The sequence below is a fragment of the Drosophila gunungcola genome (assembly GCF_025200985.1).
Source record: "Drosophila gunungcola strain Sukarami chromosome 2R unlocalized genomic scaffold, Dgunungcola_SK_2 000017F, whole genome shotgun sequence".
Lineage (NCBI taxonomy): Eukaryota > Metazoa > Arthropoda > Insecta > Diptera > Drosophilidae > Drosophila > Drosophila gunungcola.
Genome location: NW_026453173.1, coordinates 864,057 through 930,887, shown reverse-complemented (window position 1 = coordinate 930,887; position 66,831 = coordinate 864,057). Strand labels below are relative to the sequence as shown.

Genomic DNA, 66,831 nt, shown 5'->3' with positions numbered 1-66,831 from the left:
AGAATGATACACTGACCGATAACTAAGGGCAACGAATAAATAAGCCTGATGCCGAAAGCGCCCAAAATTATGAAAAGCGCGGGAAAATTGGAAAAAGCGCCGGAAAATTCTGAAAAGCGCGGGAAAATGTTCAGACAAACTGCCGCGAAAGTTTTTGCCGCTAATTTTTTAGAACTACACTTTCCACAATTTGCACTTTTTTCCAGCTATTTTTATTTATACCCTAAATTGGTGCTCATAATTGGGTCGACGACGAGTATTTTATTGCTTGTTTTTTGGCCAAAGCAATTCACATATAATTCGAAATATATTATGTTTATTGTAGAATTTTGGTTGTTAGTACATGCAAATTTTTATTTCTTGGTTAGAATGCTCACTATCTACCGATTTTTACACGAATGCAAAAAGTTGAAAGATGGGCCAAACACACAATTGACAAAACGCCACAGATTAACTTTCAACTTTTGGCACTCTATACCTGGATCGCCGACTTGATAATTGCAACTTCCTTTTTTACATCCATCTGGCGGCAGCAGCAAATTAAGCAATTAAAGTAGCAGCGGCGGAAGAAACGTCTTGGGGAAACACAAGGAACGGCAGAAAATTTCCAGCGACGAATTTTTGGTGATTTTTTTGTTTTTGGCCGAACCGACACGAATAAATTGCTTTTGTGTTTTTGCTGGTAATTTTTATTGTTTTTCACCGAAAAAAAATTAAAACAACTCGCGAGCTCTACTGCTATCACGTCGGGGTCACCATTAAAATGTAATACTATTTTGTATTAAGAACACGAAACTTGTGACTGCAGTAGGTTCGAAATGATTTATTTTGCGATTATTTGTTTAAAAACTTCTGCGAAAGTACGACGACTGATCACTTAAATTTAATATTTCAATTATTTCTCTTAGAACCTAACTTATGCTAAGGTGGCGAGAGACGGGGCTAATTCGCAAGAGCGAAAATACGAAAGCTTTATTGGCTCCCGCTCTCGCCCTACAACTAGTGACTTCAATACAAGCGTCAAGTGCGCAATCACATCTAGTACTTACAATCCTTACTCACCACCTCACGTTACTTGGTTTTCGGATTGGCATATATTTAAATTGTCTTGCTGTTTTCATTGCGCTCTGTTTACTAGTCCGTAATTTAATTTGCTTTTATATTCGTACTCAACGCTATTTATGTATTTTTTTATTATGTTCATATGCTTAAGCAAAATATCTAGTTTTTAAGAATTTTAATTGCCTCCAGTATGCCGCCCAGTGAGAACTTAGTATATGTTAAAGGGGTCATTCAAAATTTAGCGACGCGGTATGGTGTGATATGTTAAATCCTCCGATCCATGTTCCTCCAAATAATATATGTCCGATTGGTTTCTCTTGTTTGTTTCATGTATAATTCTTATTCAATTTATTATTTAGAGCAGAGCAGCTGTTGTTGCCGCTCTGATCTCAAAGGAGTTTCTTGTTTTTAACAAATTGACTTATAAGCTTAAGAGGTCTTAGTCTCGTAGCTGCGCTGCGGGTAGCCGGTTATGTATTCTTAAGTATATAGCTATGCTCACTTAGGCTGGAGCGCGGAGGTATATGCTCATACATGAGGTCCGCTCGTGTTGCATTTATGCCGACACATGCACTTTCTGTGTGCGGTCCAAGGCATAGCGATCGGTATGTGTTTCGGCCACTTAGGTTTATGACCGAGACCTTGAATTACGTAAACACTGCGACAAAGTGTTACAGTCTTTGCCCTTTTAGTACTCTTGGTACAGTGGGTGCTCGATATATGTGCATACGACATCTCCCTCCTTTTAAAAAATAACGTAATATAATGAAGTTATTTTCCAATTTAATTATGGATTTTATAAAATTTAAGAAATGATATTATTTAAAGCAATTTTTTTTTGTTTTTTTTTGTTTTTTTTTTTTGTTTTTTATTTGTATTATTTCATATTGTTATGTTGTCTCTATTACCTATTTGTTTTACTTTATAAGGACCTATATATTTACAATCTAGCTTATGCCCTGTTTCATTTTTTAATAAAACCTGATCTCCTATTTTTAAATCAAAATCCAAAGTATTTTTGTCGTAACTAATTTTTTGCTTTTCCTTATGTGATTCTAACATTAATCTAGCTCTCTTAAACGCTTGTTCTAATCTGAATTTTGATTCCCTCTTCTACATTATAAGGGGTTTTATGTTATCTATACTATTAGAATGTTTTGGTAAATTTGAAGATTTATCAAAAACTAGCTCATATGGACAATAGTCATGTGCCATAGAAGGGGTCGTATTAAAACAATACGAAGTATCGTAGCCATACATCCCAATCTGTTTTGTCAACTGAGATGTATGAACGAATTTACTCATTGAGTGTTCTGTGGCTTCGCTCCACGGTACCTACAGTCTGGTGGTGATGTGCAGTTGAAGTTATGTTTTTAGTATTTATATTTTTACATATATCTTCAATAATTGAATTTTTATATTCCCTTCCCATGCCCGTAATAAACGTCTTTATTGGACCGTACTTTAGAATAAAATCTTCAAATATAGCTTTCGCTACTGTGTTTGCACTCTTATTTGGTATTGGTATAGCTACCATATATTTTGTTAAATCGCAGATGAGAGTTACTGCGTATTCGTTTCCATTATTAGATTTGGTAGTGGACCAATTGTATCCACAATTACCCTATCGAAAGCTCTTTGTAGAGTTACGGTTATAGTTAATGGGATCTTGGTGTGTTTAGTCGTTCTAGATTTTTGGCATTTAAGACAATTCTTTATGTACTCTTTTATGTCTTTAAACATATTTTTCCAGTAATAGTGCCTCTGGACCCTGGCCAAAGTTTTTGTACTGCCTGTATGACCTCCTTGTATTGGATAATCATGGAATTTACATAATATAGCTTCTTTTTCTTTGTTATTTTTTATTACGGTTACCAGGTTGAGTAGCGCTTCTCTCAATGATTTCAATATTTTATTGCCCAAATTTTTAAAATTATCAATTTAAACATGTTCAAAGATATTTTCCCACGGTGCCTCTTTGAGTTGGTTATTTTTGTTATTACCGGTCTGTTTTTTAAGCCTTTGAAAGTCAATGGTTCCATTAGTATAAAAATCGCGAACATCATATCTTGCTGTAATTTTCTTTCAGTGTTTAAATAAACACATATTATTATTTACATGCAAGGTCTCTACTTTACGTACTTCATCATTATTAATGACTTTGAAGCTTTATATATAGATTGCTTATGCAATACTATTTGTTCTTTTCCTGCGCAGGATTTTTGTCTTTGGTTTCTGGTAGTGACTTTCAGAACCATATTGTTTGATTGTATGTTTTTTAAGTCAGTGATAGTGATTCTTGATAGCGCATCGGCTACATAGTTGTATTTACCCTTTAGATACTCTACCGTAAAATTATATTCCTCTAACTCAAGTCTCATTCTTGTTAATATGGAACTGGAGTTTAGCATTGAAAATAAGTGGGTAAGTGCTCTGTGGTCTGTTTTGACGGTGAAGTGTCTACCATAAATATATGGTCTGAAATGTGTTGGGAATTGTAACAGAGTTGGGCTTATTAATGCTGATTTAAGATGTTCGAAGGCGTTTTGGCATTCGGTTGTCCATTCGAATTTCACATCTTTCTTATATAATCTTGTTATGTGACGGTAATATTCAGCAAAATTTTTATAATTGCAAAATGCAATCCGTATCATGAGGGACTGGATAATTTTGAATGACGTCGTATTTTTTGTCGTCAGGCAAGATTACTTTATCTGTTCACTTATATCCTAGAAAAGTGACTTGGTTCATAAAATACTAACATTTTTCAGGATCTAACTTTAGGTTGTGTTGCCTACATTTCTCGAAAACATCAGCTAAATTCTTGAGCATATGTTTTTCCGGAACAACCTATGACTATTAAGTCATCCATATAAAGAAATGCTTGCGAAGGTTTTAATCCAGAAATAGCTATAGTCATTCTTCTCTGAAAAGAATTTGGTGCTTTTTTTAAACTGAATGGTAATCGCGTGAAGCGATATGAACTATTGTTTGTTAAAAAGGATGTTATATCCCGTGACCTTTTTTCGAGTGCAATTTGGTGAACAGGACATTAAGTCAAGGCATGAGAAATATTTTGGTCTACCTAGTTGATCTAAAATATCGTCAATTCTAGGGAGTGAAAGTTTATCAGATAAGAGTTTTTTATTAATCTAACGATAGTCAATTAACAATCGCCATTTTTTCTTTTACGAATTTGGAAGTGACTTTTTGAATACGAATAGAAATGGGCTGTTATAAGGTGGTACAGAGTTTTCCACTATTTTGTATTTAATGAGTTTTTGAACATGTTTTTGAATCTCGTCTTGTTGTTCATCATCATTTAATCTCAGTTTTTGTTTATAAAATTATTGGTTGTGATCGATTCGGTTTCTAGTTCTTATACATCGCTTTACTGGGTGCATAATGTTGTTAGTTGTTTATTAAATTGTGGCGGGAAGTTTTTTGAAAGCTGAGTTAATACAATCTTTTCTCGGTTTTTTAAGTCTGTTTGTACTACATCGTAGTTTGAAAGAGGTTCATGTTGAATATTGTTAATGTAAACTACATGATCTGTATTTGTTGTGTTTAATAGTCTTATGTATGCATTTTGGACTGTTGCTATGGTATTTGCAATATAAATACCATGCTGAATTTCTTGATTCGGAATTAATACACTGTCTTCTTCTGAATTTATTTAAATTTTTCGGACGACTTGGGATCTTGCTGGCAGAATTAGGGAGTTGTTGCCAGAACTGTATGTTATTGGAACATTAATCGGATATTTAAGGTTATTTGGTCTAATTATAAGACAGTCTTCAGACTGCTTGAAGTCTAGTTGACAGTTGTATCTTTTAATAAAATCGATTCCTAGTATTCCATCATAATTGTAAATTTACGATATGGAAATCGTGTGGGATTATATATTTAGAAATTTGTATTTCAATGAGAGTTAAGCCTTTTGATTCGGTAACTTCCTGACTTGTTCCCTGTATGTTTATTATATGATTATTTTGAATGTGTTGAAACATATCGGAATTTTCCTTCAATATGGATATTTCCGCGCCTGTTTCTAATAGAAAAACTTTGACTGAAATTTATGGTGTGAATTTTGATGTTATATACTGCCGTGTATCTAAAGGTGTTTGGGAGTTTCCCGAATTTGTTGTTCCCGAATTCGCTACCCTCACGTTGTTGTTTTGATTATTGGTGTTATTGCTATTGTTGTTTCCCCCGCGGTTGTTTCCACCGCGGTTTATTTTACCTCTGTTGTTGTTTCTATTGCTATTTTGGTTATTATTATTTCGGTTGTAACCGTTGTTTTGGTTATAGCCGTTGTTTTGGTAATGTCCGTTGTTGTTATAGTTACCTCTGTTGTTACCCCTACCGAGAAGTTATTGCCGCGATAGTTGTTTCTTTTTTGGGTGTACAATATAGAATTAGCATTGCCCGGCTTCGTTCATAGTTGCAAAATTGCCTGCTTCCAATATTGTTTTAAGGCCGCCATGCTCACAATTTTTAACCATTGTGGTGATGGCTTCTTTTGTGCTGAATTTGTCAGCGTGTTCGCCCGATAGGCCTTCATCAATGTACGAAGCGTCAAGGAGCTTTCGTAGGTTGCCTGTTGCTGTTGTAAATTTTTCTGCTGTTTTGCCTTTCTGGCTTGTTTTTGCCATTTTGGCTTTAACTACGTAGTTTTATGCAGTTTTATAATTATGGCATCAATCGTTGTTTCGTTTTGAACTCTGTATAATGTCGATCCTACTATTTTGGATTTAAAAACTTCTACAGCCAAAACTTCGAATGTTGCTTTTGTCAGGTTAACCAACTTCAAAGCTATTATGAATCTTTGAAGGTGTAGCCTTTGCCTGTTAAACTCCCGGATGGCATTCGATATCTCTTTTATGTATGCCCTTTGGGCAATGGTCTTATCGTTATTATCAGAGTCTGTCAAGTCCTGATTTGAAAATTCAGATTGAATAAGGACTGCAGGAATAGTGAGGTTATTTATGTATTTTTCCTCTATTTCAGGACATGTAGAGATAGTCTCAGCCTGCTCAAGTGCTGGTGAATCTGATAATTCTGACTCTTCTCCAGTTTCGATTGTCAATGGGGGGTTTTTATATATTAGGTTGTCTCGTAATTTGTTTAAGGATGGGCTTTGTTTAACCGGTCTCTCTGGTCATGTATTAGTTTACGAGCTGTATTGAAGCGGTTTACTAATAATTCTGCATGCTTATTTAGAGTGTTTTGCTGTGCTGGCCGAGGTCTGGAGAATGACTTATAGGATTTGTCAAAATCAACTTTTAAGTTATTCAATTCCTTATATAATTTATTCCATTCCATTATTTAATGGAATATTATCTAGATCCTTGAAACCATCATTAAACGATGTATTCCAAGTATCTCAATATTTTCAATAACAGATCTAACCCTTAGACTTGGAATTGTACTCAATACTATTGCTTTCTGGGTACTTGAGCAATGTATTAGAGGAGAAATACCTAGGTTGGTCCTGTTCATATATTCGTGTTCTAAATCAGAAACTAAGAGAGGCTCTGCTCCGTTTCCAATTATGGCTAATACCCTATTCTCAAAATTAGGCTCCTTATCAACAGTAAGTCTAACGCACTCAGCAGTATTCATATTTAGTTTTTAGATATTTTTATTCTTATTCTTTATTTTCGAAATACATAAGATAAGGTCATTTTAATTATATTTAGGTTCTATCTTCAATATATCACTATATGGATATACATATTTTTATTTAGAGGGGTTTTATTTTTTTGTAGCTTTTTTTTTAACATATTTTGATAATTATTGTTAGCGCTTTATATTTTATCTAGATCGTTATCCTGGCTTTTGTTAATAGCTCTTTTTGATATGTATTTGTTGTGGAACATATATGCCTTATACAAAATAAATGCGCTCAGAATAAAAAACAGTTGTTTATACTAAAGATGTTTGTTAATTCGTTTTTCGATTCGATTTTGTTTATAACAATCGCAGTGGAGTCCACTTCTCTAACATCAACTAAAACCATTTTGGGTGTTTTATCAATAGTCGGTATATAACTATTTAATTGTGTAGTTCAATTTATTATTGATTTGCCATTTAGTTTGGCTCATAAAGTGGGGAATTGCCTTATAGGGCCATAAGTGATTTAGAAGTATTCATAAAATATTCGTGTTTATAAAAAGGAATTTTTACATGATAACCTGCCCAGTTTTTGGATGGTTTTCAGGCCACGCGCTAATTGGGCAACTTTAATGTCGCTCAATTTTACATTTATTTTTATATACTACAAAAAAAATATGCATCGCAGTGCAAAAAAAAAAAAAAATTGTGCAACTTGGGCTCTTCTTCTTTAGCTTTGGGATCTCTTCTTTCTCTGGCGGAGGAAATTTTTCATGAGTTTGAGCAAGGCTTTGGATTGCAGGGTATGTGGATGTGTGGGTGGCTGTGGTTTGACTTTTTCTTTTAGTTAGTAGATTTTTATATGCTCGACTTCGACGTGTATTTTTACCGAGTTGTTCCAGTTCAGTTTACTTCCGCTATTTAGTAGCTTCAGTAATTCAGCCCTTCTGGCTTTAAGTCTCTTAACCACACCACTGCGTTTAGCACACATCACACTCTATTTACTGCGGTTGTTGTTTTTCATCGGCTTCTGTAGTCCGACCTCCGTTCACTTTCACTTTAATTCATTGTGCGTTTTTGCTGGTGTCTTATGATTGCGGTTATGCTTATGGTCCTTCGATGACATCTTCCTTATTTTCCTTTGATGTCATCTTAGAATCCTGTCACGGTTGCAATGTAATATGTTAAGCCCTCCGATCCTCCAAATAATATATGTCCGATTGGTTTCTTTTGGTTTGTTTCATTTATAATTTTTATTCAATTTATTATTTAGAGCAGAGCAGCTGTTGTTGCCGCTCTGAGCTCAAAGGAGTTTCTTGTTTTTAACAAATTGACTTATAAGCTTAAGAGGTCTTAGTCTCGTAGCTGCGCTGCGGGTAGCCGGTTATGTATTCTTAAGTATATAGCTATGCTCACTTAGGCTGGAGCGCGGAGGTATATGCTCATACATGAGGTCCGCTCGTGTTACATTTATGCCGACACATGCACTTTCTGTGTGCTGTCCAAGGCATAGCGGTCGGTATGTGTTTCGGCCACTTAGGTTTATGACCGAGACCTTGAATTACGTAAACACTGCGAAAAAGTGTTGGTACAGTAAGTGATTGATACATATATGTGCGTGCTACAATGGAATGACCATAGGTAGGGCGGGCAACATGGATCCTCAGCAAATCTCAGAACGTGCGTGGAAAGAGCCTTTGTTTTTTAGAGTGCACAACCAGATTCCCTCACGCAATTTTATTTCTTGTCGCAGCTCGCAAAGTCAGTGATGGTAAAAGGCAATTTTAGGAAAGCGGGAAGATCACCACCCCAATAGCCGACGAGCCCCAGCCGGGATCAAATCGGGTGCGCCATTTTTCTAAAAATCACATCCAGTGTGAATCGTTATGATTATTTAACATCGTTATAATTATTGTGGCGCCCAACGTGCAGACCAAATCTTAATTTTAAATTAAACATTTAAAAAGTTAGCACAAGGCACTTTTTATCAAGGGAATGCAACGGGCGGGTTTAAATGTTGATTGGTCCAGCCACGGTTGCTGTATTGCTTGACCAGTGGGCTGTAGGGTATATTTACTGTCCAGCCACGGTTGCTGGAAAAGTTAGCCAAAACATTTTTATACCCTTGCAGAGGGCATTATAATTTCAGTCAGAAGTTTGCAACGCAGTGAAGAAGACATCTCCGACCCTATAAATTTGGAGTTTGTTAATCAGTGTGCCATTAAAAGAGAAGATCAGCTGTTGGCTTGGCTGCTGATATTGATCAAACAATAAGAAATTTATCTTAGGAATATATTATTTTATTGTATTGCATCTATTTCTGTACTAGGTTTTCATGCTTAATGTTATTTATAATAGGTTAGTGTTTATTGAGGCGCACCACTTTTTGAGTAGTCAAGAAAAGTTTTTATCGGAAAAATTGAATTGTGATTGGAAAATTTTGTAAACAATTTTAAGACTGGAAATATTAAAAAATTGGCCGATACTGATAAGGGACAGGGTAGTGTGGGGACCAAGTGCGTTCTGTGTGGAAAAGATCTTGGTTCCACAGCCCTATATAAAAACAAATGCGGTCACAATTTCCACAAAATCTGCATAAGGAATCACTCAAAGTCCGATAAGGAATGTCCTATTTGCGGAACCGTTTGTTTTCAACTTTCACCAGCAACACCAGCAGGCAAAAAGTTAACGTACTCTGATTCGCCAGCATCTCAGGCAGTAATAGAATAGAGCCCGTTCAAAATAATTTATCTGCAAGCGAAGTTGGAAATATTGTAGCCCAGGCCATGCAGGGGATGCGAATTGAGCTGCTGACGGATCTGTCTCAGAAAATGGCTCAGCTAATTCAAACAAATTTGTTAGCACACCTACCGGGAATCGTATCAGCTCCAGAAGTTCTAAATAGCGATCCTCTTTGGCAAAATCAAAGAAGGTCAGATAGCCGTAATTTAGCAAGGATTCAGGGTGATTTTAGATCAACAGCTGGGAGCATGGACTCTGATCTGACTTAGAGGCCAGATAAGGTGGGCAGTATATTGAATAGTTGGAAGCTTCGGTTTAGTTGTAGTAGGGATGGCATCAGTGTCGATAATTTCATATATCGCGTGCAGGTGCTCACAACTCAAACGCTAAACAACCAGTTTGAGCTTATAGCAAACAATGCAAGTATCTTGTTTGAAGGAAAAGCCCGGGAAGTCTACTAGCGGTGTCACAAGTCGTCTTCCGATCGCTGGAGTTTGGAATTTTTCTGCCAAGCGCTGCGTAAGCAAAGAGTTTTTACTCTTTTTGGAATGCGATAGTAGCCCTTATAAATAGCTTAGAGACGCCAATTTAGGAAAAGTCCACAGTGAAAATGATCAGCAGGAATTTAAGACCCGAGATACGGCATGAGTTACTTTATGTGCAATTCAATTCTGTGATAAGTTAGAGCGTCAGAAGTCACATTCCTGTAATGCGAAGTTGGGTCCGAACTATTTAAAAGCAGGGTTGGGAATTCTTGCTATAAATTGGAAGATTTGCAGGGGCGCTATGTGGGAAGGTATCACGCCAAAGATTTAAAGCAATAACAGAATATCCTCAAGCTTGGTTTTCATCAGTACTGGGAGTCTGACCCCCAAGTCTGATCTTGTGCGGGGGGCAATTGTAACGCTTGAGACCGGAGATACAAATGTGGCGGCGCAAGTTAGAATACCATCTAGCAGAAAAGCTGTAAACTAAGAACTCTCTGATCGATATGTTCTAAGAAACACATCTCTATCGCTCTCTTCTTCCGGCTCTCGGCTAGGCTGCAAGCACGCTTTGTAACTTCTTATTGTAAAACCCAAACATATATTAATAAAATAATAGTAACACCAATACGTGTTACCATAATGGTGACCACGATAGTAGTTTTCAGCTAAGTATATGACAAAAATCTTTTAAATTGAGCCAAACTGTCGCAAAATTAAAAATTTGCGCACGTACTGAGTTTTATGCACTTACAAACATTTTGCAACGGCGAAACATACATATAGTCACAAAAAGAGACTCTACCAACACAACGAAATTTTATGCCCGGCGAACCTCGATTTAACTTGCGATCCTTAGTACCAAGAAAGCTAATCTTCGAGAGCGACGAGAACATGCCCGACGAGCAACAACAACTGCAAACCAGGTTTCGGGAGCTTCAAGCTCAGGTGGAGGCATTGCAAGCCAATTCTACTGCTGGACAAGCGGCGAACACTGGACCAATGGCACGGGAAAAACTCCGCCTGCCAAAGTTTGACACGCTGAAGGCTCGCTTGCTTGACAAACTTGCAGAGTCAGCAGAATCAGAACTACGCCGTTTACTGCAAGGTGGAGGAACTTCTGGCCTGAAGCCCTCCCAAATTCTAACTCACATGCGTCGGGTGGCACCGGAGTCCCACAGAGAACCAATAATCCGGGCATTATTTTTTTCTGAAATGTTACAGAATATTCGTCCGATTCTAGTTATCTGGGAGGAGACCGACCTTGAATAACTGGCCAAATGCTTGAAACCATCGGTTTTTCCAACACATAGCCGGAAACGCTTCGTTGAATGCAGTTGCTCGTCCGGAATCGATCAAGGACATCGCAGACTCTCTGCGTGCGCTGACAAAAAAGGTTGATACGATTCAAGGTGACCTTAAACGAATTCAATCTAGTAATCGTTCCGCCAGTCAAACTCGTGGATCATTTCACCGATCCACTTCACAACAACGCTGTCAATCGGGAACAGATATGAACAGACAGATATGACAGACATCACGATATACAACACTACATTGAGACTACAGGAAGCCGAAGCCGTCTATCTGGTGAGAAATTTTTAACCGCAAAAAAAGAAAATAACTTCTTGCTTAAAGAGGGTATTTGTCGTCCTTCTAAATGCCTGTGGTCAAGTCCGCTACATATGGAGAGCAAAAAAATGGAGTTGGCGATCTTGTGAAGACTATCGCAAACTCAACGCGAAAACGGTACCTGACCGTTATCCAATTGCTCATGGGAACTGTGATCTTTTCTGGAGTCAGATGATTATGCCTGCTTATCTTGGCACGTTGACAAGAAACACAAGTTCTGCACCACTCAATGACGTTCTTCCTTATTGCCGGCCATACAAATTTTTGCTTAACTTGTTGCAGAGTGGATCTGGCGCCCGGAAGTGAGAGGCTGTGAAAGAAAGATAATATTTTATTGCGAATTACTAGGAGGTTTGATTCCGTACTCGTTAATGTTTCTCAAAGAAACTCGACATTATCAGAATATCGTCAATGTAACAATAAACGAAATTGATGCCACGGAAAATGTTATCTATAAACCTTTGGAAAGTCTGTGTAGCGTTTTTAAGGCCGAACGGCATATAGAGGAATTCAATAAGGCCAAACGGTGTACAAACAGCGGTTTTAGGGATGTCACACTCAGCCATTGGTATCTGATAATACGCTTTTACAAGGTCGAGAGTAGAAAGATCGCCAACTCAACGCGATAACGGTACCTGACCGTTAATCAATTGCTCATATTCACGATTTCTCGGAGCAACTACACGGGAAAAAGATCTTCTCTACTCTCGACCTTGTAAAAGCGTATTATCAGATACCAATGGCTGAGTGGGACATCCCTAAAACCGCTGTTTGTACACCGTTTGGCCTTATTGAATTCCTCTATATGCCGTTCGGCCTTAAAAACGCTACACAGACTTTCCAAAGGTTTATAGATAACATTTTCCGTGGCATCAATTTCGTTTATTGTTACATTGACGATATTCTGATAATGTCGAGTTTCTTTGAGAAACATTAACGAGTACGGAATCAAACCTCCTAGTAATTCGCAATAAAATATTATCTTTCTTTCACAGCCTCTCACTTCCGGGCGCCAGATCCACTCTGCAACAAGTTAAGCAAAAATTTGTATGGCCGGCAATAAGGAAGAACGTCATTGAGTGGTGCAGAACTTGTGTTTCTTGTCAACGTGCCAAGATAAGCAGGCATAATCATCTGACTCCAGAAAAGATCACAGTTCCCATGAGCAATTGGATAACGGTCAGGTACCGTTTTCGCGTTGAGTTTGCGATAGTCTTCACAAGATCGCCAACTCCATTTTTTTGCTCTCCATATGTAGCGGACTTGACCACAGGCATTTAGAAGGACGACAAATACCCTCTTTAAGCAAGAAGTTATTTTCTTTTTTTGCGGTTAAAAATTTCTCACCAGATAGACGGCTTCGGCTTCCTGTAGTCTCAATGTAGTGTTGTATATCGTGATGTCTGCCATATCTGTCTGTTCATATCTGTTCCCGATTGACAGCGTTGTTGTGAAGTGGATCGGTGAAATGATCCACGAGTTTGACTGGCGGAACGATTACTAGATTGAATTCGTTTAAGGTCACCTTGAATCGTATCAACCTTTTTTGTCAGCGCACACAGAGAGTCTGCGATGTCCTTGATCGATTCCGGACGAGCAACTGCATTCAACGAAGCGTTTCCGGCTATGTGTTGGAAAAACCGATGGTTTCAAGCATTTGGCCAGTTATTCAAGGTCGGTCTCCTCCCAGAAAAAAATAATGCCCGGATTATTGGTTCTCTGTGGGACTCCGGTGCCACCCGACGCATGTGAGTTAGAATTTGGGAGGGCTTCAGGCCAGAAGTTCCTCCACCTTGCAGTAAACGGCGTAGTTCTGATTCTGCTGACTCTGCAAGTTTGTCAAGCAAGCGAGCCTTCAGCGTGTCAAACTTTGGCAGGCGGAGTTTTTCCCGTGCCATTGGTCCAGTGTTCGCCGCTTGTCCAGCAGTAGAATTGGCTTGCAATGCCTCCACCTGAGCTTGAAGCTCCCGAAACCTGGTTTGCAGTTGTTGTTGCTCGTCGGGCATGTTCTCGTCGCTCTCGAAGATTAGCTTTCTTGGTACTAAGGATCGCAAGTTAAATCGAGGTTCGCCGGGCATAAAATTTCGTTGTGTTGGTAGAGTCTCTTTTTGTGACTATATGTATGTTTCGCCGTTGCAAAATGTTTGTAAGTGCATAAAACTCAGTACGTGCGCAAATTTTTAATTTTGCGACAGTTTGGCTCAATTTAAAAGATTTTTGTCATATACTTAGCTGAAAACTACTATCGTGGTCACCATTATGGTAACACGTATTGGTGTTACTATTATTTTATTAATATATGTTTGGGTTTTACAATAAGAAGTTACAAAGCGTGCTTGCAGCCTAGCCGAGAGCCGGAAGAAGAGAGCGATAGAGATGTGTTTCTTAGAACATATCGATCAGAGAGTTCTTAGTTTACAGCTTTTCTGCTAGATGGTATTCTAACTTGCGCCGCCACATTTGTATCTCCGGTCTCAAGCGTTACAATTGCCCCCCGCACAAGATCAGACTTGGGGGTCAGACTCCCAATACTGATGAAAACCAAGCTTGAGGATATTCTGTTATTGCTTTAAATCTTTGGCGTGATACCTTCCCACATAGCGCCCCTGCAAATCTTCCAATTTATAGCAAGAATTCCCAACCCTGCTTTTAAATAGTTCGGACCCAACTTCGCATTACAGGAATGTGACTTCTGACGCTCTAACTTATCACAGAATTGAATTGCACATTAAGTAACTCATGCCGTATCTCGGGTCTTAAATTCCTGCGGATCATTTTCACTGTGGACTTTTCCTAAATTGGCGTCTCTAAGCTATTTATAAGGGCTACTATCGCATTCCAAAAAGAGTAAAAACTCTCCTTTCCCTTTTGTTTCCGGTCGCGTATAGCTTCCCGTGTGTCCACGTCTGTTCGTGTATCTTTAAATTGCTTACGCAGCGCTTGGCAGAAAAATTCCAAACTCCAGCGATCGGAAGACGACTTGTGACACCGCTAGTAGACTTCCCGGGCTTTTCCTTCAAACAAGATACTTGCATTGTTTGCTATAAGCTCAAACTGGTTGTTTAGCGTTTGAGCTGTGAGCACCTGCACGCGATATATGAAATTATCGACACTGATGCCATCCCTACTACAATTAAACCGAAGCTTCCAACTATTCAATATACTGCCCACCTTATCTGGCCTCTAAGTCAGATCAGAGTCCATGCTCCCAGCTGTTGATCTAAAATCACCCTGAATCCTTGCTAAATTACGGCTATCTGACCTTCTTTGATTTTGCCAAAGAGGATCGCTATTTAGAACTTCTGGAGCTGATACGATTCCCGGTAGGTGTGCTAACAAATTTGTTTGAATTAGCTGAGCCATTTTCTGAGACAGATCCGTCAGCAGCTCAATTCGCATCCCCTGCATGGCCTGGGCTACAATATTTCCAACTTCGCTTGCAGGTAAATTATTTTGAACGGGCTCTATTCTATTACTGCCTGAGATGCTGGCGAATCAGAGTACGTTAACTTTTTGCCTGCTGCTGTTGCTGGTGAAAGTTGAAAACAAACGGTTCCGCAAATAGGACATTCCTTATCGGACTTTGAGTGATTCCCTATGCAGATTTTGTGGAAATTGTGACCGCATTTGTTTTTATATAGGGCTGTGGAACCAAGATCTTTTCCACACAGAACGCACTTGGTCTCCACACTACCCTGTCCCTTATCAGTATCGGCCAATTTTTTAATATTTCCAGTCTTAAAATTGTTTACAAAATTTTCCAATCACAATTCAATTTTTCCGATAAAAACTTTTCTTGACTACTCAAAAAGTGGTGCGCCTCAATAAACACTAACCTATTATAAATAACATTAAGCATGAAAACCTAGTACAGAAATAGATGCAATACAATAAAATAATATATTCCTAAGATAAATTTCTTATTGTTTGATCAATATCAGCAGCCAAGCCAACAGCTGATCTGCTCTTTTAATGGCACACTGATTAACAAACTCCAAATTTATAGGGTCGGAGATGTCTTCTTCACTGCGTTGCAAACTTCTGACTGAAATTATAATGCCCTCTGCAAGGGTATAAAAATGTTTTGGCTAACTTTTCCAGCAACCGTGGCTGGACAGTAAATATACCCTACAGCCCACTGGTCAAGCAATACAGCAACCGTGGCTGGACCAATCAACATTTAAACCCGCCCGTTGCATTCCCTTGATAAAAAGTGCCTTGTGCTAACTTTTTAAATGTTTAATTTAAAATTAAGATTTGGTCTGCACGTTGGGCGCCACAATAATTATAACGATGTTAAATAATCATAACTGTACGATTCACACTGGATGTGATTTTTAGAAAAATGGCGCACCCGATTTGATCCCGGCTGGGGCTCGTCGGCTATTGGGGTGGTGATCTTCCCGCTTTCCTAAAATTGCCTTTTACCATCACTGACTTTGCGAGCTGCGACAAGAAATAAAATTGCGTGAGGGAATCTGGTTGTGCACTCTAAAAAACAAAGGCTCTTTCCACGCACGTTCTGAGATTTGCTGAGGATCCATGTTGCCCGCCCTACCTATGGTCATTCCATTGTAGCACGCACATATATGTATCAATCACTTACTGTACCAACACTTTTTCGCAGTGTTTACGTAATTCAAGGTCTCGGTCATAAACCTAAGTGGCCGAAACACATACCGACCGCTATGCCTTGGACAGCACACAGAAAGTGCATGTGTCGGCATAAATGTAACACGAGCGGACCTCATGTATGAGCATATACCTCCGCGCTCCAGCCTAAGTGAGCATAGCTATATACTTAAGAATACATAACCGGCTACCCGCAGCGCAGCTACGAGACTAAGACCTCTTAAGCTTATAAGTCAATTTGTTAAAAACAAGAAACTCCTTTGAGCTCAGAGCGGCAACAACAGCTGCTCTGCTCTAAATAATAAATTGAATAAAAATTATAAATGAAACAAACCAAAAGAAACCAATCGGACATATATTATTTGGAGGATCGGAGGGCTTAACATATTACATTGCAACCGTGACAGGATTCTAAGATGACATCAAAGGAAAATAAGGAAGATGTCATCGAAGGACCATAAGCATAACCGCAATCATAAGACACCAGCAAAAACGCACAATGAATTAAAGTGAAAGTGAACGGAGGTCGGACTACAGAAGCCGATGAAAAACAACAACCGCAGTAAATAGAGTGTGATGTGTGCTAAACGCAGTGGTGTGGTTAAGAGACTTAAAGCCAGAAGGGCTTTATTACTGAAGCTACTAAATAGCGGAAGTAAACTGAACTGGAACAACTCGGTAAAAATACACGTCGAAGTCGAGCATATAAAAAATCTACTAACTAAAAGAAAAAGTCAAACCACAGCCACCCACACATCCACCTACCCTGCAATCCAAAGCCTTGCTCAAACTCATGAAAAAGCTAAAGAAGAAGAGCCCAAGTTGCACAATTTTTTTTTTTATTGCACTGCGATGCATATTTTTTTTTGTAGTATATAAAAATAAATGTAAAATTGAGCGACATTAAAGTTGCCCAATTAGCGCGTGGCCTAAAAACCATCCAAAAACTAGGCAGGTTATCATGTAAAAATTCCTTTTTATAAACACGAATATTTTATGAATACTTCTAAATCACTTATGGCCCTATAAGGCAATTCCCCACTTTATGAGCCAAACTAAATGGCAAATCAATAATAAATTGAACTACACAATTAAATAGTTATATACCGACTATTGATAAAACACCCAAAATGGTTTTAGTTGATGTAAGAGAAGTGGACTCCACTGCGATTGTTATAAACAAAATCGAATCGAAAAACGAATTAACAAACATCTTTAGTATAAACAATTGTTTTTTATTCTGAGCGCATTTATTTTGTATAAGGCATATATGTTCCACAACAAATACATATCAAAAGAGCTATTAACAAAAGCCAGGATAACGATCTAGATAAAATATAAAGCGCTAACAATAATTATCAAAATATGTTAAAAAAAAAGCTACAAAAAAATAAAACCCCTCTAAATAAAAATATGTATATCCATATAGTGATATATTGAAGATAGAACCTAAATATAATTAAAATGACCTTATCTTATGTATTTCGAAAATAAAGAATAAGAATAAAAAAATCTAAAAACTAAATATGAATACTGCTGAGTGCGTTAGACTTACTGTTGATAAGGAGCCTAATTTTGAGAATAGGGTATTAGCCATAATTGGAAACGGAGCAGAGCCTCTATTAGTTTCTGATTTAGAACACGAATATATGAACAGGACCAACCTAGGTATTTCTCCTCTAATACATTGCTCAAGTACCCAGAAAGCAATAGTATTGAGTACAATTCCAAGTCTAAGGGTTAGATCTGTTATTGAAAATATTGAGATACTTGGAATACATCTTTTAATGATGGTTTCAAGGATCTAGATAATATTCCATTAAATAATGGAATGGAATAAATTATATAAGGAGGTTTGATTCCGTACTCGTTAATGTTTCTCAAAGAAACTCGACATTATCAGAATATCGTCAATGTAACAATAAACGAAATTGATGCCACGGAAAATGTTATCTATAAACCTTTGGAAAGTCTGTGTTGCGTTTTTAAGGCCGAACGGCATATAGAGGAATTCAATAAGGCCAAACGGTGTACAAACAGCGGTTTTAGGGATGTCACACTCAGCCATTGGTATCTGATAATACGCTTTTACAAGGTCGAGAGTAGAAAAGATCTTTTTCCCGTGTAGTTGCTCCGAGAAATCGTGAATATGAGCAATTGATTAACGGTCAGGTACCGTTATCGCGTTGAGTTTGCGATAGTCCCCACAAGATCGCCAACTTTCATCTTTTTTACTCACCATATGTAGCGGGCTTGACCACTGGCTTTTAGAAGGACGACAAATACCCTCTTTAAGCAAGAAGTTGATTTCTGACTTTGCGGTTAAAAGTTTCTCACCAGATAGACGGCGCGGGCGATCGGAGATTGGGCTTCCTGTAGTCTTAATGTAGTGTTGTATATCCTGATGGTTGCTTCCCTTCGGTGCTGGAACAGTAACGTCCACAAATTCCTGTAACAGAGTTTGGAATCTGTGTGCACCTTGAATGGTAGACACAGGGTGATGTACAGCGTTGGAAAGACAAGCTGGTGTCGATAGATTGGTGTTCGCATCGATGAGTTTTTGGCCCTTTACCTCGACGATGAGATGAAAGTGGGACAGAAAGTCTGCACCAATTATGGCTACTTCGGTGTCAGCAACGATAAAAGGCCAGATAAGGTTACGCCGTAGCCCAATGTTCAGGTCAACTATCATGCTTCCATAGGTGTGGATGACTGTTCCGTTTGCTGCATATAAAACAAGGTCGGTTGGTTTTGTGTGATGCCTTGCCCGAGGGCGGGAAACAACTGAAAGCACGTAGCCCGAGTCGATAAGGAATCTGTGGTGGGAGTTGCGATCGGTAATGTAAAGGCGGACTTCAGATAAGATTGCTGACTGGACGAGCTTTTCGCTGGCGTTGGTTGTACTGCCACCCTCCAGCGATGAAGGTGACAGCGGCATTAGTTTAAAAGGTGCGCAAGAGAGCAAGGAGATTTGCACTTGCGAGCATCATTTCCAAAACGAAGATGATAATAGCAAAGTTCAGCTTGTGGATCGCCAGGTTGCTGTAATTGACCATCAGAAACTGTTGCCGATTGAGAGCGTTGTTGTGAAGCGGATCTGTGAAATGATCCACGAGTTTGACTGGCGGAACGATTACTCGATTGAATTCGTTTAAGGTCAGCTTGCATCGTATCAACCTTTTTTGTCAGCGCACGCAGAGAGTCTGCGAAGTCCTTAATAGATTCCGGACGAGCAACTGCATTCACCGAAGCGGTTCCGGCTACGTCATCTGCAGAGATGGCGAACGTGTTGGAAGATCCGATGGTTTCAAGCATTTTGTCTGCCACTTTGGCCAGTTTCTCAAGGTCGGTCTCTTCCCAGACGGTTAGAATCGGACGAATATTCTGAGGCATTTCAGAAAGAAACAATGTACGGATTATTGGTGAGCTAGAATTTGGGAGGGCTTCAGGCCAGAAGTTCCTCCACCTTGCAGTAAACGCCGTAGTTTTGATTCTGCTGACTCTGCAAATTTGTCGAACAAGCGAGCTTTCAGCGTGTCAAACTTCTTTGCGACTGGAGGATGCGTGACTAAATCCTCAACGGTTTAAAACGACCTCCGGATCCAAGTTAACGGTGATGTGATCAAATTTGTCGTCGTCATTGTTAACGCCGTGCAATCGAAATGAACGTTCCACCTGGGCGAACCATAGTTGAGGATTGCTGCTTGTAAACTTTGGCAAGTGGTCTGTTGCCCGTGCCATTGGTCCAGTGTTCGCCGCTTGTCCTGCAGTAGAATTCATTTGTAAAGCCTCCACCTGAGCTTGGAGCTCTCGAATCCTGGTTTGCAGTTGTTGTTGCTCGTCGGGCATGTTCTCGTCGCTCTCGAAGATTAGCTTTCTGGGTACTAAGGATCGCAAGTTATATCGAGGTTCGCCGGGCATAAACTTTCGTTGTGTTGGTAGCGTCACTTTTTGTGACTATATGTATGTGTCTCCGTTGCAAAATGTTTGCATATGTAAGTGCATAAAACTCAGTGTGGGCAAATTTTTAATTTTGCGTCAGTTTGGCTTAATTAAAAAGATTTTTGCCATATACTTAGCTGAAATCTACTATCGGGGTCACCACTATGATAACACGGATTGGTGTTACTATTATTTTATTGATGTATGTTTGGGTTTATAAATAGGAGTTACAAAGCGTGCGTGCAGCTTAGCCGAGAGCCGGAAGAAGAGAGAGATCGAGATGTGTTTCTTAGAACATATCGATCAAAAAGATAACAATAAATATCGTATCTAAGTTCTTAGTTAACAGCTTTTCCGCTAGATGGTATTTTAACTTGGGCCGCCACACAAGATACTTGGCTGGCGCCATCTACGGGCGAGCAGACTTAGGTGGGCGTATCGGATAGCAGTCGCCATAGCTACAGGGTGTCTGGGTTACTGGGTTACTGGGCGCTAAGTACAACAGAGGCAAATGTCACTGGTCGGCTATGACCCGAAGAGGCCCTAGGCGGCGGAGAAGGTTTCCGCCTGGTGTAGAGCGATTGCCACTTTCTTTCTTTCCATCTTGGCAGTCCAGCGATCTAGTTCGTTTTTTTTTTAACCCTAGAGCGTGAAATCGAAAAGTCAGCGCGAGTGTGAAATTCGAAACTCATCACAAACAATTTTAAATTTGTGACTGCCAAGAGAGAGAGAGGGAGATAAAAACTAAACATTGAAGGCGAAGAAATTTTGGTGAAAAACTCAGCGCCGAGTAACGCAGGGTAAGGTTTTTGGAGTGAAGTTCTGGTCAAGGGAGTAAGAGGTTAAAAGTGTTTTTTTGGTGAATTTAGGCTTGGCGCTTAGTCCCATTTTTTGTCAACACGCTGGTGGTCTGCTAGCTGCATCCGGAGTCTGCCATAGAGGCTTACTAGATTTAGACGAATGACCCTAAACCAGGCGGAGAAGAAGGAACCCAGCGAGACGGCGTTCAGCATCTTTAACAAACCGCAAATATTCCTTAGCTTACATCTACCTTTAAATGCATGAGTTGCAAAGCGGGAGAATATTCCCCATAAAAAAAGGAAGATATATAAAACCCGGTAGTGAAACACCTTTAGGAAGAAAGAAGGTTTAGAGCGCCAAAATAGTATCAAGCTCTCGGAAATATCTCAGTCGCGAATGGGCGAGAAGACGGAATAGGAGAACTTAGTTTGGGCGGCGAGTCCGCGTGAAGCTCGCAGAATAGGGCAGGACTGGCGCAGATCTTGCTACCGGTCGGGAAATTCGCGTCGAGTCAATCTTAAAAGCAGCAGATTCGGAAGTATTATCCGTTTTGGTGTTAAGTGTTTTTTTTTCCGGTGAGATTATGGTAGGGTTCTAACAAAAGAAGTGAGGTTATGGTGTTGCAAGAAGACCCGAAAGATAATTAAGCCCTCCAATTTGTTTTTGAGTTTTTTTTGCTTGAAAATCTTTAATATCATTTGTGGTTGCCCATAAAAATTCCCCACTTAAAATCTCTGAAGATGAAATAAGAATAAATTCAATGCCAAGAAAAAAATTGTCGTAGAAGTCTGGCCACAGTGGGATGAGACCCGAGAAAAATTTTTTCACCACAGCAGCCACATCGGGAAAGTGCTTTCTTTGAGAGAGGTGGATTTGGGTGAGTTTTACATAAATCTTTATTTCCAAATGATCGTTCTTTGAAAATCAATTTTGATCCCCTGTTTCCGCGAGCTTGTCCCACAGTTCATTGCTAGGCACGAAAAAGCTAAGAAAAAAAGAAGGAAGAGAACTGCAAATTTCGATGGAAAGATAAATGAAATGCATACGAATATAAAAATTTATAAGAGATTTAAAAAAGAATCGAATGTTTTGTAAAGACCACAAAAGATTATGTTGGTTTATCTAGTACGCGCTTGCATTCCTTACTTACCACCTCACGTTACTTAGTTTTCGGATTGGCATGTGTTTAAATTGTTTTGCTGTTTACTTTGCGCTTTGTTTACATAGTCCGAAAATTAATTTGCTTTTAATTTTGTACTCAACGCTGTTTTATGCATTTTATATTATGTCTGTTTACTTTGCGCTTTGTTTACATAGTCCGAAAATTAATTTGCTTTTAATTTTGTACTCAACGCTGTTTTATGCATTTTATATTATGTCGATATGTTTAAGCAAAATATCAAGTTTTTAAGAATAAACTTTATAATGTTTTAAATCGTCCCCTTTTAATTGCCTCCACCAGTTATTATATGTTATGTTTTTTAGAGTGTACAACCAGATTCCCTCACACATTTTTTTTTCTTGTCGCAGCACGCAAAGTCAGTGAATATTTTGATGGTACAATACAAGCGCCAAGATCACCACCCCAAGAGCCGACGAGCCCCAGGCGGGATCAATTCAAGCGCGCCCCTTTTCTAAAAATCACATCCAGCCTGAATCGTTACATAGTTTCGATGTGTTTAAACTTATACGCATATAATTCGAAATGTAGATGTTTAAAAGAATATTTAATTTTTGCAATTTCTGCAAGGGTATATAAACTTCGGCTGGCCAAAGTTTGCTTTCTTTCTTGTTTTATATGATATAGTCGTCGATCCGACTTATATACTATGTGCAACAGGAAGACAACATGGACTCTCGTAGTGATGCTGATCAAGAATAAAAATACTTTATGGTACTATACTGCTGGATCAATCTGCTATCGATGTCTTCATTTAAAATGTTTTTATTCGTCGCGCTCCAACAAAGCTTTTTATCTTCACAGGCATATTTTTGTTGCAACCTGCTTTAGTCGTTTGGAAGTTGTGGGCGTGTGAAATCTAGGTTTTTTAGCCGTTTTCCCGCTAAACTAGCGAGTTTTCCAATAATAGGAGAACAAACGTTATTCAAATCAAGCTGTTTAACACAGTAAAAATAGTTTTGAGACCTTACATCAAAAAATTGACCATGCAAACAAACAAGAGGACAAGCGTCGTAATTTCAAAAATGCTTTAAAAATTATTGGATTGAGATGACCGAGGTTTACGCGTAATTAAAGCCAGAAACAATAATGCCACAAAAGTCAATTTGATCGCACTTTCACCCCCATTTCTCGGTAACCAAAAAACTTTCTAAAACTTTTAGTATGCACAAACTCGTATGAAACCGCTACCTTTAATTGCTATATCATTTATTAATATTGGACTATTCTTTCCTGATTTCGAGTATTGCGCACGCAATAGATTGTGGTATTTTTACCAAAGTCGAGTTCCCGACTATTAAATACCCGTTACTCAGCTAGCTAAATTCAAACAAAATATTTCCTCACAAAACAATCGGTGTTTGAGTGGCGCCATCAGACGACCTGTATTGCCAACAGTAGAAGATAGAATGTGCAGCAACCCCACCCCTCGCTAACAGATCCTTCATGGAGCATAGAGTAAGAAATATATAGAGACACCATTTGCTCTGCCCGCACCTCTGCTCAAGCTCTGTTGAGAGCCATGTTAACAATAAGATCGAGCAGTTCAGCTGCAGAAACCCACCGCGGGGCCAAATTACAAGTTCGAATCGAACCGTGAGAAACTGAAATTTTCCTTTCCATTTATCCATGTGGCATCATTGGAAAAGTCACTCGACAGAACGGCAGAGCAAATTGTATCTCAATATAGTTCTTATTCTAAGGTAGACTGCTTTACCAACTTCTGACCAATTTAATAATACCCTTTATAAGGGTATTAAATTCAGCCCAATGTTCCGAACTCCATCGTTCCACTTTCGCCGCGAACTCGCCGTCGTTATTTTGACCAACTCGTCGGTTAATTTTAAAAATGTCTCTGGTTGACTAGATGTCGTTTTTTAACGACCAGACTACGGCCACACAGACGTATTTCCAGAAAGTGAAGCAAATCTGGCTCTGAATCCACCTGGAGACTTGAGTTGGCATTTCTTCGGTAGGAACTTCCAAATCACTGAGTGATTTGCGACCAAAATAGACCGATGTGTGTGTGCGTGTGTATGCTGCGCCCCCTTTCTAGAGTTTTGGTTGCCTGTGAACTCTGAGCGTCAGCGACGCCGTGGTATTCTCCTTTTCGATCGGATTATAAATAGTTGTGGGTTGTCCAAGACGTGCCAATTTGTTGTCAGCAGAAATGTAGGTTGGTCCACGCTGAGAAGAGAATGGGGCCTGGCAACTAGGCTTAACAACGGCGAAAAGCCATCAAAGCGGAACTGGCGAGGTGCCGTTAAAGTTGCTCCCATCTGCTGAGCTGGGCACTCACACACTCACAAAGCCTGGCTCTAAGAACAAGGGGACGTACATAGCACGTCATCTAGACGCTGGTTTTCAATGTCGCTCCAAAAATTAATCTATCTGATTTGCAAATGAATCCGAACCATTGCTTCAATTTGTCTCTTGCGTCTGCAGCCGGTTGTTCGGGTTTCTGGTTCCCTTAAAAGGCAGAGCGGTCTCGCGAAGTCTGCATTTCTCATTAAAAGCAATCCGAATTTCACCTAATAGTTCTTGGTCTTGGCTACCGGTAGTCAACAATCAGTTATTTTAGTTCACACGTTTTAGATTTGTGAATTTCTATAATTATTTAGCGAAATTTAAAACAATTTTTATTCCTCAGACAAAATTTTCATGGATCGCAGTCTAGACTCCATTGGCAGCTGTTCACTTGATGTAGACGCCGACTCCTCCGACATATCAGGTATGTAAAATGCCCCAAAGCTCAATCAACCTGTATTCCACATGTGGCTATTCTCTGTTTCGCCCTTGGCAGACACTAGTGACAGCCTAAACTTTCCTACGCCGCTCTCCGTTAAGGACATAACCCGTGAGTTCACCGCCAACCTTCGGGAGCGCTGTGTACTCCGCTCGCCGCAGAGCACGACCTCCGCTTACGTGAAACCTGCGTCGACCGGGCTGGTGCGGATGGTGCTGTCGCCCGTCGTCCTGGAGTCCGCCCGGGAGCCGAGCGTCGATGTCCCTGCAGTGACTTCCGTTGAAAATTCGCCAGATGCCACTGCTGCGGAAAAAAAGCCCAGTTATTTGAACCTGGCCTGCTGCGTCAACGGCTACTCCAACCTGACCACATATGACTCCAAGATCCGCCAGGATATTAACAAGTCACGCGAAGTATCGCCAATTCGTCCCTCTACCAGTAGTCTGCAGTATTGCAGGCGGAGCCACTCTTTGGCGGCTCCAGTTCTGCACAGCATGCCCTCTCCGGTGGGCAAGTACAACCCTATCGAGCCCAACATTAAAAGCAATGACCGCAACGTGGACAACGGAGCGGATCGTGGCGTGTCCAATGGAAATGGTAGCTTTATAAAGCAGCGAGTGGAGAGACTTTACGGGCCGGGTGCACTGGCCCAGGGCTTCTACAGCCCCAAGAAGAACAGTGTGTCCCCATCACCGGCATCGGAACGGACGTCAAAGCAACAGCTCGAAGCTGAGTCACCGCAGAGCTCGGAACTGGTTCGAAAATTCAAACAGCTCTCGCCTAGTAAAGACTACGGCGAGTTCCGCAAAAAACTGTACAATAACTGCTTACAGAGTGCAACGGCGCGATTGGCCGACCCTTTACCAATTTCAATACAAAGTGCAGATGTGGACCTGCCCGTTTTTAGACATCTTAGCTACGAGTTTCGAGCCCAGTTGCCTTCGGTATCACCCAAAAGAGGTGCCCCTCGATTCTCCAACGCCCCGGAGGTGCAGGTAACAAATGGCGAATCACAGTCAATGCCAGATTCTGGTCGGCTTGATGAAGTTGACCATAAGCCTTTAAAACTGAACGAGTTAACCTCAGAGGAATACACCAGCACTACCAAAATTCTTCTCACGTCTACTGTTAAGGACGGAAACTACTTTCTTCAGATATTGAAAGACGAGCAAAGTCGGCTGCTGGCGCTGGCTGCTCTTGCTGAAAAATATGCAGATGCCTTGTCTGTAAGTAAACTAATTTTTGTTCCAATTCTCCTAATTTCAGTCAAAAATTTGCAACGCAGTAGGTGAGACATTTCCGACACTATATAAAGTATTCTCAGTCTGCATCAACAGACGAGTCCATCTAGACGTGTCTGTCCGTTGGTATTATGAAAAATAGTCCCTTAGATTTATGCTGCTATCTGGATGAAACTTTTGCAAAAGTCTTTGCTCTTTTTTTACATGTAGTTACAATGCGCACCAGGTGCGTGTGCATAGAAAACTATACTACTACTACATATATCCGCAGAACTGAAAATCTGCTGTGATGGACCGATCGTGACAAATTGAAAGGTATCGCTAAAAGAATAGGAATTGCATATGAACCCATTAAAAAAATTACTTGGTTTTGGAGAAAGGGCAGTGAAAGTGACTAAACATTTTTTAAGTGGAGTTCTTGAGCCCGGGTTGGTAAAATGTTTTTTAGTACAGTTTAAATTTTGTTAAAATATGCGTTTTCGTCACAAAATCTGTATCAAATATTTTGTATGTGGAAGGTGCGATCGTCACGACTTTTTACCTCGTTAAGTGGTACTTTTGATCGCTCAGTTACTACTATTTTAAACAGCTCAGTTACTACTATTTTAAACAGTCAGTTACTACTATTTTAAACAGCTCAGTTATTACTGTATTAAACATTAAATTTTAGACAAATGTGGAAATCGCAGAGGATACCTTTGGGCTACTGCGGTCGGCATCAGGTAAGGCCCGGCTCTTGGTATCACAGAAAATGAAACAGTTCGAGGGTAAGCTAAAGCAATTTTAAGTATTATGAGCCGAATGTTAATGATTTTCATATTATAGGCCTTTGCCACAACAATGTGAATCGCTCACCTGAGGACGAGTTTCCAACAACAGTTGACGATTTACAAGGATTCTGGGACATGGTTTATTTGCAGGTTAAACACGTGGATTCTATTTTCAATGATATTGAAAGGCTCAAAGCAAACGACTGGAAGGTAATTAATTAATTACATAATTTATTAATAATGCTTAATCATGTATTTTACACAGCGCTTAGCTGAGCCAACCATGATCGACCCAGTATCAAATAAGACTACCAAATCCGCAAAGTTTGGAGTTTTGAAACCAAAAACGGCTGGAAATACCAACACAACTAATGTAAACGGCTCAAAGGCTCCTCCTCCGAATTCGGCAGCGGCATTAAAGCGCGAGACTCAGAGAAAGCAGTTACTGGAGATGAAACGTCAGCGCCGTGAGGCTATGGCCGTGGCTGCCCAATCATATCAAAAAGATTTCGATGGCACCATTTATCTGACGGAAATGATCAGCGACAGCTCTGTCAATCCTGTTGTTAACAACAAAAGCTAATTAGTGTTCACTGAGAAAGCAACACATGCTCTCTAGGTATAAATGTATTTTGAATTAACTCCTACAGCATACTCGTACACTCATACACAACAAAACCATAAATAGCTTTGAAATTCCTAGTTGAATTAATACTTAACTAGTCCCAACTAAATTTTACGTGGTGGAGCTCTTTGATCAAACTTTATATTTATATAGAGTTGAAATCTGGCACACATCCAGAAGTTAACCAGTGCATAAGGTATCATTTTAAATTATCAAATAAAGTTGTGTTCCCTCAACAAAAGCGGCTCGCCGAAAGTTGTTTATAAAGATTGCCTTGTTTACGTGAGATTTCGCTAGTTAATCAATTTGATGTGCACTTTAAGTAATTGAAAATTGTTTGTAACAACTTGATTACATTTATAAAAGACATTTATGCTTGTGTAATAATTTTTAAGTAAAACAAACACTAACAAACCATTTGTATTACATACATTTATTTTTTTATAATAACTTTTGTAAAAGTACCACATCTCAATTATAATCGGAATATATACAAAACTTGGAGCAGCTGCATTACCAGACATAAAATATTTTTAAATTGTATAGTTGCCAGCAAAAACAAAATCTCACCCGATTATTTAATATTTTGTAATAAATTATTCTTCACTTATAACGGAACTTTAATTTTGTTGGATTGCTGCCAAATGTGAAGGTTTAGTCAGAAGAGTAAATTTTATGTAAAAAGGTTCAAAGTGTTAAGGAATAGCGTGTTACCTTACAGATTTGTCTCGTATTGTATACAAAAAACGGGTGGCCCAGGAAAAAGTTGCGCTTTAAAATTGCTTTAAAGAAAACGGATTGATATTTATCAAATTTTTTTTGTACAAACTTGCGGGTTATTTGTAGAAGGATTATTTCAGTTCTGGCAATTGGCCAAAGAGCGCTTGGTGGAAGATGAGCATTTTTATCAAAAATCGGTCGTTACCTCTATATGCAGTTGGGTCTTGAAAAACCCGCACGTCGTTGGAGAAGCCAATGCGGTGCGATATTCATTTATCGAAAACGAATGAGAAGCCGCGACAATGATGAAGCTATCGCGGCATGTTGGGAGACTTTTTCATCCCCCGAATGGAGGATGAAGGCATCGATAGCAGATGGATCCAGCAGCATTGTATAGTAAAGTTAATGTATTTTTGATCGCATCACTAGGAGAGTTGATTAAGCCATGTCCGTCTGTCCGTCCGTTGCTACGCATGAAACTTCACAAAAGTTGTCTTCCTGTTGCACGTAGTATATAAGTCGGATTGACGACTATATCATATAAAACAAGAAAAAAAGCAAACTTCGGCCAGCCGAAGTTTATATATGTACCCTTGCAGCAATTGCAAAAATTAAATATTCTTTAAAACATCTACATTTCTAATTATAAGCGTATAAGTTTAAAAACATTGAAACTATGGTGATTTCCACCTCAATTATTTGATCTATTTAACCATTACTATGTCCAAAAGAATTTAGAAAAAATTTGAAAATTTTAAAAGTCAACATTACTATATATCGAAAAACTAAAAAAAAAACAATACAAGAAAGGAAGCAAATTTCGACAAGCCGAAGTTTATATACCCTTGCAGGTATTGCAAAAATTAAATATTCTTGAAAACATTAAAATTAGGAGTTACTTGCGTATATGTTTAAAAACATTGAAGCTCTGATGATTTGCAGTACAATTATTCGATAATTCTTATTGCAGCTATATGATACCGTTTTCCGATTTTAATAAAATTAAAAGCGTAACTCTGAACTGTCAAATTATTAATAAGTCAAAAAGAATTAAAAAAAAAAATAGAAAAGTTACATTTTTTCAGTTTTAAAGCTATCTGCATGAAGCTTTTTTGATATTTTTATTGTTTCCATGGAAGCTTTAAGATATAGTCGTCCGATTTTGATGAAATTTAAACCGTAATTCTGAAATATTTAACCATTACTATATGACGAAGAACTAATAAAAAAAAATTAAAAACAGCAAAGTTATAATTTTTTTTTCATTTATTTTTCCCATTGTTCCTATGAAAGTTATATGCTTTAGTCGTCCGATCCAGCTACCTGCAATAGGCAAACAACTCTAGGAAAAGTTTCATGCAGATAGCTTAGAAACTGAGAAACTAGTTTGCGTAAAAACGGACGGACGGACAGACAAATGGACAAGGCTAGATCTACTCTCCTGGTGATGCTGATCAAGAATATATATGTCGGATCTTTAGTTTTGTTTTCGTGGTATTACGCTATTAAAATAAGAATTGATATGAATTGGTGATTTACTTGGAATTACACTTTTAATTAGAATTAAAGCATATGTTATGAATGCCATTCGTTGCTTTTTATTCCTCCCTCCACATTCCTTTCTTTATATGAGTTTCTGTGCGTAAGTGTTGCGTTAACCTAACGGAGGTCTTTTATGTGCAGTCTCGGTGTGACATGGTAAGAGTAAAAGAGACGGCCATATGGTATATAGCAAAGTATGAAATCAAGAGGATGTTGACCAATTTGGGCTGTATAAAAGGGAGTTCTGATTGATAGATCAGACAGTGTCGATCGAGGTGCGGTCACGAAATGTCACAGCCGAGAAAGCGCACGGCTCGCAACGCCGCAGAATTCATTGAGGAACTCGATGTTCCGACATCAGAAGTGGGATCCTCTACAGCACGTTTTTAACGATCTCCCAAAAGCCGGCGAATGTTTATCCCGTTATGGAAGCCGTCAAATAATTACTCTGATGGCCAAGTGGAAAGCAATGACGACAGAACAAATAGCTTTGACGGTTGTTCTAGCGCATACCGCCCAAATAGACTCTAGATTGCAACGTACAGTCTTTACGACCGACATAAAATCACGAGCAGAGTTGCAGAACGATTGGAAGGCTTTCGCATTCGTCAATAAAGGAAATCATATCGCTTCGGAGAATCCTGTGGCCAAAAAGCCGCTACTGGCAACACCACTTAAATTTCATTTCTGCGGGAAAGTTGGTCATAAAATCCTCGACAGCCACGCGAGAAAATGCAGCTCAAAGAAAAATAACGGATCCCAAACAATTTCCAGCCGACCGATCGACTCTAACAGGGGAACCATTACGTGCTACCGGTGTGGGAATCCAGGACATATTGCATCGGCTTGTTCAGGACGTCTATTATCACAAATCCAGGGCAAATCAGAAGAATAGCGTATTAACTTGTGTATCGTATCTGGACCAATAAGCACTTTGAAATCATCCGGTGAGTCGTATCCATTTTGCTTTGATTCTGGAGCAGAGTGCTCCCTCGTAAAAGAATCGGTATCCCAACAGCTGTCCGGCACACGAACCAATAATGTTGTTAGCTTAAGAGGTATAGGAAATAATACGGTAACTAGTACGTTAAAAATATTATCCAATGTCATGATAAGCGAGTACATGCTTGAAGTTATTCTGTATGTTGTTCAAGAAAGTTATTAATTATAGTATTATAATTGGCCGTGAAATTCTAAGACAGGGTTTAGGCAGTTTATCGGTATGGCGTCATACTTTCGACAGTTCGTCCCAAAACTTTCTGAAATAATAAGCCGTTGTACGCCCTTACCTGTAAAAATAAAGTATTCGAATAGAAAGGCGACCATGAGAAAGTGCGAAAAAAAATTATAGGAATTTTAACTGGTAAGCCAGTGCTTTTAACGTTAACGTACAACGTTGGTGGGCCTATAAGCAGATGTTTGATTTCGATATAAAATATGTACCTGGTGCAAAAATGGCCTACGTAGATCCCTTCCCTCCAGGTAACTACTAAATTGTATTCCAGTCCTGAAAACAAATGTGTTTCGTTGGCCGAAATATCGGACAAAGGTTGCTTGCTGAGCAAAACAAACGAGATGAAGAAACTTTATCCATTATTTCAAGAATTCAAAATGAAGAACTGGGAGAAGATTTGGCCAAAACATATGAATTGCGTTCTCAAATACTTTTCCGCATAATCCAAAGAAATGGTAGGACGCGCAGCCTTCCAGTAGTGCCCAGATCATTTAGGTGGTCGGTAGTAAACCACGTCCATGAGGCAATAGTTAATCTAGGGTGGGAAAAGATATTGGACAAGATGTATGAGTTCTACTGGTTCGACAATATGTCTAAATATGTTCGAAAATTTGTAAGTAATTGTATCACCTGTAAATTAACAAAACCACCCTCAGGTAAATTACCAATTGAACTGCACCCTAAACCAAAAGAAGATATTCCATGGCACACTATTCACATACATATAACAGGAGTATATTATAGTCCTTTACTAAATTTGTTTATTTGCACCATACCATAAATATAACCAGTGATAGTTGTGTCGAAGCAGTGAAATCGTCAATATCTATGTTTGGCTTTCCAGCGAGAATCATAGCAGATCAGTGAAGGAGTTTTTTTTGTAACATGCAAAAAATACAATTTCATTAAATTGCAACGGGAGCCAGCCGTGCAAACGGCCAAGTAGAACGAGTAATGAGCGCCCTGAAAGGGTGCAGAGGGTTGCAGAGTGTATTATAATTTCAGTCGGAAGTTTGCAACGCAGTGAAGGAGACATCTCCGACCCTATAAAGTATATATATTCTTGATCAGCATCACTAGGTGGGTCGATCTAGCCATGTCCGTCTGTCCGTCCGTATGAAACATTCGCATTTGTCTTTCTATTGCAGGTAGTATATAAGTCGGAACTAGCCGGATCGGACTACTATAGCACATAGCTCCCATCGGAAAAATCGGAAAAAAAATAACTTTGGTGTTTTTTAATTTTTTTTTAGTTCTTCGACACATAGTAATGGTTAAATATTTCAGAATTACGTTTTCAATTTCATCAAAATCGGACGACTATAACATAAAGCTCCCATTGGAACAATAAAAATATTAAACAATTTTTTTTTTAATTTAACTTTTTTATTTTGTAATTTTTTTTAGTAATTCTTTTTGATTAGTTAAAAATTTGACATTTCAGAATTATGCCTTTAATTTTATTAAAACCGGAAAACTACATCATATAAATGCCATAGGAACTATTAAATAATTGAGCTTCAAATCATCATAGCTTCAATGTAAACATACACGCAAGTCAATCATCATTTTATTGTTTTCAAGAATATTTTATTTTTGCAATAGCTGCCAGGGTATATGAACTTCGGCTTGCCTAATCTTGCTTTCTTTCTTGTTTATTCAAATTTTTGATTGTAGCGTTTATTTTAGGAACTTGTCCTCATTAAAAACGATTAATACAGTATAACAATGACAGACTATATATATAGACAGAATGCTTAATATGGGTACAAAAAGTACTATAGCCACCAGGTAGAACATGTTGTATAACACAGAGTTCACTCCATTAAAGTCCCCAAAAATATATTCATAAAACTTTTTTTTTTTTTTTCACACAAAGCCTACTTTAGGGACAACAATTTTAGATTTCCAACACATGTTTTTGTACCCTTGCAGACGGTAGTAGTTGTAACGCAGTCAAGGAGGCATTTCCGACCCTATAAAGTATATATTTCTGGTCTGCATCGTCAAACGAATCGATATAGCCATGTCCGCCTGTCTGTTTCTACGCAAACTAGTCCCTTAGTTTTAGTTTATTTTTATATATTTAGTTTTTCGAGTAATGGAAATGGTTTAATATTCCCGGTTTCAATTTTATTAAAATATATCAATTATATCATAATATCATCAAAAATGTTATAAAAAATTTTAACTTTGCTGTTTTTGATTTAATTAAAATGTACTTTGCGACGTGCATAGAAGCAACTACTATATACATATGTATCTCAATCAGTGGTCGGCCTATTTTGGAGCATGGTGTAACTTTATAAGGACCTCGGCAAAGCTGATGTGACCACCTTATATAGTTGCATTGTGCTCCAGAGTATAGGCTAAGGCCAAGTCGGCAGAGCAGCAGCAGGTCGGCGGCAGAGGCCGACAAGAACACTATAAATCTACAATAAGCACACACACACTGACAAGTTCCGCATTGCAAATAACCCACACAAAGAAGTGCGGGCATTTTATAGTATGTGTAACGACCACTGAGTAGGCTATTTGCATTTAATACTGGACCGAAGGTTCCATTTACCGACTTTGTGATCGGGCGACACGAAAAAAAAGGCAATCACAACGCTAATCCGAGCGGCTGAGCCGCAAATTGTTCTAGTTTGTGGTAGATAACACCACCCGTGCTTTTATTTTATCAGCTTTTAACGCCCCATATATAATGGTTATAAACCGCTATCGCTTTTCAGTTTCGTTGATGGCAAAAAAAAAGATTACATCGATGCCCTGAAAACGGTTGTGGCTATTCAGTCCGTTTCAGCTTGGCCCGATAAGCGTGGCGAGATCGATCACATGGTGGACTGGACCGCTGGTCGTCTAAGGAGCCTAGGTGCCGAGATAGAGCTTACGGATGTGGGAAAGCAAACATTGCCAAGCGGTCAGATAATCCCCCTGCCGAAGGTCCTACTTGGAACTCTGGGCAAGGACGCCTCCAAGAAAACTGTGCTGGTCTATGGACATCTCGATGTGCAGCCTGCCCTGAAGGAAGATGGCTGGAACACCAATCCCTTTGAACTTACCGAGGTAGATGGCAAGTTGTTTGGACGCGGTGCGTCGGACGACAAGGGACCCGTACTGTGCTGGATCCATGCTATCGAGGCTTACCAGAAGCTCAATATTCCACTGCCAGTTAACGTGAAGTTCGTTTTTGAGGGGATGGAGGAAAGCGGCAGCGAAGGCCTCGACGACCTATTGATGGAGCGCAAAAACGATTTCCTAGTCGATGTTGATTATGTTTGTATTTCCGATAATTATTGGCTGGGAAAAAAGCGTCCCTGCCTGACCTATGGGCTTCGTGGACTAGCATACTTCCAAGTTGAGGTGGAATGCTCGAACAAAGACTTGCATAGCGGAGTGTTCGGGGGAACCGTACACGAAGCAATGCCGGATCTTTGCCACCTCCTCAGCGTTCTTGTTGACAAGGATACGAAGATTTTGATTCCTGGAGTGGATCGCGACGTAAGTAGCTTGTTAAATAACCCAAAAGCTTGCTGCTTACGCTGCAATTCCTTTCGCATTTGTACAGGTTGCTCCCCAGCTAAAGAACGAGGAATCAATATACGAGAACATTGACTTTGAAGTATCTGAGTACAAGTTAGTTAATCTAATATTTTTATCTTATATTGACACCGTAAATCACTGAACTACTATATTATCTTAAGGAAAGACATTGGTGTTGACGAGCTGCCGCACAATGGCGACAAAATCAGGCTGCTGCAAGCCAGGTGGCGTTATCCCAGTCTTTCTGTCCATGGAATTGAAGGTGCCTTTTATGAACCAGGCGCAAAGACCGTTATTCCAAAGAAGGTGATTGGCAAGTTCTCCATTCGCCTTGTGCCCGACCAGGATCCAAAGCATATTGAGGAGTGTGTTGTTAAATACCTTAATGATAAGTGGGCCGAACGTGGCTCGCCTAACAAAATGAAGGTTGGTTTTTTGTACTGTTAAACTTGGCTTTGCTGTAGATTAATTTATTTGTGACAAAAGGTTGTTATGCTCTCTGCGGGCAAGCCCTGGACTGAGGACCCAAACCATCCGCACTATGAGGCTGCGAAACGGGCCATTAAGCATGTGTTCAATGTAGAGCCGGATATGACTCGTGAGGGGGGCTCTATTCCTGTTACTTTGACATTGCAAGAAGCCACTGGCAAAAGCGTCATCCTTGTACCTGTGGGAGCATGTGATGACGGAGCCCACTCTCAAAATGAAAAGATCGATATCTACAACTACATCGAAGGCGTAAGCTAGCATTAAAGCCTTTCACTGCAAAATTTGATAACCTGACTTTTTTTCTTTTAGACTAAACTTCTTGGCGCCTATCTCCACGAAGTGGGAAAATTATAAAAAAGAAATTTAACATCCCATCCTAATACGATGAAACATCACAACCGTGCTCTAATTGAAATAAATATTGTCCTTAACCTTACAATTAAAAAACTCGCCATAGAAATTGCACTTTTCAGGTCACCGTAAACCAAAGTGGAAATGTTTTAAACAAATTGAAATATTTAAAATGTCTCCTAAGATATGAGTCAATCATGCCTGTTCCAGTTTTCACTCGGAAGTGAATTCGTTAACATTGGCGGATTTTACTTTGACATAATCAAAGTTCCCTTGCTTGCTAGCAAATTTCCTGGGGAAATTACTATTTGGAGTAAATAAAACAGCCGAATGCCGCTAGTGCTCTTAACAAAAGCCTATGATTTGATCAACATTTGTCACGATGCTTTTCCTAATCTTTGTGCATTATTGGTGCTCACATTTAATGTCTTCATTGGTAGCCAAAAATAACAAAATCTACTTATTTTAAAAGCAGTGATAAAAACTGAACAACAAAAGTGTTGAACAACTCGTGTTAAAATCAGCTTTGTTGCCAAAAATAATTCAAAGATTGTTGGTTTAATTTTAACAATGTCTTTTAAAACATTTGGAAAAACTCTTGGATATTAAACGCAATAACCGAAATTTAAGATGCAATGCTAACATTTTTTATTTGCCTAATCGCCTATAACTGAAAGTTTTGGAGATTTTTGCAATCTTACCGGATTGACAAAGATTTTTTTTTCTTTTCCTAACTGAGATAATTGGACCCGACCTAGGGCATCCCTGGATTGCCCATGTTACCCAGCTTGCGGCAGTCCTTCGAGTTCTGGCCACCGGGTCGAACATTTTGTATTTTAAATTTTGTGCGTGATGCAGCTGCTTGGCACCAATGTTGCATACTTTTTACAAGTAGTGTTCGGGACCAAAGTTGCCAAAGACGATGAAAAAGGTCCCAACACAACACGCTTTGCACAGTAAGTACATTTAATTAAGGGGTAATAAGAACAAAGACACTTTTAAACTTAACTTAGATAATTTACACTTCTAACCCAAGAAAATAACTATCTTTTTTTCGTACCATGACAACCCTTGCTTTGTATTTTTATTTATTTATTTATTTTTTTAAAATTGTTTATAATATTTTTAAAATAGACAGATTTTTTATTTAAATTGTGTCTTCGAAAAAACTCAAACATTTTACTACATTTTTGTATTAACAGAAAAAATAAAATAAGTATCTTCATCTGTAAAAAATAATACCAACACAGTATTTTTTTTAATTGTTTGAACTGTATTAGTGATTTGTTTTATATTTGGTGGTATATGGCAACTAAATATTTTGATTGGAACAAAATTAGTAATTACTGGCACACCACTTTATTTGTTGTAATTTTTCCCACAATTCTTTCTTTTATTCGGATTTAAGGATACAGAATTCTTTTTTTAAGAACCACTTAAAAGTTATAAAGCAAATGTTTGAGCATGGGCCTAACCGTCCACTCCAAAATAATTATTTTTTCCTGGAAAAACTATTTAATGATGGCTTACACGCGTTTAGAGTCAATATCCTGTCTGTATACCTACTTTAAATCCCTGTCTTACTTATACTGTGATGGCATTAAACTCTTAAGTATGTTAAATAAGTCTGGAACCTGCATTTGTTCTTAAACCCAGAATATCAGATTGATAAAAACTAATTGGTCGGCAAAAAATGGGCAAACAAAATCGCTTTTAATATTTCAAAAATTCGATTTTAGTCGACCCATCTTCTTTGATCTGATATCCAAAGCTAAAATAAAACTGTCAAGCATGATTTTGCATGTAACATTTTAAAAGGAGTTCTTGTGTGTTTCCCATGGAAAGAAGTAGTATTAAGGCGCATAGTTAACGTTTTACCATCATATTCAAACAAAAATTTTTCATTTTGCTAGATCGCAATACGTTATTCCTATTTTGGCGTGCTGAAACTACACAGTAGCTTTTTCGTGTTTATATTAGATATAAAGTTAACTTTCGTTCATCAAACCTAGTTCAGACAGCCTACTTTTTTAAGCAACAGGAAACTGATGTCACCAATGCTTTTAGAGGCCCTTACATACAAAATAACCGCACTGTTTCGATTTAAGCAATTAAAAGGTCGTGAAACAATATAGATATCGGTTGCATTCTGCGTTCACTCTTCGCGGCCTAGGAAAAGTTAAAAGTTAAAGCTTGCAAACGGTATACAAACAGACGAACAAACAGATCAACTCCTCTAATCTTTCTGATCAAGAATACATATACTTTTTAGAGGCGGATATTTCTATTTCACTGCATTATAAACATTGGCCAATTTTAAAATATCCTCTGCAAGGGAATACAAATTAAAAATTCGAAAAAATAATTATAAACGGTCGTGCGACCAATATTATATTGTAATCGTTGCAAATGAAATTAATTCAACAGTGGTTACATGCAAATAAAATAAGAACTAGTTCCTCTCCCCTTGCGAGCCCTGCCACACGTCCAAAGGAAAATGGTACAGACCACCTCTGTTTTGTTTATAGAGACCTTAATGTTTCTGAAAAGTGTCCGTTGGCACTTATTTCTGAACAAATAGACTGGCGGGTGCGAAATTATTCAGATCTTTAGATATGTATGGCAAGCGTATTTTATCAGATCCCAATTCCTCCGAATTTATTCGAGCTGTCCGCTGTTCTTGACGCTAGGAGGGCAATTTAAGTTTTTGGCTATGCCTTTTGGGCTTAAAAACGTCCCTGATGTGTTCCAAAGAGCCATTAACAGTGCCTTACATGAAATAATGTGAATTGCTCATATGTCATCGTTTAAATGTACGATGTAATGATGGGTAAACATCCAAAAAGCCTCAAAGCCCGATCATTTTCAAATTTTCAGGTTCCATGCATTTTATCACGAGCGTAGCCTAGTGTTACTCTATCCAACTCCCGCTCCGATGGCCCGGGCTCGATTCATGTCCGACGACTTAACAGAGTAATTATTAAATCACTAAAATTAAGTTTAAATGTCAAAAACCACAAAAGAAGGTACAACCAACATACAAATAAAAAGCAAATGCATGTTTTTTATTTTTAAGAATATTTTTTTTGGGTCATATTGATACAACATTTTATTAAGGAATGTACCATTTTCGCAAAAGTGCATATAGATAATTTCGAAAATATCAATTTGCCACTGAAACTAGGTGTACATTTTTATACCCTTGCAGAGGGTATTATAATTTCAGTCAGAAGTTTGCAACGCAGTGAAGGAGACGTTTCCGACCCTATAAAGTATATATATTCTTGATCAGCATCACTAGTAGAGTCGATCTAGCCATGTCCGTCTGTCCGTCCGTTTATATGCAAACTAGTCTCTCAGTTTTTAAGCTATCTGCATGAAACTTTCCCAAAAGTTGTCTTTCTATTGCAGGTAGTATATAAGCCGGATCGGACGACTATAGCATATAGCTTCCATAGGAACAATCGGAAAAATAAATTTTAAAAAATTATATTATAACTTTGCTGTTTTTTAATTTTTCTTATTAGTTCTTCGACATATAGTTATGGTTAAATATTTCAGAATTACGGTTTACATTTCATCAAAATCCGACGACTATGATATAAAGCTCCCATGAAAACAATAAAAATATAAAAAAAAAATTGTAAAAAATTTAACTTTTTTATTTTGTAAATTTATTTAGAAATTCTTTTTGACTATTTAATTATTTGACCGTTCAGAAAACGATATCATATAGCTGCCAAAGGAACTCAAATAATTGAGTTGCATAAACATACACGCAAGCAAATCATAATTTTAATGTCTTCAAGAATATTTAATTTTTGCAATAGCTGCAAGGGTATATGAACCTCGGCTTACCGAAGTTTGCTTCCTTTCTTGTTTTAGTTAAGACTGGACTAAAAATATAAATATGAAATACCGTATGCTCCTATTCTATACTCCCAATAAACGATGTTGTAGTTTGTTGTTGTAAAGTTTTGTATTTTTTATAACCACAACAAAATCATGTTTACATTTCACTTATAAAAAAGTTTTAAATTATTGATACAGTATGTGTTTTTTGTTAAGTTGTTTGTATTTATTATTAAATATATATCATATATCATATCATATCATATCATATTTACATTTCAACTTTTTTTTGGTAACAATCCAGGACTTAACTTGTTGTGGTGTTCCATTTTTAAGACTCGGAGACCTGTTTATTACGTCAAAGCATTTTTATACCCTTGCAGAGGGTATTATAATTTCAGTCAGAAGTTTGCAACGCAGTGAAGGAGACGTTTCCGACCCTATAAAGTATATATATTCTTGATCAGCATCACTAGTAGAGTCGATCTAGCCATGTCCGTCTGTCCGTCCGTCTGTCCGTCTGTTCGTCCGTTTATATGCAAACTAGTCTCTCAGTTTTAAAGCTATCTGCATGAAACTTTCCCAAAAGTTGTCTTTCTATTGCAGGTAGTATATAAGTCGGAACGAGCCGGATCGGACGACTATAGCATATAGCTCCCATAGGAACAATCGGAAAAATAAATGAAAAAAAATTATAACTTTGCTGTTTTTTAATTTTTTGTTTAGTTCTTCGACATATAGTAATGGTAAAATATTTCCGATTTACGGTTTAAATTTCATCAAAATCGGACGACTATAGCATATAGCTCCCATAGGAACAATCGGAAAAATAAATGAAAAAAAATTATAACTTTGCTGTTTTTTAATTTTTTGTTTAGTTCTTCGAGATATAGTAATGGTTTAATATTTCAGAATTACGGTTTTAATTTCATCAAAATCGAACGACTATAGCATATAGCTCCCATAGGAACAATCGGAAAAATAAATGAAAAAAAATTATAACTTTGCTGTTTTTTAATTTTTTGTTTAGTTCTTCGAGATATAGTAATGGTTTAATATTTCAGAATTACGGTTTTAATTTCATCAAAATCGAACGACTATAGCATATAGCTCCCATAGGAACAATCGGAAAAATAAATGAAAAAAAATTATAACTTTTCTGTTTTTTAATTTTTTGTTTAGTTCTTCGACATATAGCAATGCTTAATTATTTCAGAATTATGGTATAAATTTTATCAAAATCGGACGTCTATAGCATATAGCTCCCATAGAAATAATAAAAATATATAAAATAACTATCTAATAATTGAGCTGCAAATCATCATAGTTTCAATGTTTTTTTTTAGCACATACTCAAGTAAATCATAATTTAAATGTTTTCAAAAGTATTTAATTAATGCAATAGCTGCAAGGGTATATGAACTTCGGCTTGCCGAAGTTTGCTTTCCTTCTTGTTTTTAGGGAAGGTATTCAGAAATTTCAACTGGATCTCCAAACTCGTTAGTCAAGACGATTATTTCTTCTGCAGTCCAGCGTTTGCGTTGTATTTTTCCAAAAGAATGTACTGAAGTCGAAAATGTTTTAAAAAAAATAATAAATTGAATGCAAAGCTTAAAAATTTATTTAAAATAATTAATTTAAATTATAAAATAGTAACATTTTTAGACCATGTCAATCTACTATGGGATCTATTATGCGAAGCGTTTGCGATCTTCAAGGTTTAAAGTTCAAATAATAACAACACTACAATACATAATGTTTTCAAAACGTGCAGAAACTCTTCATCAGATCCACTTTTAGATTTGTTGTCCGAATAGTTTGTCCCGGAGTCTTTGAAATCGTTTATAAAATATATACAATTATAATATATATAGCGCTTAAAATACACTTAATACAAAATAATACTTTTTTAATATGAAAATAATAATATTTATTTATATTGTGTTAATAATTCATGGAGAACTAAAGTGGTACATTAGAATAACCATGTAAGTCTACAAGGCAAACAATATGTGCTTTGTTTTTGACAAAATAGAATATTACAAACATTGTTTTTTATTTATGTATGTAATTTTTTTTTTTTAAAGATGTACATTGCCTGTGTGCTTTTGTAGTTGTGCTTGCATATGGTAAGCCCCAGCTCAATCAAATATAATAAGCAAATTATCGAACTATCTTCGTAACGCTAAAATTATGATTATTGACGTTCACCAAATTTATTTAAAATATAAAACTGTCACCCATTAACTTTACTCACTAGTTGTAAATGGGATAGTGGTGGTTTCATCTTCTGGATTGTCGTTTCCCAAAGCCGCCATTAGCACTTTGGACACCACTGTAATTTCCACTAATGATACAGGCCACCCGGAATATGCTCTTATGTATATCCTTGTGCTGTCCCATAAAGTTTGCAAGTCTGTCTATTTGCATATCTTCTACGTATAACAGAGAGGTCTACGTAGCCAAATGTTTGCTAAGCATAGTAGCCCTTAAAGTAATAAAGTAGCCTCTTAAAGCCATTGGTCACCAAGCTGCACACATTTCCGCAAACATTTTTTAAAATTGGACATGCTAAAGGCTTACAATGGGCAACGCTACTACTTGGAGAAAATATTCCCAACAGATATATTTATTAACCTCTCCCAAAAATATAATTTTTGGCCAAAAATCTGAGATTTCTTTCCCTGCACAGCTAGGAAGCTGAATTAAAGCAGATTATCTTCTTAAAAGATTGATCTTTTCAACCAACTAATAGTAAAATTTTAAGGATCTTCAAAATATAGTTAATCCAATCCAAAGTCGGAAAATATTTATAACATTTGCATATTTTATTTCTAGAAAAAAAGTAGGAATCGGATTCAATTCATTTTAACACACATTTAAGTATAAGATACACCAATTAAAAAAAAACCTAAACCATTAAAAACAAGAAAGGAAGCAAACTTCGGCAAGCTGAAGTTTATGTACCCTTGCAGCTATTGCAAAAATTAAATATTCTTGAAAACATTAAAATTATCATTTACTTGCGTATATGCTTAAAAACATTGAAGCTATGATGGAGCTTAACATTCTTGAAAACATTAAAATTATGATTTACTTGCGTATATGTTTAAAAACATTGAAGCTATGATGATTTGCATCTTAATTATTCGAAAGTTCCTGTGGCAGCTGTATGATATCGTTTTCCAATTTTAATAAAATCAAAAGCGTAATTCTGAACTGTCAAATTAATAATAAGACAAAAAGAATTAAAAAGAAAAATTACAAAATAGAAAAGTTACATTTAAAAAAGAAAATGTTTATATATTTTTATTGTTTCCGTGATATAGTCGTGCGATTTTGATGAAATTTCAACCGTAATTCCGAAATATTTTACCATTACAATATGTCAAAGAACCAAAAAAATAATTTAAAAAAAAAAATTATAATTTTTTAAAATTTATTTTTCCATTGCTCCTATGGGAGCTATATGCTATAGTCGTCCGATCCGTCTCGTTCCGACTTATATTCTATATTTCAGGCAGATAGCTTTAAAACTGAGAGACTAGTTTGCGGAGAAACGGACGGACAGACGGACATGGCAAGATCGACTCTATTAGTGATGCTGATCAAGAATATATATACTTCATAGGTTCGGAGATGTCTCCTTCACTGCGTTGCAAACTTCTGACTGAAATTATAATACCCTCTGCAAGGGTATAAAAGTTAAATTAAAAAAAAAACAAGAAAGAAAGCAAACTTCGGCAAGCCGAAGTTCATATACCCTTGCAGCTATTGCAAGAATTAAATATTTTTGAAAACATTAAATTAAATTATGATCATTGACGTTCACCAAATTTATTTAAAATATAAAACTGTCACCCATTAACTTTACTCACTAGTTGTTAATGGGATAGTGGTGGTTTCATCTTCTGGATTGTCGTTTCCCAAAGCCGCCATTAGCACTTTGGACTCCACTGTAATTTCCACTAATGATACAGGCCACCCGGAATATGCTCTTATGTATATCCTTGTGCTGTCCCATAAAGTTTGCAAGTCTGTCTATTTGCATATCTTCTACGTTTAACAGAGAGGTCTACGTAGCCAAATGTTTGCTAAGCATAGTAGCCCTTAAAGTAATAAAGTAGCCTCTTAAAGCCATTGGTCACCAAGCTGCACACATTTCCGCAAACATTTTTTAAAATTGGACATGCTAAAGGCTTACAATGGGCAACGCTACTACTTGGAGAAAATATTCCCAACAGATATATTTATTAACCTCTCCCAAAAATATAATTTTTGGCCAAAAATCTGAGATTTCTTTCCCTGCACAGCTAGGAAGCTGAATTAAAGCAGATTATCTTCTTAAAAGATTGATCTTTTCAACCAACTAATAGTAAAATTTTAAGGATCTTCAAAATATAGTTAATCCAATCCAAAGTCGGAAAATATTTATAACATTTGCATATTTTATTTCTAGAAAAAAAGTAGGAATCGGATTCAATTCATTATAACACACACTTAAGTATAAGATACACCAATTAAAAAAAAATTTAAACCATTAAAACAGGAAAGAAAGCAAACTTCGGCAAGCTGAAGTTTATATACCCTAATAGTAAAATTTTAAGGATCTTCAAAATATAGTTTGGATTCTAAAGTCGGAAAATATTTATAACATTTGCATACTTTATTTCTAAAAAAAAGTAGGAATCGGATTCAATTCATTTTAACACACATTTAAGTATAAGATACACCAATTAAAAAAAAAACGTAAACCATTAAAAACAAGAAAGGAAGCAAACTTCGGCAAGCTGAAGTTTATATACCCTTGCAGCTATTGCAAAAATTAAATATTCTTGAAAAAATTAAAATTATCAGTTACTTGCGTATATGCTTAAAAACATTGAAGCTATGATGGAGCTTAATATTCATGAAAACATTAAAATTATGATTTACTTGCGTATATGCTTAAAAACATTGAAGCTATGATGATTTGTATCTTAATTACTCGATAGTTCCTGTGGCAGCTGTATGATATCGTTTTCCAATTTTAATAAAATCAAAAGCGTAATTCTGAACTGTCAAATTAATAATAAGACAAAAAGAATTAAAAAAGAAAAGAAAATAGAAAAGTTACATTTAAAAAAGAAAATGTTTACAATTACAATATGTCAAAGAACCAAAAGCTAAGTTTTCCGACTGACATCGTGGACTTCGTCTTTTACCGTTCTTCTTCCGAGTTGCTTTATGGAACTCAATGGCAAATTCACCTTTAAAAACTTAACAATTGTTATTGTTATTGCTATTGTCGTCCGAAAAAAAGGTCTATTTCGTATGTTTAAGAAAGTTTATGATCAGAAAGGGTTTCAATTTGTAATTACAATATTTTCTTGAATCAGGAAATTTTTGTCATTCATTCAAAGGCGAGATTTCTAAATTTTTCTCTATGAATGTAGTCGGTCAGTAAGAAATGTTAACTTACCCTAAAAAATTAAAAAATCGCCATTAAACTATATTTGTTCTAAATACAAGAAAAGATTTATAGATTTATAGTCTATACATTTTTTTCTGAAAACTAGTTCATTTTTCTTAAATCAAGGAAAGTTTTCTCAAATATAGAAATAGTCGCCCGAAACTAGAGCTGCCCTACAACCAAGAAAAAATTTTTATATTTATGTACAATTGGGTCTTGTTTTTTTAGATACTATTTTCTTAATAATATGAATGCATACTCTAAAAATTAAGTAACTAAGAAAGAACTTTCTAAAATTCCTTAGCGTAACCCTCAAATTAGTTAACCCTACACTCAAAGACAAAAAAAAAGAACGGTGTCAAAAGTAGGGTAAATTCGAATTTGTTTGGTTCAAGTACGAAAGTCAATATTCAAAAACGAATTATTTAATCCCGAAGTTCTACATTTGAGAATGAACGTCAATAGTCCAAGTACTCAAAAGTACTCAAAAGTGCTTGAAGAAAGTGCGAAAGACATTGGCTTGAGTATGAAAAATTCTTTTTGCAAGTATAAGAGTTTCGTAGTTTAAGATAAAAAAAGTTTTTTTGCTCTTTTTTTCTTCTCTCTTTGATTCCATATGAAATTAGAATTAAAGGGAATATGATAAACTGATAAGTAAAGGAAACAGAAAAGCAATCTTATTTTGTTTACTGCAAGTCGACCTTACCGGGATTCGAACCGAGGGCCTTTAGATTCGTGCACGCATTAGCCGGTTGCGCCACACCGGCATCACAATTTAGTATGTACTAGGCCCGGATTAGAATTTGAAGCAATTTGTTTGCAATCAAAAAGGTTTTATTAGCTATACTTTTGAGGTCAACTAAATAGAAATTTAAATAAAAGCAGAACGTTTGCAAAAAAAAAAAACATAAAAACCAAAAAAAAATAATAAATAAATTATTTTGTCTGGGATTTGAGCCCGGGATCTTAATAGCTTACCCAATGTTTGATGTTCCAAGACACTTACCCCCTAGTCCAATCATTTGAAGAACGAAATATTGTTGGTTTAAATTAATAGTTTTTGTTTTTTTGTTAAATTAATTGTTTTTAATCGAGTTTACTATTCTTAATAATTCTGTTTTTTTTTTAACTATAGGCACGGTTAACATTTTAAAATATTATTTTCAAGTAGGATCCGTACTTATTCTGTACACGTTCGTCCTAAAAATTTAAAAAATTTTTCGGCCGATTTTCAAGAACGCCTGTACTAAAATTAATCGTTCTACTTTTTTCTGGGTGTAAAAATTAGAAATGTTTTCTAAAATATAGAAATCATTTTCTAAAATGACCAATATCTAACTAATATGGAAATTATAATACATAAACTACATTTTCTAAAATAACCAATATCTAACTAATATGGATATTATAAAAAATTACTTTTGAATTTATGGTGGGTTGCCATTGATGTCAAAAATGGCGTGAATTACTAAATGTTGGGGTTAATTTTATTATGAGTGTTGGAAATAAAAAAAAACAAGAATGAAAGCAAACTTCGGCAAGCCGAAGTTCATATACCCTTGCAGCTATTGCATTAATTAAATACTTTTGAAAACATTTAAATTATGATTTACTTGAGTATGTGCTAAAAAAAAACAATGAAACTATGATGATTTGCAGCTCAATTATTAGATAGTTATTTTATATTTTTTTTATTATTTCTATGGGAGCTATATGCTATAGACGTCCGATTTTGATAAAATTTATACCGTAAATCGGAAATATTTTACCATTACTATATGTCGAAGAACTAAACAAAAAATTAAAAAACAGCAAAGTTATAATTTTTTTTCATTTATTTTTCCGATTGTTCCTATGGGAGCTATATGCTATAGTCGTCCGATCCGGCTTATATACTACCTGCAATAGAAAGACAACTTTTGGGAAAGTTTCATGCAGATAGCTTTAAAACTGAGAGACTAGTTTGCATATAAACGGACGGACAGACGGACGGACAGACGGACATGGCTAGATCGACTCTACTAGTGATGCTGATCAAGAATATATATACTTTATAGGGTCGGAAACGTCTCCTTCACTGCGTTGCAAACTTCTGACTGAAATTATAATACCCTCTGCAAGGGTATAAAAATGTACACCTAGTTTCAGTGGCAAATTGATATTTTCGAAATTATCTATATGCACTTTTGCGAAAATGGTACATTCCTTAATAAAATGTTGTATCAATATGACCCAAAAAAAATATTCTTAAAAATAAAAAACATGCATTTGCTTTTTATTTGTATGTTGGTTGTACCTTCTTTTGTGGTTTTTGACATTTAAACTTAATTTTAGTGATTTAATAATTACTCTGTTAAGTCGTCGGACATGAATCGAGCCCGGGCCATCGGAGCGGGAGTTGGATAGAGTAACACTAGGCTACGCTCGTGATAAAATGCATGGAACCTGAAAATTTGAAAATGATCGGGCTTTGAGGCTTTTTGGATGTTTACCCATCATTACATCGTACATTTAAACGATGACATATGAGCAATTCACATTATTTCATGTAAGGGACGTTTTTAAGCCCAAAAGGCATAGCCAAAAACTTAAATTGCCCTCCTAGCGTCAAGAACAGCGGACAGCTCGAATAAATTCGGAGGAATTGGGATCTGATAAAATACGCTTGCCATACATATCTAAAGATCTGAATAATTTCGCACCCGCCAGTCTATTTGTTCAGAAATAAGTGCCAACGGACACTTTTCAGAAACATTAAGGTCTCTATAAACAAAACAGAGGTGGTCTGTACCATTTTCCTTTGGACGTGTGGCAGGGCTCGCAAGGGGAGAGGAACTAGTTCTTATTTTATTTGCATGTAACCACTGTTGAATTAATTTCATTTGCAACGATTACAATATAATATTGGTCGCACGACCGTTTATAATTATTTTTTCGAATTTTTAATTTGTTTTCCCTTGCAGAGGATATTTTAAAATTGGCCAATGTTTATAATGCAGTGAAATAGAAATATCCGACTCTAAAAAGTATATGTATTCTTGATCAGAAAGATTAGAGGAGTTGATCTGTTTGTTCGTCTGTTTGTATACCGTTTGCAAGCTTTAACTTTTAACTTTTCCTAGGCCGCGAAGAGTGAACGCAGAATGCAACCGATATCTATATTGTTTCACGACCTTTTAATTGCTTAAATCGAAACAGTGCGGTTATTTTGTATGTAAGGGCCTCTAAAAGCATTGGTGACATCAGTTTCCTGTTGCTTAAAAAAGTAGGCTGTCTGAACTAGGTTTGATGAACGAAAGTTAACTTTATATCTAATATAAACACGAAAAAGCTACTGTGTAGTTTCAGCACGCCAAAATAGGAATAACGTATTGCGATCTAGCAAAATGAAAAATTTTTGTTTGAATATGATGGTAAAACGTTAACTATGCGCCTTAATACTACTTCTGTCCATGGGAAACACACAAGAACTCCTTTTAAAATGTTACATGCAAAATCATGCTTGACAGTTTTATTTTAGCTTTGGATATCAGATCAAAGAAGATGGGTCGACTAAAACCGAATTTTTGAAATTTTAAAAGCGATTTTGTTTGCCCATTTTTTGCCGACCAATTAGTTTTTATCAATCTGATATTCTGGGTTTAAGAACAAATGCAGGTTCCAGACTTATTTAACATACTTAAGAGTTTAATGCCATCACAGTATAAGTAAGACAGGGATTTAAAGTAGGTATACAGACAGGATATTGACTCTAAACGCGTGTAAGCCATCATTAAATAGTTTTTCCAGGAAAAAATAATTATTTTGGAGTGGACGGTTAGGCCCATGCTCAAACATTTGGTTTATAACTTTTAAGTGGTTCTTAAAAAAAGAATTCTGTATCCTTAAATCCGAATAAAAGAAAGAATTGTGGGAAAAATTACAACAAATAAAGTGGTGTGCCAGTAATTACTAATTTTGTTCCAATCAAAATATTTAGTTGCCATATACCACCAAATATAAAACAAATCACTAATACAGTTCAAACAATTAAAAAAAATACTGTGTTGGTATTATTTTTTACAGATGAAGATACTTATTTTATTTTTTCTGTTAATACAAAAATGTAGTAAAATGTTTGAGTTTTTTCGAAGACACAATTTAAATAAAAAATCTGTCTATTTTAAAAATATTATAAACAATTTTAAAAAAATAAATAAATAAATAAAAATACAAAGCAAGGGTTGTCATGGTACGAAAAAAAGATAGTTATTTTCTTGGGTTAGAAGTGTAAATTATCTAAGTTAAGTTTAAAAGTGTCTTTGTTCTTATTACCCCTTAATTAAATGTACTTACTGTGCAAAGCGTGTTGTGTTGGGACCTTTTTCATCGTCTTTGGCAACTTTGGTCCCGAACACTACTTGTAAAAAGTATGCAACATTGGTGCCAAGCAGCTGCATCACGCACAAAATTTAAAATACAAAATGTTCGACCCGGTGGCCAGAACTCGAAGGACTGCCGCAAGCTGGGTAACATGGGCAATCCAGGGATGCCCTAGGTCGGGTCCAATTATCTCAGTTAGGAAAAGAAAAAAAAATCTTTGTCAATCCGGTAAGATTGCAAAAATCTCCAAAACTTTCAGTTATAGGCGATTAGGCAAATAAAAAATGTTAGCATTGCATCTTAAATTTCGGTTATTGCGTTTAATATCCAAGAGTTTTTCCAAATGTTTTAAAAGACATTGTTAAAATTAAACCAACAATCTTTGAATTATTTTTGGCAACAAAGCTGATTTTAACACGAGTTGTTCAACACTTTTGTTGTTCAGTTTTTATCACTGCTTTTAAAATAAGTAGATTTTGTTATTTTTGGCTACCAATGAAGACATTAAATGTGAGCACCAATAATGCACAAAGATTAGGAAAAGCATCGTGACAAATGTTGATCAAATCATAGGCTTTTGTTAAGAGCACTAGCGGCATTCGGCTGTTTTATTTACTCCAAATAGTAATTTCCCCAGGAAATTTGCTAGCAAGCAAGGGAACTTTGATTATGTCAAAGTAAAATCCGCCAATGTTAACGAATTCACTTCCGAGTGAAAACTGGAACAGGCATGATTGACTCATATCTTAGGAGACATTTTAAATATTTCAATTTGTTTAAAACATTTCCACTTTGGTTTACGGTGACCTGAAAAGTGCAATTTCTATGGCGAGTTTTTTAATTGTAAGGTTAAGGACAATATTTATTTCAATTAGAGCACGGTTGTGATGTTTCATCGTATTAGGATGGGATGTTAAATTTCTTTTTTATAATTTTCCCACTTCGTGGAGATAGGCGCCAAGAAGTTTAGTCTAAAAGAAAAAAAGTCAGGTTATCAAATTTTGCAGTGAAAGGCTTTAATGCTAGCTTACGCCTTCGATGTAGTTGTAGATAGATAAAGGAAACAGAAAAGCAATCTTATTTTGTTTACTGCAAGTCGACCTTACCGGGATTCGAACCGAGGGCCTTTAGATTCGTGCACGCATTAGCCGGTTGCGCCACACCGGCATCACAATTTAGTATGTACTAGGCCCGGATTAGAATTTGAAGCAATTTGTTTGCAATCAAAAAGGTTTTATTAGCTATACTTTTGAGGTCAACTAGATAGAAATTTAAATAAAAGCAGAACGTTTGCAAAAAAAAAAAACATAAAAACCAAAAAAAAATAATAAATAAATTATTTTGTCTGGGATTTGAGCCCGGGATCTTAATAGCTTACCCAATGTTTGATGTTCCAAGACACTTACCCCCTAGTCCAATCATTTGAAGAACGAAATATTGTTGGTTTAAATTAATAGTTTTTGTTTTTTTGTTAAATTAATTGTTTTTAATCGAGTTTACTATTCTTAATAATTCTGTTTTTTTTTTAACTATAGGCACGGTTAACATTTTAAAATATTATTTTCAAGTAGGATCCGTACTTATTCTGTACACGTTCGTCCTAAAAATTTAAAAAATTTTTCGGCCGATTTTCAAGAACGCCTGTACTAAAATTAATCGTTCTACTTTTTTCTGGGTGTAAAAATTAGAAATGTTTTCTAAAATATAGAAATCATTTTCTAAAATGACCAATATCTAACTAATATGGAAATTATAATACATAAACTACATTTTCTAAAATAACCAATATCTAACTAATATGGATATTATAAAAAATTACTTTTGAATTTATGGTGGGTTGCCATTGATGTCAAAAATGGCGTGAATTACTAAATGTTGGGGTTAATTTTATTATGAGTGTTGGAAATAAAAAAAAACAAGAAGGAAAGCAAACTTCGGCAAGCCGAAGTTCATATACCCTTGCAGCTATTGCATTAATTAAATACTTTTGAAAACATTTAAATTATGATTTACTTGAGTATGTGCTAAAAAAAAACAATGAAACTATGATGATTTGCAGCTCAATTATTAGATAGTTATTTTATATTTTTTTTATTATTTCTATGGGAGCTATATGCTATAGACGTCCGATTTTGATAAAATTTATACCGTAAATCGGAAATATTTTACCATTACTATATGTCGAAGAACTAAACAAAAAATTAAAAAACAGCAAAGTTATAATTTTTTTTCATTTATTTTTCCGATTGTTCCTATGGGAGCTATATGCTATAGTCGTCCGATCCGGCTTATATACTACCTGCAATAGAAAGACAACTTTTGGGAAAGTTTCATGCAGATAGCTTTAAAACTGAGAGACTAGTTTGCATATAAACGGACGGACAGACGGACGGACAGACGGACATGGCTAGATCGACTCTACTAGTGATGCTGATCAAGAATATATATACTTTATAGGGTCGGAAACGTCTCCTTCACTGCGTTGCAAACTTCTGACTGAAATTATAATACCCTCTGCAAGGGTATAAAAATGTACACCTAGTTTCAGTGGCAAATTGATATTTTCGAAATTATCTATATGCACTTTTGCGAAAATGGTACATTCCTTAATAAAATGTTGTATCAATATGACCCAAAAAAAATATTCTTAAAAATAAAAAACATGCATTTGCTTTTTATTTGTATGTTGGTTGTACCTTCTTTTGTGGTTTTTGACATTTAAACTTAATTTTAGTGATTTAATAATTACTCTGTTAAGTCGTCGGACATGAATCGAGCCCGGGCCATCGGAGCGGGAGTTGGATAGAGTAACACTAGGCTACGCTCGTGATAAAATGCATGGAACCTGAAAATTTGAAAATGATCGGGCTTTGAGGCTTTTTGGATGTTTACCCATCATTACATCGTACATTTAAACGATGACATATGAGCAATTCACATTATTTCATGTAAGGCACTGTTAATGGCTCTTTGGAACACATCAGGGACGTTTTTAAGCCCAAAAGGCATAGCCAAAAACTTAAATTGCCCTCCTAGCGTCAAGAACAGCGGACAGCTCGAATAAATTCGGAGGAATTGGGATCTGATAAAATACGCTTGCCATACATATCTAAAGATCTGAATAATTTCGCACCCGCCAGTCTATTTGTTCAGAAATAAGTGCCAACGGACACTTTTCAGAAACATTAAGGTCTCTATAAACAAAACAGAGGTGGTCTGTACCATTTTCCTTTGGACGTGTGGCAGGGCTCGCAAGGGGAGAGGAACTAGTTCTTATTTTATTTGCATGTAACCACTGTTGAATTAATTTCATTTGCAACGATTACAATATAATATTGGTCGCACGACCGTTTATAATTATTTTTTCGAATTTTTAATTTGTATTCCCTTGCAGAGGATATTTTAAAATTGACCAATGTTTATAATGCAGTGAAATAGAAATATCCGACTCTAAAAAGTATATGTATTCTTGATCAGAAAGATTAGAGGAGTTGATCTGTTTGTTCGTCTGTTTGTATACCGTTTGCAAGCTTTAACTTTTAACTTTTCCTAGGCCGCGAAGAGTGAACGCAGAATGCAACCGATATCTATATTGTTTCACGACCTTTTAATTGCTTAAATCGAAACAGTGCCGTTATTTTGTATGTAAGGGCCTCTAAAAGCATTGGTGACATCAGTTTCCTGTTGCTTAAAAAAGTAGGCTGTCTGAACTAGGTTTGATGAACGAAAGTTAACTTTATATCTAATATAAACACGAAAAAGCTACTGTGTAGTTTCAGCACGCCAAAATAGGAATAACGTATTGCGATCTAGCAAAATGAAAAATTTTTGTTTGAATATGATGGTAAAACGTTAACTATGCGCCTTAATACTACTTCTGTCCATGGGAAACACACAAGAACTCCTTTTAAAATGTTACATGCAAAATCATGCTTGACAGTTTTATTTTAGCTTTGGATATCAGATCAAAGAAGATGGGTCGACTAAAACCGAATTTTTGAAATTTTAAAAGCGATTTTGTTTGCCCATTTTTTGCCGACCAATTAGTTTTTATCAATCTGATATTCTGGGTTTAAGAACAAATGCAGGTTCCAGACTTATTTAACATACTTAAGAGTTTAATGCCATCACAGTATAAGTAAGACAGGGATTTAAAGTAGGTATACAGACAGGATATTGACTCTAAACGCGTGTAAGCCATCATTAAATAGTTTTTCCAGGAAAAAATAATTATTTTGGAGTGGACGGTTAGGCCCATGCTCAAACATTTGGTTTATAACTTTTAAGTGGTTCTTAAAAAAAGAATTCTGTATCCTTAAATCCGAATAAAAGAAAGAATTGTGGGAAAAATTACAACAAATAAAGTGGTGTGCCAGTAATTACTAATTTTGTTCCAATCAAAATATTTAGTTGCCATATACCACCAAATATAAAACAAATCACTAATACAGTTCAAACAATTAAAAAAAATACTGTGTTGGTATTATTTTTTACAGATGAAGATACTTATTTTATTTTTTCTGTTAATACAAAAATGTAGTAAAATGTTTGAGTTTTTTCGAAGACACAATTTAAATAAAAAATCTGTCTATTTTAAAAATATTATAAACAATTTTAAAAAAATAAATAAATAAATAAAAATACAAAGCAAGGGTTGTCATGGTACGAAAAAAGATAGTTATTTTCTTGGGTTAGAAGTGTAAATTATCTAAGTTAAGTTTAAAAGTGTCTTTGTTCTTATTACCCCTTAATTAAATGTACTTACTGTGCAAAGCGTGTTGTGTTGGGACCTTTTTCATCGTCTTTGGCAACTTTGGTCCCGAACACTACTTGTAAAAAGTATGCAACATTGGTGCCAAGCAGCTGCATCACGCACAAAATTTAAAATACAAAATGTTCGACCCGGTGGCCAGAACTCGAAGGACTGCCGCAAGCTGGGTAACATGGGCAATCCAGGGATGCCCTAGGTCGGGTCCAATTATCTCAGTTAGGAAAAGAAAAAAAAATCTTTGTCAATCCGGTAAGATTGCAAAAATCTCCAAAACTTTCAGTTATAGGCGATTAGGCAAATAAAAAATGTTAGCATTGCATCTTAAATTTCGGTTATTGCGTTTAATATCCAAGAGTTTTTCCAAATGTTTTAAAAGACATTGTTAAAATTAAACCAACAATCTTTGAATTATTTTTGGCAACAAAGCTGATTTTAACACGAGTTGTTCAACACTTTTGTTGTTCAGTTTTTATCACTGCTTTTAAAATAAGTAGATTTTGTTATTTTTGGCTACCAATGAAGACATTAAATGTGAGCACCAATAATGCACAAAGATTAGGAAAAGCATCGTGACAAATGTTGATCAAATCATAGGCTTTTGTTAAGAGCACTAGCGGCATTCGGCTGTTTTATTTACTCCAAATAGTAATTTCCCCAGGAAATTTGCTAGCAAGCAAGGGAACTTTGATTATGTCAAAGTAAAATCCGCCAATGTTAACGAATTCACTTCCGAGTGAAAACTGGAACAGGCATGATTGACTCATATCTTAGGAGACATTTTAAATATTTCAATTTGTTTAAAACATTTCCACTTTGGTTTACGGTGACCTGAAAAGTGCAATTTCTATGGCGAGTTTTTTAATTGTAAGGTTAAGGACAATATTTATTTCAATTAGAGCACGGTTGTGATGTTTCATCGTATTAGGATGGGATGTTAAATTTCTTTTTTATAATTTTCCCACTTCGTGGAGATAGGCGCCAAGAAGTTTAGTCTAAAAGAAAAAAAGTCAGGTTATCAAATTTTGCAGTGAAAGGCTTTAATGCTAGCTTACGCCTTCGATGTAGTTGTAGATATCGATCTTTTCATTTTGAGAGTGGGCTCCGTCGTCACATGCTCCCACAGGTACAAGGATGACGCTTTTGCCAGTGGCTTCTTGCAATGTCAAAGTAACAGGAATAGAGCCCCCCTCACGAGTCATATCCGGCTCTACATTGAACACATGCTTAATGGCCCGTTTCGCAGCCTCATAGTGCGGATGGTTTGGGTCCTCAGTCCAGGGCTTGCCCGCAGAGAGCATAACAACCTTTTGTCACAAATAAATTAATCTACAGCAAAGCCAAGTTTAACAGTACAAAAAACCAACCTTCATTTTGTTAGGCGAGCCACGTTCGGCCCACTTATCATTAAGGTATTTAACAACACACTCCTCAATATGCTTTGGATCCTGGTCGGGCACAAGGCGAATGGAGAACTTGCCAATCACCTTCTTTGGAATAACGGTCTTTGCGCCTGGTTCATAAAAGGCACCTTCAATTCCATGGACAGAAAGACTGGGATAACGCCACCTGGCTTGCAGCAGCCTGATTTTGTCGCCATTGTGCGGCAGCTCGTCAACACCAATGTCTTTCCTTAAGATAATATAGTAGTTCAGTGATTTACGGTGTCAATATAAGATAAAAATATTAGATTAACTAACTTGTACTCAGATACTTCAAAGTCAATGTTCTCGTATATTGATTCCTCGTTCTTTAGCTGGGGAGCAACCTGTACAAATGCGAAAGGAATTGCAGCGTAAGCAGCAAGCTTTTGGGTTATTTAACAAGCTACTTACGTCGCGATCCACTCCAGGAATCAAAATCTTCGTATCCTTGTCAACAAGAACGCTGAGGAGGTGGCAAAGATCCGGCATTGCTTCGTGTACGGTTCCCCCGAACACTCCGCTATGCAAGTCTTTGTTCGAGCATTCCACCTCAACTTGGAAGTATGCTAGTCCACGAAGCCCATAGGTCAGGCAGGGACGCTTTTTTCCCAGCCAATAATTATCGGAAATACAAACATAATCAACATCGACTAGGAAATCGTTTTTGCGCTCCATCAATAGGTCGTCGAGGCCTTCGCTGCCGCTTTCCTCCATCCCCTCAAAAACGAACTTCACGTTAACTGGCAGTGGAATATTGAGCTTCTGGTAAGCCTCGATAGCATGGATCCAGCACAGTACGGGTCCCTTGTCGTCCGACGCACCGCGTCCAAACAACTTGCCATCTACCTCGGTAAGTTCAAAGGGATTGGTGTTCCAGCCATCTTCCTTCAGGGCAGGCTGCACATCGAGATGTCCATAGACCAGCACAGTTTTCTTGGAGGCGTCCTTGCCCAGAGTTCCGAGTAGGACCTTCGGCAGGGGGATTATCTGACCGCTTGGCAATGTTTGCTTTCCCACATCCGTCAGCTCTATCTCGGCACCTAGGCTCCTTAGACGACCAGCGGTCCAGTCCACCATGTGATCGATCTCGCCACGCTTATCGGGCCAAGCTGAAACGGACTGAATAGCCACAACCGTTTTCAGGGCATCGATGTAATCTTTTTTTTTGCCATCAACGAAACTGAAAAGCGATAGCGGTTTATAACCATTATACATATATGGGGCGTTAAAAGCTGATAAAATAAAAGCACGGGTGGTGTTATCTACCACAAACTAGAACAATTTGCGGCTCAGCCGCTCGGATTAGCGTTGTGATTGCCTTTTTTTTCGTGTCGCCCGATCACAAAGTCGGTAAATGGAACCTTCGGTCCAGTATTAAATGCAAATAGCCTACTCAGTGGTCGTTACACATACTATAAAATGCCCGCACTTCTTTGTGTGGGTTATTTGCAATGCGGAACTTGTCAGTGTGTGTGTGCTTATTGTAGATTTATAGTGTTCTTGTCGGCCTCTGCCGCCGACCTGCTGCTGCTCTGCCGACTTGGCCTTAGCCTATACTCTGGAGCACAATGCAACTATATAAGGTGGTCACATCAGCTTTGCCGAGGTCCTTATAAAGTTACACCATGCTCCAAAAATAGGCCGACCACTGATTGAGATACATATGTATATAGTAGTTGCTTCTATGCACGTCGCACGCCGGTTTTAGTGTAAAATATACAAATCATGATCCCCCATTAAAAATTAAGAAGGCGGACGTGCTGTTATTTTCTTGTAGTTCCTAATCAGGGAATGTCATTGCTGAGTTAATAGCGAAGATGCCGTAGCCCGTATATATGTATCTTAATATGCACATTAACATCCAAGTATGTGTAAGAACAGTGACGCACACATTGAAGTCATCTGCGGATCTCAGCCCACTATCATAATTCTACTTACGCAAAGAACTGCTGGAGTTCATGGTCGGCCATCGTACTTGTGATTATCTCGCGGACTACTGGAAGAACTGCAACGGGCTGCGGGCGCTACCAATTTAAATCTGAAACGAAGTCTTCGCGCGTTTATATAGCAAATACAACAAAAAAGTGTTGAGAAAAAAAATGGGCAGCAGTGAGACCGCTCCGAAAAGTTTGAAAAAAACATGCCCGAAACGCGTAAATATTTATCAACACTATTAAATTTAGATAAGTCAAGCTAGCGTCCATAAGTTAAGGCCGAAAGTAAAACTGAGGAATTGAACAACATAAAAATTTAATTTATTGTTTTAAATTTTTAATACTTTTTATCCACCTTCCAACATCCGTTGAAGGGATGGTCCATAAGGTTTTGCAGCTCCAAAAACTTCGCAGTTAGTCCGCCGGACTAACGGACTTTGACGGAATAATTTAGGCGATAGTTAGCAGATGTTTTTGCGGTGCAGCTCATTTCTAACGCAGTCATTCCTTCCAAACCGTTGAAACTTTTGAAAAAGTGAAACTCCGATTTCCACAGAGCACATCCACCTTCTACCATCCGATTGCATCTGATCTGAACAGCTGTGGCTCATGAAAAAAAAACAAAGATGGTTGACCTGTTGGGTTGGTTAATGTTTTGACGAGCCACAGCTGTTGAGATCAGCTGAAATCGGAAGGTGGAAAATGGATGTGCTCTGTATAATCGGAGTTTCTCATTTGTTGAAAATTCCAACCGTTTCCACCTTCTACGGATGGTGGAAGGTGGATGAAAAATTTGGGGAAAGGCACATAGATAGTGACAGATGCATTTTTTTTTAAGTGTAGCTCTAATAATAATAAAGTTTGTATAAGTTAAGTATGTATAAGTTTACTCTTACTTGTGTAAATTAATATACAAATGGATTTATAAGAGTTTATCACGATTTTCCAAAAATAAATAAAATTTGAATATATTTAATTTTCCGTCTTCTTTTACAAAATGTGGGGAATATGCTTTGAATTTATGTTATAAATTCCTGAATACTTAAAATCAAATTAGCCCCTGTTTATGCGATACCGACGATATCATAAAATAATTTGGGTATTCCCTAAACGACTGCATTTCTGAATTGCTCAAATTTGATATCATGCCTGGCAAAGATGTCTTTCAATTTCAAGCCATCTCTGGAAATACCTGTTGTAAAAGCAATATTGACCCCCGTGCGAGTAAGCACTAAGAGTTTGCCAAGGACCAAATCATCAGATTACTGGTCGATAATGAGGAAGCTGTCAAAAAAGTCGTCAACCAAGTTTCTAGGAATGCCAAGGCGATTTCCTTTGATGCCAATAGGTGACTCGCTGATATCTCGGACAATTTAACCTATAAAGATCAAAACTGTGATGATCCTTTTGAACCTGTCACCTGTCAATTGGAATAGTAAGAATGCTGCTGATAAAAAGCGTCTGACCCAGGTGAATATCTCAGGAAAAGAAGAAATCTGGACGTAAGCGGTGGAACTAAGACTTCGCTAATAAAGCCTGTTAGCAATCAAAAACGTCCTCAAGTAGCCGCCTCTGCTACGAATTCTCAACAGTCTCCTTAAATAAAGGAGAGTCTTCTTACTCAGGGAAGAACAATAGCTTTGCTATTCTGTCTGATGATGACGATGATACAATGACTGTTGATCCTATCACCGAGCCTGAGCTTGGCCATGGTTTATCAGAGCCTGTCCAACTTAACTTTCCTGCGGTATCACCAAGCAATGCCTCGTCTCATACTTAAAAAAACGCGAGCCCCGCCCCCTCCCTTTCTGCTGAGAGAAGTCACAGATTTTTGAAAAAAACTAATTGCTCTACTTTCATCTGTGACTACATGTTTTCGCCTCAAGATGACTGGTCGATCTTCTTGTAGATTTACTGTGGATGACGGAAGTGTATACCGTGTGGTCCAGAAGCTGTTTAAGGATAATGGAATCCTTGTCAGCACCTTTCAATTTAAGATGTCTCCATGCGGCTACTGAGATAGCTAAAAATTACTGCAAGGCTTAAAGCCTTGGGGCACATTCCTCGTAGTGTATACAACCCCCCTGGTGAAAATGGCAAGACGAACCGGGTTATATTCTTTGTTGAATTGGAACCAGCGAGAAACAACAAAGAAGTTTATGATATTCGCACAGTAGATTACCAGGTGGTGAAAGTAGAACCGCAGCTCCAGAGAAAAGGACCTTTAAGGTGTTTCCGACGTCAAGAATTTGGGCATTCTAAAAGCAGCAAGACAATGCTGCGATGGCTCAAGCGGCTGTTATTGACAAACTGTTGGTACTCTTGATTAAATGATGTTTAAGCACGCCACCCCGCTGGGGTCGACGCATTGCGATGACTAATCACGGGCTAAATATCGTAATTTGGAACGCCAACGGCTTAGTTGGTAAATCTCTGGAGGGTGAGCATCTTCTCCAGGATCGCAACATCTACTTATTTCGGAGACACATTTTACCAGCTGTTCTTTTTTCCGTTTTTATGGATATACTGTAAGCCCCGCAAACCACCTTGATAATCGGCATCGTGGTGGTGCTGCCGTTATCGTTAACTCTTCCATTGACTATCACCTGAGCGCCACGATATCAGAGCCTCATTTGCAAACAGTTGCCATAAATTTGGTCACTGGGTTTGGCGGAATTTCGTTCGGTGCTATCTACTGTCCTCCTGGTCACCATCATTCTTGGTCAGCTCATGAATTTCTGCGCCTGTTTGGCTCTGTGGGTAATCGCTTTCTTATTGGAGGGGATTGGAATGCCCATCACAGTTTCTGGGGATGCAGGCGTTCGTGCACCCGGAGAAACGCTCCAATGTCGGTTGTTTCTAACTCAAGTATGCAGATTCTGGCCACTGGCTGACCTACGCATTTTTCCATTGATTAATAACCACCTTCCGACGGCTTTTGATAGGGACAAAACGGTGACCCGGCACCTTTGCGACAGCGCTGCAGCCAGGCAAAGGCCTCAAGCTGCAGTTGGATAAATTCCTTAGTTTAGTCAAAAATTGTTCTCCAGAGAATTAACTCTGTATAATATACCTATGCCCTTACAGGCGTATGAAAATAAATAAAAATATAAAATAAATACTTAACGGTTTTATAAATTATATATATATAAACCATTTTCATATATATATATATATATATAAATCATTTATATATATATATATAAATATATATATGTCGGATCTTTAGTTTGTTTTCGTGGTATTACGCTATTAAAATAAGAATTAACATGAAATGCTGACTTACTTGGAATTACATTTTTACTTAGAATTTAAGCTTATGTTATGAATGCTTTTTATCTCCCTTCGCATTCCTTTCTTTATATGAGTTTATGTGTGTAAGTGTTGCGTTGAGCCTAACGGAGGTCCGTTATGTGTCTCTCTGTGACATGGTGCGAGTAAAAGAGACGGCCATATGGTATTTGGAAAAGTACATATGTGAACAGGAGGATGTTGACCAATTTGAGCTGTATAAGAGGGAGTTCTGATGGACAGATCAGACAATCTCGATCGAGGTGCGGTTACGAAATGTCACAGACGAGAAAGCGCACGCCGCAGAATTCATTGAGGAACTCGATGTTCCGACATCAGAAGTGGGATCGCCTACACCCCAAGTTGAGTCCGATGATCGCGTTTGTGCACTTCTAGAAATGCAGCATCGAAGCATGGTGGAAGTGATAAGAGCAGTGAAAAGTGCAGAACCACAAAGAAGTGAAAACAATCCAGTGACATTACCAAAGTTCAACCACGATACCGCAGGGGCAAGTGCAGCTGCTTGGTGCTCTACAGTGGTCTCGCTTCTTTTCCAATTAATAGTTCTAGAGGACTTGCTTTCGTAATTCGATTTACAGTACAGTTTATGGCCAATTGTATCTCGCCTAAAGCGTCCTGCCAAGTACGCTGACTTCTTTCTACGGCAGTCAGCATACCTTTCAGGGTGCTCATTACTCGTTCTACTTGGCCGTTTGCACGGCTGGCTCCCGTTGCAATTGAATGTATTTGTATTTTTTGCATGTTACAAAAGTCTCCGAAAACTGCTCCGGTAAAACTCCTTCCCTGATCTGCTATTATTCTTGCTGGTATGCCAAACATAGATATTGACGATTTCGCTGCTTCGACACAATTTTCACTGTTAATATGTGTGGTATGGTGCAAATAAACAAATTTAATAAAGGCGTCAATCTGGACTATAATATACTCCTTTTGATTCCTGTTATATCTATGTGAATAGTGTGCCATGGAATATCTACTTTTGGTATAGGGTGAAGTTCAATTGGTAATTTACCTGAGGGTGGTTTTGTTAATTTACAGGTGATACAATTACTTACAAATTTTCGAACATATTTAGACATATTGTCGAACCAGTAGAACTCATACATCTTGTCCAATGTCTTTTCCCACCCTAGATTAACTATGGCCTCATGGACGTGGTTTACTACCGACCACCTAAATGATCTGGGCACTACTGGAAGGCTGCGCGTCCTACCATTTCTTTGGATTATGCGGAAAAGTATTTGAGAACGCAATTCATATGTTTTGGCCAAATCTTCTCCCAGTTCTTCATTTTGAATTCTTGAAATAATGGATAAAGTTTCTTCATCTCGTTGCTGCTCAGCAAGCAACCAATTGTCCGATATTTCGGCCAACGAAACATATTTGTTTTCAGGACTGAGATACGATTTAGTAGTTACCTTCGGTGGCAACGGATTGCGTGACAAAAAATCTACCTCGGCCATTTTTGCACCAGGTACATATTTTATATCGAAATCAAACATCTGCATATAGGCCCACCACCGTTGTACTCCTGGTGTAAGGCTTATTTTATTTCGCGTAGCTTGCACAGAACTACAATCCGTAAATACAACAAAATACCGGCCTTGTAAATAGTGTCGGAAATGTTTCATAGCGTTAAACACGGCTAGTGTTTCTAACTCGTAAGAGTGGTAACGTGATTCAGTAGCGGAAGCTTGTTTACTGAAATATTCAATGACCGTAGGTTTATTGTCGATTTTATGAAGTAGTATTGCACCGTAGCCATCCATGCTCGCGTCAGTGTGCAGTTCGAGGTGATATTGGGGGTCAAAAATTAAAAGCACCGGCTTATCAGTTTAAATTTCGATAATTTTTTTTCGCACTTCCTCATGGTTGCTTTTCTACTCGAATATTTTATTTTGACAGGTAAGGGCTTACAACGGCTTCATTATTTCAGAAAATTTTGGGATGAACTGTCGAAAGTATGACGCCAAACCGATAAACTGTCTTACTTGTGTAGATTGACCAAAGCCTGTACCTTTCGTGGATTGGGTCTAACTTCGCCATCTTTGATTTGAAAACCTTAATAATCCACGCTTGTTTTTAAAAAGGAACATTTCGCGATATTAAATGAAAAACCAGCTTGAGATAATAGGCTTAGAACTGTTCTTAATCTTTCAAATGCTTCTTCTTGTTTACTAGAAGTTATTAAAATATCATCCATATAAACTATGACAAATGAATATGCCAGCTCACCTTACGCCTTAATTACCGCCCTTTGAAGCACAGGTGCCGCATTCTTGGATCCGAAAGGCATTGTTAAGAACTCAAATTGACCCTCTGGTGTAACGAATGCTGTACGTTCCGCTTGCCATATCCAAACACGTAAAATACTTTACCCCACCTAATCTAGCAATCTGATCATTAATAAGAGGCAAGGAAAACTTTTATGCCACCGTGATCGAATTTAACTCGCGGTAATCTACACAGAGTCGGTCAGATCCGTCTTTCTTTTTTACCAGAAGCATCGGACTAGCAATTGGAGAAGAGCTAGACGGATGATATTAGCTTGTAGTATTTCATTTATTCTTTTTCTCACTATTTCTTTTTCCTCGATACTGAGTCTGTATGGCCCCCTTTGGACGGTCTTATTTGGATTAATTAATCGAATATGAAATTTTGTGGTTGTCACTCGACTTTTAGGGAATCCATCTATAAATGCGTCCGAGAATTCATTCAAAATTCACAACAAGCTTGACCATCCAAACCAGTATTGATATTTGAAAAATTACAACTATTAACCAAAGCAGAACAGGTATTTATAGATACAGTTTTGAACATATACATATATATATATATATATATATATATATATTTAAATATATACATAACCAATTTAAGACAACATTTTTCGAACTGGCGGTACGTAATTTCGAGCTGTATATTATTATTATATTATTTTGACCCAATTTTTGCCGCCGAGGTGGCGCCCCTAAACCCCTAGGGTTAATGCCTGGGCTGCCAGTGGGTGGCTCACGTTTTGGTAGGTTTTTGTTCGCACTTTCACTCTTTTTAATACGCCGGACGATTCGACCGCTTGTCGTTACTTTTACCGCTGACTGATTGCTTATAAATTTTTTTGTAGATTTTCTAGCTTTTTCCTCACTTTGGATTGCCAAAATTCTGGGGTTTAAAACGCACTGGAATATTATTTAAAATTTTATAACCGCCACTGGAACACAATGGCGCGTTGGACTTAACCTTTTCCTTTTTATAGAAAAACTTCTGGAACCGTCCACTACGTTTGGTAACTCAAATTGGAAAGGCTGAGTTGAGGTTCTGGCGGCTTTATATACCCCCCACGGTCGGGAATCGGGGTCGCGTGTGTTTCTGGTTTCCGTTTATAACTTTTCAATATCGGAGCCGACTCTGTTTATCCCGATTATTCCCATACATCCCTATTCCAGGAAAACTAGCTAGACCCTTTTTATAGCTTAACCATTTTTATAGCTAATTTTTATTCTAATATTTAACGAAACGTCGTCTCAGGTATTTCTCTTAATAAATTAAACTTCATTGTAAGTTCAATTACATTTTATCCTACTAAGTGTCGCGAAGGGGTTAATATATTCTTTTAACTATTCGGGTTTTGTCCCCTGCTTCTAAAACTGTGACATAGGTTAAGCAGTTTACTTTGAACACTTTTGGACACTATGCCATTGTCTATTGCCTACTTCTAAGGGTGATTTGTTTTTGATTCTGTAGTGGTCTTTTGAGGTTGCTTATATAGTTTTGTTTTTTTGTATTTGTCAAGCGCCACTACACACTGGTAAAAAAAAAACGCATAGTGAAATCAAACATTTTTATAATTGATTTAACATAATATTTTCGTATTCAAATCAATTATAAAAATCATTGGTTTTAATAGAAAACATAGTTAAACCTTCAGTCAATTATGAACATAATTAAATCAAAGAGAATAATATTTAAAAAGATATTCCTCATATTAAAATCAAAGTTTACCATCCTTTTTTTAGTATTTCAACAATCTGCAATTTTGTAAAGAATGATGAATGTTGATTTATATTTGATTTAAACATTTTAGAAATTTATCCGAAACCTGAAGCAATTTGTTTTGAATATGAAAAATGTTTAAAACTTTCAAAGAAAATAAAAATGTGCAAAGAGGGATTAAGATGAAGTTTGACATCGTAGTTTTTCCTATGAATAGTGGTATCTAATTAACATAAGTTTTAAATGCAAGTTTGTGTTTATTCTCATCTTTTTATTTCGTTTTATTTGTATCAAGGTTTGAACCTAGTGATGACCGAAGTCGTAAATATAATCTTTTCAATAATTTATTATTTTATTTAATTACAATTATTTTTCAGGAAATTTGTTTGATATAATTTTTCTGAAGACTCCTAGAAAAAGGTGCTAATGGAAAATAAAGGAAACAGCGATCGAGTTCTGAAATAAACTAAGTGAAGTTAAAATGAATTTATTATATTTATAATGTATTATTTTATTTTATTTTTATATTTTCAAGTTAACAATGTGTCATATTTATTCGAAATACGGTCAATATTAATATTAAATATAAAATACTATTTAGATGGAACAGAAAAAATTTCAATATAATTATGGGCTTTTGTTTATTGTGAATATGAACTTAATTTGAAATAAATACGTATTCTTATTAAATTGAAGTTTAAAATGGTCAAATCAAATATGGAAATAGTTACTATGGTTTACTACGCGGCGTATTTAAACTAAATATTTTTAACTATTCTGGCATATTTAAATCAAATACAAAAATGTTTGAATTTACTATGCGCATCATAGAATAAAAAAAAACTATGCGACATAATTATATTTACTATTTTCATGTGTGACTCTCATTCGTTAGGAAAAATAATTGATTCAATGATGAAATAGTTACATTTACTATGTGTTTTTTTAGCAGTGCACCCTTGGAAACGTGCTCTAGTCACAAAAAAAGAAAAAAAAACCCGTGCTCCCCAGATTCCTATCGGTCTCCTATCCACTTTTTCCAAGATTTTTGAGCGGATCATGCTTGCTAGTCTCTTAGCAATAGCTGCGTTTGTTGAAGCCCTTCCAGACCACCAGTTTGGCTTTCGTAGACGCCATTTAGTTTTTGTCTCCTTTACAAACTAATGCCATTTTTGTCGGATATTCCAAACCCAGTTTTCGTCGCCTTTGTTGGAAAGGAGAAATTGACCGCGTGTGTGGCTCAGCTAGATCAAAACTGGACAGAATGGACTGGCTTCTTCGACCAGGTAGCGGTCTAACCCTTCAGGCTAAGTTGCGACTCTTCAAGGTCATTGTCGACGTTGATTTGGGGAATCACTTGCTGGGGCATCCTGTGATTCATCTCTTAAAAGGGTACAAACGTTCATATCAAAGGCGCTTAGGAGGATACTGGGTGTGAAATGGCACCATTATTTCGAAAATTACGTTTTGTTTCAGGACACAGAAGTGCCGACGGTAACGGAGACACTTTGTAGCTTTTCAAATCGATACAGAGATCGCTTGCTGGATCACACGAACCGTCTGGCTAAACGGCTTGCTGCACCATTGGGTCGACGACGTCTTTGCACCCAGCGGATTATTGGTCGTGATGGACACGGGCGCCTCTAATAACAACACAAGAATACTGACAAGCTTTTACCTGCCCTGCACTTAATACCCGAATTTTTGGCGTGTAAAATAAAATAATTGCCAAAACAAAAAAAAAAAACTATCTTTGTTTTTTATTTTTCTTTTAATTTTTCCAAAAATTCTTGAAAGTAAAATAGGTAAAAATCCGCCTTTGCAATGCACTTTTATATTTTTTTATGTGTTCAAAAGTATTTCCACTACTCTTTTTAACACTCCACTGTCGCTATTGCTTATTATTGCCTGCCGTAGTTTATTGCTGACCTTTTTGAGTATATACAATACATGTTGGTTCGCTTTCAAGCGATTTATATTATTTTTGAAAACCATTTTCATCGGAAAAGAGATCTAAAGAGATCGTTGTTACCATGAGTAAGATCAATAAGTAAATATCCGTGGGGTTGCTCTGTTCCTTCTTCATATATTCTAAATAACTCTGTTGGGTTTTATGGATAATTTTGTCTTGAAACTTTTCTCGGGGGTTTTTAAAAGTTATTCAGGCCTGTTCACTCGGAAATGATTTTGATAATACTTCCGAATTTCCGAACATTTCTCTTCTTTTGGGCCCCTTTTTTCCAAGCAAAATGAGCTTTCTGGCAGTTGTCCCCTATTGACAAAGACGTTTGATTTGTCAGAGTTTTGCTGCCTTAGGGCCGATTAACTTTTCGCCCGCTGGTGTCCCTTACCTAATGGCATTAATGGTATATTGGTTT

General features: G+C 37.1%; 3 protein-coding genes and 1 long non-coding RNA gene across 5 annotated transcripts; 2 read left to right on the top strand and 2 right to left on the bottom strand.

Annotated features, from left to right (window-relative positions):
- Positions 1-15,558: 15,558 nt before the first annotated feature.
- LOC128256401 (uncharacterized) lies at positions 15,559-50,075 on the bottom strand. The gene is made up of 3 exons (XR_008267770.1): positions 50,054-50,075; positions 49,133-49,993; positions 15,559-15,625 (listed from the first exon to the last, which is right to left on the bottom strand). It is a non-coding gene; the product is annotated as an uncharacterized LOC128256401 (long non-coding RNA).
- Positions 23,965-28,092, top strand: LOC128256385 (disks large-associated protein 1). Of its 2 annotated transcripts, XM_052986700.1 has the most exons (7): positions 23,965-24,064; positions 24,743-24,823; positions 24,896-25,593; positions 25,672-26,064; positions 26,750-26,846; positions 26,905-27,059; positions 27,115-28,092. In XM_052986700.1, the coding sequence occupies exons 2-7, from the start codon at positions 24,754-24,756 to the stop codon at positions 27,430-27,432; spliced, it is 1,731 nt and encodes a 576-aa protein (XP_052842660.1). In that variant the 5' UTR covers positions 23,965-24,064; positions 24,743-24,753; the 3' UTR covers positions 27,433-28,092. The 2 variants fall into 2 exon arrangements, with proteins under 2 accessions (XP_052842660.1, XP_052842659.1); XM_052986699.1 differs by having other exon boundaries at positions 24,896-26,064.
- Positions 33,689-35,465, top strand: LOC128256391 (cytosolic non-specific dipeptidase-like). Its single transcript, XM_052986722.1, has 5 exons — positions 33,689-34,474; positions 34,542-34,609; positions 34,678-34,942; positions 35,003-35,254; positions 35,315-35,465. The coding sequence occupies exons 1-5, from the start codon at positions 33,809-33,811 to the stop codon at positions 35,357-35,359; spliced, it is 1,296 nt and encodes a 431-aa protein (XP_052842682.1). The 5' UTR covers positions 33,689-33,808; the 3' UTR covers positions 35,360-35,465.
- Positions 50,076-54,605: 4,530 nt separating the features above from the next.
- On the bottom strand, positions 54,606-57,323 carry LOC128256388 (cytosolic non-specific dipeptidase-like). The gene is made up of 6 exons (XM_052986715.1): positions 57,153-57,323; positions 55,626-56,394; positions 55,491-55,558; positions 55,158-55,422; positions 54,846-55,097; positions 54,606-54,785 (listed from the first exon to the last, which is right to left on the bottom strand). Exons 1-6 carry the CDS (start codon positions 57,182-57,184, stop codon positions 54,741-54,743), a joined length of 1,431 nt encoding a protein of 476 aa, XP_052842675.1. The 5' UTR covers positions 57,185-57,323; the 3' UTR covers positions 54,606-54,740.
- Positions 57,324-66,831: the final 9,508 nt, after the last annotated feature.

Coding starts and splice junctions, on each gene's coding strand:
- LOC128256385 (XM_052986699.1), top strand. CDS start 24,754: ATGGATCGCAGTCTAGACTCCATTGGCAGCTGTTCACTTGATGTAGAC. Junction 24,824..24,895: donor CGACTCCTCCGACATATCAG/GTATGTAAAATG, acceptor CGCCCTTGGCAG/ACACTAGTGACAGCCTAAAC. Junction 26,847..26,904: donor GAAAATGAAACAGTTCGAGG/GTAAGCTAAAGC, acceptor TTCATATTATAG/GCCTTTGCCACAACAATGTG.
- LOC128256391 (XM_052986722.1), top strand. CDS start 33,809: ATGGTGGACTGGACCGCTGGTCGTCTAAGGAGCCTAGGTGCCGAGATA. Junction 34,610..34,677: donor TTTGAAGTATCTGAGTACAA/GTTAGTTAATCT, acceptor TATTATCTTAAG/GAAAGACATTGGTGTTGACG. Junction 35,255..35,314: donor TCTACAACTACATCGAAGGC/GTAAGCTAGCAT, acceptor TTTTTCTTTTAG/ACTAAACTTCTTGGCGCCTA.
- LOC128256388 (XM_052986715.1), bottom strand. CDS start 57,184: ATGGCCGACCATGAACTCCAGCAGTTCTTTGC. Junction 56,395..57,152: donor GAACTCCAGCAGTTCTTTGC/GTAAGTAGAATT, acceptor ATCGCTTTTCAG/TTTCGTTGATGGCAAAAAAA. Junction 55,098..55,157: donor GCTCGCCTAACAAAATGAAG/GTTGGTTTTTTG, acceptor TTGTGACAAAAG/GTTGTTATGCTCTCTGCGGG.